General features: G+C 42.9%; 1 protein-coding gene across 1 annotated transcript; it reads left to right on the top strand.

Moving 5' to 3' along the window:
• The first annotated feature begins 26,905 nt into the window (after positions 1-26,905).
• On the top strand, positions 26,906-61,598 carry adss1 (adenylosuccinate synthase 1). Its single transcript, XM_033027037.1, has 13 exons — positions 26,906-27,216; positions 36,841-36,943; positions 38,878-38,940; positions 40,280-40,330; positions 40,476-40,542; positions 41,670-41,777; positions 42,955-43,036; positions 44,480-44,606; positions 48,411-48,565; positions 49,867-49,991; positions 52,300-52,397; positions 59,248-59,397; positions 60,424-61,598. The coding sequence occupies exons 1-13, from the start codon at positions 27,043-27,045 to the stop codon at positions 60,474-60,476; spliced, it is 1,356 nt and encodes a 451-aa protein (XP_032882928.1). The 5' UTR covers positions 26,906-27,042; the 3' UTR covers positions 60,477-61,598.
• Positions 61,599-72,089: the final 10,491 nt, after the last annotated feature.

The raw sequence follows: 72,089 nt of genomic DNA, 5'->3' as shown, positions 1-72,089 counted from the left end.
TGGACGATCGAACCTCGCATCGGGGCTGGTCGAACCTTCTGCGACGTTGGAACTCCCAACTCGGCCTCTCCCGAAGACGGCGAGCTTTTGATGGTAAGTCCACGGTGGTCGCGGTGGGAGCAATCCCAGGCAAGGGATCAGCTCCGATGTTAAGTCCAAGCCCCGCGGTGGGGCTCACGACAGTCCGAGGAGGTCTCCGGCTCCAGCGATGGAAGGCCGCAGAGCGCGCCGGAGAATGTGATCCGAAAAATAATTACATCTCCGGCAAGGTAGGAACTTGAAAAAAAGTTTCCCCCGATCCCCTCCCCCCTGCCCCACATAAAACAAACCGAAGAACATTCAAACAAACTTTTAACACACTAAAAAATAACAAAAAGAATGGAAAAACGAACAGACTGCCAGCAGGGCAGCCATTTGGTGGTCTGCAGTTAACTATTTTCTTATGTTTGCACTGATATGTTTTAAGTGAAACTCCAAGCTAGATGGCAATACTGTCTACATATACACACCAGTGCAAAGTAAGTTTGTCCCTTTCAAATCTTTCAACTTTCATCTATGCCCTGTAGTTTGGGACACCCATACACTGGGGAAAAATGTGGCTATTCAGCTTATCTATGTCCTTTGTGATTTTATAAACCACTATAAGAACACCCCTCAGCGACCTATGCTGTAGTGTAAATCCAGCCATCCTAGCTTCTCCTTATAACAAATCTTCCAGATCCTGTAATATCCTTATGTCTTTATTGAATCCTTTCCAGTTTAATAACTGGAGTTTTGTTGTCTTTCAACATCAGGACTTCAAACATCCACACATCGTCTGGTCAGAAATCACTGACTGCACAGAGGTGCAGCAAAAGGGTTTACAATAATAGACAATAGTAAATAGACAATAGGCGCAGGAGTAGGCCATTCGGCCCTTCGAGCCAGCACCGCCATTCAATGTGATCATGGCTGATCACCCCCAATCAGTACCCCATTCCTGCCTTTTCTCCATATCCCCTGACTCCGCTCTCTTTAAAAGTCCTATCCAGCTCTCTCTTGAAAGCATCCAGAGAACCTGTCTCCACCGCCCTCTGAGGCAGAGAATTCCACACACTCAAAAAAGTGTTTCCTTGTCTCTGTTCTAAATGGCTTACCCCTTATTCTTAAACTGTGGCCCCTGGTTCTGGACTCCCCCAACATCGGGAACATGTTTCCTGCCCCAGCGTGTCCAAACCCTTAACAATCTTATATGTTGCAATAAGATAACCTCTCATCCTTCTAAATTCCAGAGTGTACAAGCCCAGCTGCTTCATTCTCTCAGCATATGACAGTCCCGCCATCCCGGGAATTAACATTGTAAACCTATGCTGCACTCCCTCAATAGCAAGAATGTCCTTCCTCAAATTAGGGGGCCAAAACTGCACACAATACTCCAGGTGTGGTCTCACTAGGGCTCTGTACAACTGCAGAAGGACCTCTTTGCTCCTATACTCGACTCCTCTTGTAATAAAGGCCAACATGCTATTCACTTTCTTCACTGCCTGCTGTACCTGCATGCTTACTGTCATGGACTGATGAACAAGGACCCCCCAGATCCCGCTGTACTTCCCCTTTTCCCAACTTGACGCCATTTAGATAGTAATCTGCCTTCCTGTTTTTGCTACCAAAGTGGATAACCTCACATTTCTCCACATTAAACGTCATCTGCCATGCATCCGCCCATTCCCCAACCTGTCCAAGTCACCCTGCATTCTCATAGCATCCTCCTCACAGTTCACACTGCCACCCAGCTTTGTGTCATCTGCTAATATTACTTTGAAGCGTGGCGCTCTAAGGTTGCTGCCTTAGAGTGCCAGAGACCTTGGTTCGATGCTAACTACATGTGCCATCTGTACAGAGTTTGTATATTCTCCCTGTTACTGCGTGGGTTTTCTCCAGTTGCTCCGGTTTCCTCCCACACTCCAAAGACATGCTGGGTTGTATATTATTTGGCCTCACTCCCCACCAACATCCTCAGGACTTTCTACAGGGGTACGGTGGAGTCTGTACTCACGTACTGCATAAATACGTGGTACTCCACCTGCAACTGCTCGGACAGGAAGGCTCTGCAGAGGGTAGTGAGGGGAGCAGAGAGGATCATTGGCGTCTCCCTACCCTCGGTACAAGAACTGTTCCAGAGCCGCTGTCTGAAAAAAGCTCAGAGAATTGCTAAGGACAAACTGCACCCCCTCCACATACACCTGGATCTCCTGCCATCATGCAAGAGATATCGAAGCATCAAAGCCCGGACTACAAGACTGCTAAACAGCTTCCTACCACAGGCTATGAGGCTGCTAAACAGTCACTCTGTACTCAGTCACTTGATTCTGCGGCTGGCACGGACACTTTAATAACTGGCACTGGCCACTTTAATAACTGTCACTGGCCACTCAAATCAGCTGCCCCGGACATTTTTATGATTGGTTTATTGTATTTTAACGTTGTGTTTTACCTGCTTTTAACAATTTATACTGTTCCATCAGGGACTGGATTGTTTTTAGTGTAATTATGTGTGAAATGTTTTAAATTTCATGTGCGATGCTCCGCTATTCCCTGGGAAACGTCTTTTCATTTTGCACTGTACAACTGTTGCTTGCAAGATGACAATAAAGGTTGATTGATTAAAAAAAAATAATTTAAAAAAAATCTGCAATTAGCTCGTGTGAAGAATGCAAAACTGGGATACCATTGAACTAATGTACAGGTGATCGTTGGTCAGTGAGCTGAAGTGCCTGTTTCCACGCTGTATTTTAAACTAAACAAATCAAAATGTTCATCCCCAATCAGTACCCCATTCCTGCCCTATCAAAATGTCTAATCTGATTCTGTAAATATCACCTGTGTGTTTGTACCTCATCTGCTGCTGACACCTTTTTCTATTATATATTTAACTCTATAGTCAACTATTCTAACAATTGCCACTCAGTTTCCTTTCATTCACTATCCATAAACTTCATTTAATTCAAACATTTGCAGGCATTTCCCAATTTATACCAAATTCTATTCACATACAGTGCCGTCCATAATGTTTGGGACAAAGACCCATCATTTATTTATTTGCCTCTGTACTCCACAATTTGAAATTGATCTATCTATCTTCTATCTATCTATACAGAACTAAAACTCTCATCTTGTTATCTTGCGGTTTCCGTTGTTTTTACATTTGCGCCAAAACGGTACGCGATAGCGCTACGATTGTTCGCCACCTTACTCACCGTTGTCCGGTGCTGCAAATGCACCAAGTTTTGTTCCGATCAGTGGTATATATTTTTTAAGTTATGAAGGTCTAAAAATCTTTAAAAACACGCATGTGTAGATTGGTCTCCTCTCCTGTCAGTCACGGCTGGAACGACGACGACCCTTCCGGCGCCATCGTCGCACTAATTGGCCGCCGCTGTCCGTCACAGGCCGCAGCCCGCCTCCCTGCCGGCTCCCACCTTCCTGCTGACGCGGCCCGCCTCCCTGGCGGTGCTGCCCATCTTCCTGACGGCGCGGCCTTCCTGCCAGGGATCCCGAGGCCTGGGCGCTGAGCCTGGCTCTGAAGATGCCGACGGCTGATGCTCCTCCGGGGCATGCAAGAAGGGAGAGGAGCGGCAACCTCGAGATCCTGGGGAGGTGAGGAGGGAGAGTGGGGGGGTTGAGGGAGAGGAGGGGGTAGGGTGGGAGGGGAAAGTGGAGGAGGTGAGGAGGGAGAGTGGGGAGGAGGGGGGGGGATAGTAGGTGAGGATGAGGTAGGGAGGGAGAGGGAGGGGAAAGTAGGGGAGGTGAGGGGAGAATGGGGGAGGAGCGAGGATAGAGGGAGAGGAGGGTGGTAGGGAGGGGAGTGGATTTATGGTGGGAGAGGGGGAGTGACTGAGGGTAGGGGAAAGAAGAGGTGGGGGAGGGTAGAAGGAGAGGGGAAAGAAGAGGGAGGTGAAGAGGAAGAGTGGGGGAGGAGGGGGAATAGATGGAGAGGAGGGGAAGTGGGGCAGGTAGAGAGTGGGGAATAGAGGGAGAGGGGAGCAGTGGAGGGATAGTGGGGGGTGAGGAGGGAGAGGCAGGGAGGGATTGGGGAGGGGAGGAGGAGGGGAAAGAAGAGGGAGGGTAAAGAGGAGGGGGATCGAGTGCTGGGGATGAGGGGAAATGAGGCGCGCCTGCACAGTTAGGAGCTACGGGTGAGTGATGGAATATTGCATTGGGGGAGCGGATTACGTTGGGGGACCAGGCCTCCCGTGTGACAGGACCCCAACGGATCCCACTTAGTATAGTTTGTAATTAAAAGAATCACATGTGGTTAGGTTGCACAGTCAGATTTTAATAAAGGCCATTTTTATACATTTTGTTGTCACCATGTAGAAATTACAGCAGTGTTTATATAGTCCCCCCCCATTTCAGGGTACCATAATGTTTGGGACACCGCAATGACATGTAAATGAAAGTAGTCTGTGGAATTCTCTGCCTCAGTGGGCGGTGGAGGCAGGTCCTCTGGAGGTTTTTAAGAAAGAGCTAGATAGGGCTCTTAAAAATAGCGGAGTCAGGGGATATGGGGAGAAGGCAGGAATGGGGTACTGATTGTGGATGATCAGCCATGATCATATTGAATGGCGGTGCTGGCTCGAAGGGCCGAATGGCCTACTCCTGCACATATTGTCTATTGTCTATAGTCATGTTTAGTATTTTGTTGCATATCCTTTGCAGGCAATGACTGCTTGAAGTCTGCGATTCATGGACATCACCAGTTGCTGGTTGTCTTCTCTGGTAATGCTCTGTCAGGCCTATATTGCAGCCATCTTTAGCTTATGTTTGTTTTGGGGGCTAGTCCCCTTCAGTTTTCTCTTCAGCAAATAAAAGGGTTCAGTTGGGTTCAGATCGGGTGATTGACTTGGCCACTCAAGAATTGATTATTTTTTAGCTTTGAAAAACTCCTTTGTTGCTTTACCAGTATGTTTGGGATCATTGTCTTGTTGTCGAATGAACCGCCGGCCAATGAGTATTGAGGCATTTGTTTGAACTTGAGCAGATAGGATGTGTCTATACACTTCAGAATTCATTATGCTACTACATCATAGAAACATAGAAAATAGGTGCAGGAGTAGGCCCTTCGAGCCTGCATTAAATATGATCATGGCTGATCATCCAACTCAGTATCCTGTACATGCCTTCCCTCCATACCCCCTGATCCCTTTAGCCACAAGGGCCACATCTAACTCCCTCTAAAATATAGCCAATGAACTGGCCTCAACTACCTTCTGTGGCAGAGAATTCCAGAGATTCACCACTCTCTTGTGTGAAAAATGTTTTCCTCATCTCGGTCCTAAAAGATCTCCTCCTTATCCTTAAACTGTGACCCCCTTGTTATGGACTTCCCCAACATCGGGAACAATCTTCCTGCATCGAGCCTGTCCAACCCTGTCCATCAGCAGTTGTATCATCATTGAAAATAAATGAGCCAGTACCTTCAGCAGCCATACATGACCAGGTCATAACACCCCCACCACCGTGTTTCACAGATGAGGTGGTAGGCTTTGGATCTTGGGTAGTTCCTTCTCTCCTCCATACTTTGCTCTTGCCATCATTCTGATACAAGTTAATCTTCGTCTCATCTGTCCACAAGACCTTTTTCCAGAACGGTGGTTGTTCTTTTAAGTACTTCTTGGTAAACTAACCTGGCCATCCTATTTTTGCGGCTAACCAGTGATTTGCATCTGGCAGTGTAGCCTCTGTATTTATGTTCATAAAGTCCTCTGCGGACAGTGGTCATTGAAACACCCACGCCTGACTCCTGAAGAGTGATCTGTCGGACAGGTGCTTGTGGATTTTTCTTTATTATAGAGAGAATTCTTCTGTCATCAGCTGTTGAGGTCTTCCTCGGCCTGCCAGTTCCTTTGTGATTAGTATGCTCACCAGTGCTTTCTTTCTTCTTAATGATGTTCCAAACAGTTGATTTTGGTAAGCCTAAGGTGAGGCTGATGTCTCTAATAGTTTTATTCATAATAGTTTCATTGACTTACATTGGCACAATTTGGTCCTCATGTTGATAAACAGCAATAAAAGTTTCCAAAGGTGATGGAAAGTCTAGAGGGAAGACTAAGTGCTGAGAGCTCTCTTATACCTGCACTAAGGAGGCAATTAAACACACCTGAGCAAATACAAACGCCTGAGAAGCCATGTGTCCCAAACATTTGTGGTGCCCTGAAATGGGGGGACTATGTATAAACACACCTGTAATTTCTACATGGTGAAACCAAAATGTATAAAAATGGCTGTAATGTATGCAACGTTTGAGTTCGTCATCAACATGTAAATGCGAGTGCCCTCTTGAGGCCATGCTATTATTAAATGAAACACACTACTCGCAGTCATCGGTGTCGGACGTCTCTTTATTGTGCTAGTCACAACCGGGTTTTACTCAAGACATTACATGGTATCAGAAGTAAAAAATGGTGGGACTCAAGCCACGGAGACCACTCTCCATGCAAGGGAACTTAGCCAAGAATTATAAGAACTGGATAAGGACGTTCCAGCTGTACGAGACGACAGAGCTGACGAGTAAGCCAGAAAAGATCCGGTGTGCAACATTTCCTCCCGGTGGCGGGGCCAGCCGCTCAGCAGATTTATAAAACCTTTCAGTTCACCCCGGAGGAACGTGACAAAATACAACTGCTGAATGAGAAGTTCCAGACATTCTATGAACCAAAAAATAACTTAATTGTCACGAGATACATCTTCTATACACGTAATCAGCGGCGAGGAGAGATCTTCTCCAACTACCTGACTGCAGTGAAGTCTTTAGCAAACAATTGCGAATTTGGCAGCCTGCATGACTCGTTGCTGCAAGACAGAATAGTCTGCGGCATCACCAGCTAGCCGCTCCGGGAGAAACTATGCGATGACTTAACGCTAAAAAAATGCAGACATGTGTACGATCGCCGAAGCATCAGCCGAGCACGTGAAACAGATTGCCACAACCACCATCGAAGAGGCAGTTGATTACTTGAAACGAGACAGCGCCAGTCAGCCATGGGCCCGGGGCCGAGGCAGGGATTCGCAACCTAGACAATCACACACACAAACCCGTAATCATGGTAATGATGCCGTCAGCCAGTCAACCATCCGTGCGTAAAACCAACTCCTGCCCCGCTCAGGACATGAGATGTCACACATGCGGAGAGATCAGACATTTCCCCAGATCCCCGAGAAATAGAGCGCCCAACAGCCATCCATGTTCCCGACAACAAGACCAGCCAATCAGGCTGGCCGTGACGTCCGAGATGACCGCTTCACCGATGCCTGAGCCAGTGAATGACGACTTCGACACATTCTGCATTGACGCCGTTATTGACACCGTGATTGATTCGACGTGTAAATGGGGACAGCTGTGCAGCATGAACAATTGAGTTCAAATTTGACTATGGAGCTCAAGGTGACATCCTGCCAGAGAACTTGTTCAGAAAGACTGGTCTTGCCTCAATGAACATTAATGTTACACTAAGGTCGTACTCTGGACACACAATGAAGCCTGTGGGACAGGCAAAGGGGAGCTGTAAATTAGATCAGAAGGCATATAGTGTTGTCTTTCAAACAGTGAGTGGGGATGTGAAACCCATATTTGGGAAACAGACGTGTGAGAAGTTAGGGCTTCTTGTGCGAAATTAGGTGGTTGATGGGGTGAGTGCTAGCCCAGAACGAGCGAGAGCGCCAGCTATTGGCAAACCACACAGCAGCGGAGTGGGGAAAGCGCCAGCGCCTGACACCATCGCACCCCACAGGCACGCATGCCGCGCGAGCCAAACATGATGGAACCTCCCACATGAGCAGCGTGGAGCAAAACTCCGAGTCTGAATCATACACTGCGAAAGTCATTGAGGAAAACCGTGAGCTTTTCCAAGGGTTGGGAAGGCTAAAAATACATGAGTGCAACATAGCGCTGCAAGAGAACGTGCAACCTAAGCAAAACCCGCCCCACACTATCCCATATAAGCTCAGGATAAGGTCAAAGCCGAATTAGAGCGCATGGAAAGCTTGGGAGTCATAAAGCCCGTGAGCAAACCGACAGATTGGGTGAATTCAGTGACTGTTGTTAGCAAGCCTAATGGCGAAGTCCGCATATGCCTTGGCCCGCGTGACCTCAATGCAGCCATTCGCAGGGAGCATTTCCTGATGCCGACATTCGAGAACATTGCAGCCCGCATGCCAAAGGCAAAATGGTTCTCGAAATATGACGCTACAAGTGGGTACTGGCAGTTCCCACTGAGCAACGACAGCTCGCACCTGACCACATTTAATACTCCCTTTGGGAGATACCGATACCTCGTGCTCCCAATTGGAATCTCATCTGCATGTGAGATTTGGCTGCGGGCGATGCAGGAAGAGTTCGGTGATTTAGAAGGGGTGGAGATAGTCATTCACGACATTCTCATTTGTGGTGAGAATGCAGCCCAGCATGATGCCAGGGTGAAAGCCCTATTCACGCATGTGAAAGAATCCGACCTAAAGCTCAATCCCAAAAAGTCGTTAATGCGCTCAAACGAGAATGAATATGTGGGACATCATCTCACAAACAGGCATGTCACCAAGCCCATCTCATGTCAGCAGTGTGCGACAAATGCCATACCCGACAAACAAGGCTGAAGTGTAAACATTCTTGGGGATGGTGACATACATGGCCAAGTTTATTCCGAACCTTTCGGAGATCACCGCCACACTTAGACAACTAACAGAAAAGGGTGTAGCGTGGCCTTTTTGAGCAGAAACAGACAGGTTGTAGACAAGCTGAAGCGTCTTCTCACATCGCCACCCGTGCTCAAACTGTGCGATGTGAACGCACCCGTTTCAATTGCCACAGACGCTTCCAACAGTGGATTTGTAGCGGTCCTTCTGCAAGACGAGAGGCCTGTTGCCTACGCATCACGACGTGTGAACGCGGCCGATCGCAACTATATATGACTATAGAGAAGGAGCTGTGCGCTATATTGTACGCATGCAGGTTTCATGACTTCATTGTCGGTCAGCGCAGTGTTCCTCACTGACCACAAGCCATTAGTAGGCTTGTTCGCTAAGCCGCTACACAAACTAAGCCCCAGACTCCAACGCATGCGAATGCACCTGCTACGATACGACCTGGAGATACGGTGGAAGCCAGGAAGTAAAATGTTTGTCCCCGGCGCCCTGAGCCGGCTGCCCAGTGCAAACACGCCTACTGAAGAGCACATCACATGGCCGAACGTGATACATGCTGTAGAAGGCATCCTACACATATCAGACGAGTGCCTTGCGTAGTTCAAAGCTGATCAAACCCTAACACTGCTGCACGAGTACATAAGAAAGGGTTGGCCTAGTAACAGTCATGATCTGCCCTCGGACTTGATTCCGTTTCATGCATACCATGACGAGCTGGTTGAAGTAGACGGATTAGTCTTAAAGGAAAACCGAATCGTAGTTCCCCAAAGCATGCGCCGGCAGATGCTGAACGTACTACATGATTCACATCTGGGAGTAGTGAAACTGAAACAACGAGCCCGCAATGTATTTGCGTGGCCAGGAATGAAAGCACAGATCGAGGACACAGTGGGAACGTGCTCGATATGCCAGGCGACTAGGAAAGCACAAGGAAGCGAGCCGCTTCAACCGCACTTCATCCCCAGCAGACCTTGGTCTAAAGTCGGGGCAGACATTTTCCATCTGGATGGAGTTGACCATTTGCTAGTAGTGGACTATTACTCCAAGTACCCAGAAATAGCGCAACTGCCAGACATGACGTCACATTCGGTGATACGAGAGATGAAGGGCATGTTTGCCCGGAATGGCATTCCTGACTTGGTGATTTCAGACAACGCGAGACAATTTGACTGTGCTGAGTTTCGCAAGTTCAAGGATTAATGGGAATTTGCCCATGTCACCTCAAGTCCCATCTATCCAGAGAGCAACGGGCAGGTGGAGCGCAGTGTGCAAACCATGAAAAATATCATGGAGAAAGCCAAGCGCAGCAACCATGACCCCATGTATGCCATCCTCGAATACCGCCAAACCCTCGACGGGACATGCGGTTATGCCCCCCTCGCTGCTACTGAACAGTAGACTAATAAGAAGCAAACTGCCGTTGCCTTTATCGCTCCTTCAGCCCCATTCTGTCCCTCCCATGGGACCGCAACTAGCTGTCCGGCAAGAAAAACAGGCAGCATACTTCAACGAGAAGGCAAGCGCCTAGTCACCACCGGGTTTTACTCAAGACATTACAATGGCTTTTAATAAAATCTGACAATGTGTACTTTAACCACATGTAATTATTTCTATTACAAATCTCAAATTGTGGAGTACAGAGGAAAATAAATAAATGATGGGTCTTTGTCCCAAACATTATGGAGGGCACTGTATAGGTATGCTACAAAACTTACCTTCAGCGGCGCTGCAGTTCTGTCACTGGCCGTGTGCATGACTTTGGTCCGGAAGTGGCGGCGCTGTGATACAGCTGCGGCTCGCCTGCAGTCTGTCTGTTTTTACTTTTTATGTTGGTTTTTTTTGTCTAGTTTAGTACATTTTTTGGTTATTAGGTGGTGTATGTGTGTGGGGGGAGGGTGAAACAGAGCTTTCTGTCTCTCCCTTCGGGGGAATGCGACTTTTTGTCGTATCCCCCTTCTCTTCCCCCGTCTGCGCTGAGGCCTAATGGCGGAGCTGGCGGCCTCCAACCTGCGACCGACCTCGAGGGTCCGGAGGTAGAGCCAGCCAGGACTCACCAACGCGAGGCTGGCCGTCTTCGAGCTGTGGCGACGTCCGGGTAGCGGCACGACTCGGCGCTCCGGTGAGGGCGAACGGTGCGGGGCTGAGACACTCCTGTGCGGCCGGCACGGCTACCGGCTGGAAGGCGCTCCCGTGTGAGCAGCCCGGTGCGGGGCTGAGACGCTGCCTTGTGGGCGGCCCGGAGCGGAGCGGAGACGGTGCTACGGCGGCTGAGGCGGCGTTCTGGCGGCGGCGACCTGGATCCGGGGCTCGGCCGCGGGCCAATGGAGGACAATGTCGGGAGCTCGCAGGTCACAGGCTGGTGCCTGTTTTCCGGAGCACCCGTTGTAACAGCTGCGGGCAGCTTCGACCATCCCCCGGGCCGCGGAGCTTGAACCGTGGGACTGATGCCATCGCCCGGTGGGGTATCGCCTCGGCGCAGAGGGAGAAGAGGAGGGAAGAGACAGTAACTCTAAGACTTTTGCCTCCATCACAGTGAGGAGGTGTTTGGTGAACTCACTGTGGTGGATGTTAATTTGTGTTTATTGTGTTTTGTTATTATTACATGTATGGCTGCAGGCAACAGCATTTCGTTCAGACCGAAAGGTCTGAATGACAAATAAAGGATTCAATTTGAGGAGGGGGGCGGGATTAAAATGCCGTTTTCTCCTGCCTGTCCGAGATATATTTTCTCTGGCTTTTTATTTATTTGATTTTTAAAATGTTTTTATTAGAAGTACAATAGTATGGTACCGTAGATACCTAGTATATATTGACATGTTACATTTCATGTACAGCTTCTTATTTGTTTTTTTTAACAGTAAAAAGGAGACAGAAAGAGAATAGAAAAGAAACAGAGGTGTGTGATACCAAAAAGTGAGAAAAAGGAAAGAGAAAGAAAATAGAGAGAAAAGGTGAAGAGGTAGAAAGCAGAAGAATGAAGGAGAGATAGCTATTTATTATTCTTGACCACCATTCACCCAATCCTGAAACAGATAATTTCTACGTTTGTGTTGCACCATATGCTTGTAAGAAGTCGACAAATGGAGACCAAATCCTTAAGAATTGGTCTGCTTTGTCTGTTAGAAGGAATCGCATTTCTTCAAGATGTAAGGTTTCCGACATGTTTGAAATCCACATTTTAAGCGTTGGTATCGATGTATTTTTCCAAAATGTAAGTATGTTTATTTGCCGTTATTAAACCATAATTAAGGAAAGATTTTTGAAACATATTCAGTTTATTCTCGTCTTCCATTAATCCGAATATAATCAATTCAGTGTTAGGATCAAGTTTTATCTTAAGTAATTTTGTGAAAATTTCAAAGATTTCGCTCCAAAATTTATGTAGGTTTATACAAGAGGAAAAAGAGTGTGTTATAGTGGCATTTTGAGATAAACATTTGTCACAAATGGGGGAAGTATTTGGGTAGAATTAATGTAGTCTAGTTTTCGAGTAATATAATCTGTGTAGAATTTTAAATTGAATTAAGTTATGTCTTGCGTTAATCGAACATTTATGTATATATATCAAGTGTTTTTCCCAAGTTTCTTTCGGGATTTTTATCAGTAGTTCTCGTTCCCATTCTTCTCTAAGTGCCTCTGTCGATGGTAATTCTATATTTAAGATGCTATTATATAAATATGATATTAATTTCCTTGAGTCAGCCTTATTGTTCATTGCTTCTTCCAATGAGTCTAGAGTTAAAGTTTGGTATCCTTGTATATATTTTTTCAGGAAGTCACGGATCTGGTATTTAAAATATTGGTTATTTTTCAGCTTGTAATTTAATTGTAATTGTTGAAATGATAACAAGTTTCCCATTTCATACATATCGCCGATCCTTTTAATTCCCAATTTTTCCCAATGGCTCTGTTTTGTCAGTGAAAGATGGTTTAAATGCTGGATTATTAACTATTGGAGTTAAAAGTGATAGGTTTCTTAATTTTAAAGTTGATTTTATTTGTTTCCAAATTCGTATTGTATTATGGATGAGTCTTATATATTGTGTTGTTCAATTTTGTCGGGGAGAAGAGGATCGCTCCTATATTAGAAGGAGAACAGTCCTCTTTCTCCATTCTTATCCATTCTGTCTGTTGGGCAGAACTGTCCAACCAGTAAATTATATTTTTGATATGCACTGCCCAGTAATAGTACAAAAAGTTCGGGAGTGAAAGTCCCCCAGCATCTTTGGGTTTACACAAATGTTTTCTTTGGATTCTATGTGATCTATAGTCCCAAATAAAATTTGTAAAATTAGAGTCTAGTTTTTTAAAGAAGTTTTTTGGTATGTATAATGGTATTGATTGGAATAGGTATAATATTTGTGGTAAAAAAAATCATTTTTATAGCATTTATTCTGCCTATTAAGGACAAGTTTTGGAAGGTTACAATTATCTAAGAAGTTTGTAATTTTAATTTCATCTGCTGTGGTTTTAGATGTATACAAATTTTGATAAAATTGAGCAAATGTTTTGTTAATATCTTTAGGTAGTGTTAATAATTCACCGTTCTCTGATTTAATTTTAATAATTGTATTTTCCTTTTCTCGCTTTTTCAGTTGACGTGCCAGAAGTTTATGAGGTTTATCATCGAATTCAAAGTTTTCCTGTTTTGTAATTTGGAATAATCTTACTACTCTTGCAGATAAAATTCTGGTTAATTTAAATTTCAATAATGTTATCTTATTGTGTTTATCTGTGGTTGGATCTTTGGCATTATCTAACTCTAATTGTCTAATTTCTTGTTCTAACTTCAATTGTTCTGTATTATTTTTTTTATTTTGGAAGGTTTGATATGAAATTATAACTCCTCTAATAAATGCCTCAATAGTTTCCCATAATAAGGAAATACCTGGCGTATCATTAGTCTAAAAAAAAAATTTAATTTGTTGTTTTAAGTATGTATAACCTTGTGGGTTATTTAAAATTTGGGGGTTAAACCTCCAGAAGGATTTTTTTACCCGGCATGCCTTCAAATTTTAATAGAAAAGTTAGCGGGGAGTGGTAGGAAATAATGCTGTTATGATTTTTAGGATTAATTGGATATGGAATTAATTTTGTGTCTACTAAGAAATAGTCAATTCGTGAATAAGTTTTATGTACCGCTGAATTAAATGAATATTCCCTTCCAGTTGGGTTAGCAATTCTCCATACATCCGTTATATTAGTTTTTTTTATATGTGTTTAAAAGTTCGCTAGTCTTAGATTTTGTTACACCTCCTTTGTTTTATAGATTTGTCTAAATATGGATCTAAGACGCAATTAAAATCCCCCCCTATTATTACATTTTGATAATTAAACTCTGATATTATATCCATAATTTTATTAAGGAATTGAGGGTTATCAAAATTAGGAGCATAAATATTTATCATAGTAAGTGGGGTGGAGTGAATTTCTCCCGAAACTATAACATACCTTCCCCCTTTATCTGATAGAATATTCTTTGATTTAAATGGTATGCCTATTTGAATGATAATAGCCGTACCTCTGGATTTAGAAGTAAATGAAGAGTAAAACGTTTGACCTATCCAATTTGCCTTCAATCTTATCTGTGTTTGTTGTTTCATGTGTGTTTCCTTCAGAAAAATTATGTCAGAATTGAGTGATTTTAATTGGTTCATTGGCACCCCTTATGTTCCAACTACAGAACGTAATTCCTCCATTCTTTTTATGTCTGTCGTCTTGCATTGTGGATCAATTTGATATCTTTGGGTGTTAGGTGGTCATCCCGAACTTTTGCGTTTATTTGGCATCTCCTTTCTAAAGCGCACCTTAAAAAAAGATAAGAAAGTGTATTGTGATCAAAATAAAAAAATAAAAATCGTAATAATAAAAAAAAGTGATTTTAAGGTATCTAAGAGAAGATACCTTGAGAGAAAGAGACCACCTAAGGTGTAAAAATCTTGATGGACTTCCGTTGATGTTATTCTACATGCAGCTCCACCCTCTTGACCAAGTGTCATGAAAGGCTGACGGGCCGTTTAGTATTTGTGGAATTTATCCAACCAGAGCAAGAAAAAAGAAAGAGAAAGACATTTAGTTTAAAATATATATATGCATTTCCAAGTACTCTAGCAATAAGTATATACTAAGATTTACCATATGTAAATTATATGCCCGTGTTTACCTATACGCCCGGCATTATTACATTGCTTCCCCCATTTAAAACCCAGTCTTTTATCTTAGACAAGAGCAGGTTCCGAGGGGTTAAACATAGTATCAAGTGTGTGACTCTCCTCCCCCCTCGATCACCCACGGTTATATTAGTATTATTATAAACATTTTGATTAATTACTATATATTAGTATACATCATTATTTTTACATCATTATCTTTTTTTATTTTATTTTTTAAGATAGAAATAAAGGAAGTAAGGAAAGTGAAAAAGAGTCGTGAAGGTGCAGGAAAGTGTTGGGAAAAGAAAGCCCCTTAGAAAAGAAGTTAGAGAAGGAAGTAAAGAAAGGAAATAGACCCTAGAAAATAAAGAAAAAACAAAAAGAGAAACAATTGCTCTATTATAACACAAAACTCCGCAAAAAGGGATAGACCAACCGCTTTTTTTACCCCCCGTTGCCAGATCCTGGCACCATTTATTTTTTAAATTACTATTGCACCTTATGCTTGTAGTAGTTCCATAAATGCAGACCACGTCTTTTGGAAGTGGTCTGCTTTGCCTGCTAGGAGGAGTATCATCTCTTCCAGGTGTAATGTTTCGAACATGTTTGAAATCCACATTTTTATTGTTGGTATAGGAGCATTTTTCCAGAATTTGAGTATAAGCTTTTTTCACCATTATTAGCCCGTAATTAAGTAGGTTCTTTTGAAACACGTTTAGTTCGGGGCTACCTTCCGTTATTCCAAAAATAATCCATTCTGCTTTTGGTACAAGTTTTATTTTAAATAATTTTGTGAAGATTTCAATTATATCGTTCCAGAATTTTTGGATTTTTATACAAAAAACAAGAGTGCGCTATGGTAGCTTCTTGAGACTGACATTTATCACAAATGGTTGAGACGTTAGGGAAAAGTTTATTTATTTTGGTTTTTGAATAGTAGTCTATCCCCAAATTCGAAATGTTCTTGTTTTGTAATTTGGAATAGTCTTATAACTTTCTCTGACAATAATTTATTTAGCTTAAATTTCAGTATTAAAATTTTATTATGTTTATCCATAGTTGGATCTTTAACATTATCTATATCTAGTTGTCTGATTTGTTCTTCTAATTGTCTTTGTTCATTCTTATTCTTTTTGTTTTGAAAAGCTTGATACGAGATAATGACTCCTCTAATAAATGCTTTGAAGGATTCCCATAGTAAAGTGGGCAATATATCTGGTGTATTGTTTGTCTCAAAAAATGTGTCCATCTGTTTTTTTAGATATATACTCCCTTGTGGGTCTTTTAGAATTTGCGAGTTAAACCTCCAGAACGATTTGTTCGTAGACATTCCTTCTAATTTTAAAACGAAAGTTAGCGGGGAGTGATCTGAAATCATATTGGTGTGATATTTAGGGTTCATAGTATAAGGGATTAGTTTTGTATCCACTAGGAAATAATCTATACGTGAATATGTTTTGTATACCATTGAATATAACGAGTATTCCCTTCCAGTCGGATTCGCGATCCTCCAAACGTCTGCTATATTTGTATTTTTTATATATGTATTTAAGAGTTCACTAGTTTTAGATTTCATATTACCTCTTTGTTTTTGCCTCGATTTATCTAAGTACGGGTCTAAAACACAGTTGAAGTCTCCTCCAATTATAACATTTTGGTAGTTAAATTCTGCGATTGTATTCAGGATTTTATTGAAAAATTGAGGATTATCAAAATTGGGCGCATATATATTTACCAAAGTGATTGGCGTAGCATGGATCTCTCCAGTAACTATAAGATATCTCCATTCCTTATCTGATATAATGTTCTTTGATTTAAATGGTATTCCTTTGCGAATAATAATTGCGGTGCCTCTGGATTTCGAAGTATGTGAGGAGTGAAATGTTTGGCCTATCCAATTCGCCCTCAATCTCATCTGATCTTGATGTTTGAGATGCGTTTCTTGTAGAAAAGTAATGTCCGTGTTGTATGATTTCAACTGAGCTAGTATCTTGCCCCTTTTAATTGGTTCATTAATAATAATAATAATACATTTTATTTATGGGCGCCTTTCAAGAGTCTCAAGGACACCTTACAAAAATTTAACAGGTAGAGGAAAAACATGTAAGGGGAATGAAATAAATAGTAGAGACATGACTAGTACACAAATTAAAGACAGAATTCAATTCAAAACACAATATGAGGCAATTCATGCACAGATGAAAAGGGAGGGGGACGTGGGGCTAAGGGTAGGCAGAGGTGAAGAGATGGGTCTTGAGGCGGGACTGGAAGATGGTGAGGGACACTAAATTGCGGATCAGTTGGGGGAGGGAGTTCCAGAGCCTGGGAGCTGCCCTGGAGAAGGCTCTGTCCCCAAAACTGCGGAGGTTGGACTTGTGGATGGAGAGGAGACCGGCTGATGTGGATCTGAGGGACCGTGAAGGTTGATAGGGGGAGAGGAGGTCAGTGAGATAGGGGGGGGCCAGATGGTGGAGGGCTTTGTAGGTGAGGACCAGGATTTTGTAAGTGATCCGGTGGGAGATGGGAAGCCAGTGAAGTTGTTTGAGGACTGGAGTGATGTGATGCCAGGATTTGGTGTGGGTGATAAGTCGGGCGGCTGCGTTCTGGACCGGTTGGCGTCGTAGGTGGAGCTGATGCCAAGGAGAAGTGAGTTGCAATAGTCCAGTTGGGAGGAGATGAAGGCATGGATGAGTCTTTCAGCAGCGGAAGGTGTGAGAGAGGGTCTGAGTTTGGCGATGTTGCGGAGATGAAAGGAGGTTTTAATGACATGGCGGATGTGAGGCTCAAGGGAGAGGGTGGAATCAAAGATCACGCCAAGGTTGTGGGCCTGGGGAGATGGGGAGACAGTGGTGCTGTCGATGGTGAGAGTGGGGTTATTGATTTTGCTGAGTGTGGCTTTGGAGCCTATGAGGAGGAATTCTGTCTTATCGCTGTTGAGTTTGAGGAAGTTATGTTGCATCCAGGTTTTTATGGATGACAAACAGGAGTTGATATGGGAGAGGGGGGGGTTGTGGGGGGATTTGGTGCCGAGGTAGATCTGGGTGTCATCGGCGTAACAGTGGAAGTCCAGGTTGAAGTGGCGGAGTATCTGACCAAGGGGGAGGATGTAGGTGATGAAGAGGAGGGGGCCGAGTACGGAGCCTTGGGGAACGCCTTGAGTGACTGTGGCTGTAGCAGAGGTGTGGTTATGGAGAGAGATGAAGTGGGATATGAATATAATACCCCTTATATTCCACAGTGTGATTCCTCCCATTTTCTTTTGTTTATCGTCTTGCATTTTCGCTGATTTTAATACCCTTATTTATTACGGTGCATCCATACCTCAGGACTCTGGATATTTGGGGGGGCGTTTATATTACTGACTTTCTTGGTAGATCCATTTTGCGATTGTCCTTGAAAAAAAACACATAGTTGTGACATATTGTGATTAAAAAAAAAAAATTGAACAAGTATAATTACAGTGTCTGGAGTATTCGACACTGTAGTGAATGTCCCACCTGTCTGTGGGATTCGACATCTATTCGACTTCCGATGTTGATGTTGTACAATTAGCTCCGCTCCCTTTATTACTCTAAACCTAGGAGGGCGGTGCCATTTCAAAATCAATTATATTTCACCCAATTACACTATATATATATATTTCATTCAGACTTATCAAATCGTATGTTCAGCTACTGTGAAATTTATATATCTAACACTTTTATCTACTAATTATTTATAATTATTTATAATTAGTTATACCTTTGATAATAGTAAGCTGTTGGCTGAAAGGGTTAACCAGAATCAGGCTCCTGGAATTATGCCAGGTGCCTGAGTCTTCTCCCTTCCCCACACGAACTACATAGCACTTAAACTTTCAGTATTATCTACGTTAGTTCTAAAATTTGTTATTTATTATTTCTTTATCCCTGCTTAACTGTCTCGCTTTATATACGAGATAGTCAGTCTTTTTAACACATTATTACATTTTGCCCATTATATAGTTCAAGTTAGTTTCCATTTCTATTTCTATATTAGTATTGTTAATCATTGTTAATTCTCTATATTTTGTAAAACTATTTTAAGATCTTAAACCGCCATTTGTCCTTGTGATGTTTTCCACATTCGGCTCTCCTGTTCGTCTCTCCGTTGTTTATCAGTCTTTCCTTCATTTTGAACAAAGAATGTCCTTGAGTTGAATTCCAAAGCGTCCAAAGGAGATAAGATGTCTAGACCAGCGCACGTGGAAATGCTCTTCCATTTTAAACTTTTTAGAAAATGGTGTTTCTTCCCTTATCTTCGGGTGTTCTCTGTGAAGTAATAAAAGGAAATAATTTGTCCATACCGTCCCGCTGCTTTGATTAATCTTCTGTTTCTGCCACAATCTCTTGGTCATATTTATAAGATGCGTCCGAATTAGTGAAAGTTTTCTCTTTTCCCTTGAAAGTAATGCGCATCCTGGCCGGATAAAAAACGCCACATCTGACATCTTTAACTCCATGGAGAATCTGTCTTGTCTGTGAGAACTTTCTTCTCTTTTGCACGATCTCATAGGGATAATCCCGGAGGAGTTTGATAGAGTTGTTTCCAAACGTCATCTTCACTCCGTATTTGATTTTTTTCATCAGCTCTTCAAGTGCTGAAATGTCCCGAAGTTTGACTATGATCTGTCGTGGGTGGGCTGGATCTGCTTGTGATCTTGGCTTAAATCTGGGTATTCGATGTGCCACTTCGATTTCCGGTTCCACAGGTAAATTGAGCACATGTTTGATTAAGTTGGCAGTGAACTCACGGGCGTTATTCCCCTCTGCTCCCTCTGTTACTCCCAGTATTCGTAAATGTTGGCGTCTTGAGCGAGCTTCGAGATCAAGACATTTATCCGAGACTTTCGCCAGTTGACTCTTGAGGCTGTCTAGTTCTAGCTTCATTCCCTGCATATCTTCAGCCATTTGTTCAACAACTGTATCCATGTCTTTCATTGCAGTTACATATGAAGAAACAGTTTCATGCACAGCCTCAAACTTCTTCGTAGACTCTTCTTCCACTTTATTAATTCTCCCCGTTAGCTCTTCTTGCACACATCAATTCGTTTTTGTATAATGCCAATGCACTCAATAACTTTTTGATTACCAGCATTGATGTTCAACATATTTTCTATCAATTTAACATTAATATTTTCCATCATTCTTGAGTTTCCAGCCTCAATATCCTTTCTCAGTTCTCTTACCGAGTTCTTTATCTCCTCCATTTCATTTTTCTCCTTAGTAGCCATCTCAGTCTTGGATCTTGTAGCCATTCCAAAATCCACTTCAGAGGTCTGTTCTTCAGGTTTCTGGGTTTTCAGCAGTTGTTTTGAGATTGTTCTCTGAGGGCTCTGAGCTGGAGACGTTTTTTTCATTTAAAAGCCTTTATCCTCCGTTTAACTCACAGCGCTTACTGATGACGTCATCAGCGCGACGTCCCGGGGCTCCGGTAAGTTTTTTTGAATCGGTCCCGACATCCAGACCCGATTTTAACGCGTAAAATCGCGAATTTTCAGCAGCGGAGCTAAAAGTTGCGACTGCTAGTCCAGCATGGCGCCACCGGAAGTCATTTTTACATCATTATCTTTAAACTTAATTAAAGTTAGTTAGCGTCGTGAACTGAGCTTCCTATGGGTTAGTCATTGTTAGAATTACGTTAGAGGTAAATTAGTATTATCGAGTTAGTTAAGTTAATTGATTATTTGATGTTAATATATGATAATATGAGGATTTCTTAAATCAAAAGATTTTTATATTCCAGTCCGTTTATATTTTTTTCCATGTTCCCAGGCCGACTTTGTATCTGTAGTCTTCGACTTCGTTTTGTGTCCTGTCTCCTTCACTGTGAACCTTGTTTATCTTTAAGTCTTTCATTCAAGGTGAAACATGAACTGTGCGCTCGAAAACACATTCCAGGGAGATAACATGTCTGGCCAGTGTCTGTAAAGGAATTCCGCCATCTTAATGAATGCAATTTCTTTTATTAAAAAGTCTGATCTTCGCCGGTTCTCCTCTATAGACTTCTGGTAATCAATCTTGCTCCTTTACGATGTCTTGTGCATACTTAAATGCCAGTTCTGGGTCCGTAAAGGAATGTTCAGCAGAGTTATAGGTGATCCTCATTTTTGCAGGATACATTACCCCATATCGTACATTGGAGATTCCTTTCAGAATATGTCTTGTCTTTGTAAATAATCCCTTTTTTTTGGCAATTTCAGGGGGATAATCGCAGAAAAATCTGAGATTATCCCCTTCATGTCAGATTCGATCCGTAGGGAATCTTTTTCATTATATCTTCCAATGCAGAGATGTCAAGAAATTTCACTATTATCTGTCTTGATGGGGCATCTCCTCTTTTTTGCGCACGTCGCACCCGGTGAGCCACGTCTATTCTCGGGTTTTCTGGCAATTTAAAAACTTGTTTAAGTAAGTAGGTAATGAATTCCCATGTTTGAACTCCGATCTCTCGTCCCTCCTTAACTCCAACAATTCTCAAATTCTGCCGTCTTGATCTCGCTTCCAAATCCAGACATTTATCAGTCATTTTTGCAAGTTGCCCACCTACAGATTTTTGGGCTTCTCTCAGATTCTTTATCTCCTCAGCCATTTCATTCATTGTAGCCTCCATCTCTTCCATCAGCGAGTCATACTTTTTAGTAGTCACGAGCATAGCATCAAACTTCTTGTTACAGTCTTTTTCCACCCGGCTAATTTCTGCAGTTAACTTTTTGTCAACGTCTTTAACTTGCTTCTTTAAAGAAGTAAGTTGCTCCATTAATTCTCCACAAGCATCTTTTTTCCAGAATTCTCCATTAATTCTCCACAAGCATTTTTCTAGAGAGATTATTCTCCAATGTACTGTTTCCGTCCAGTATCAGTTGGGAAATGTCCTTAGTAACAGTATTTCTTACTGACTGTTCCATTTGCTTCATCTCTCTCTCCTTCTCCTTTGAAGCCATTTCAGATGAAGAACTTTGAAAATCAACTTCTTCTTCCAAGCTTTCTGTTGTTGATTGCAGATCTTGCAGAGTTTTGCCGAGTTCTTTAAGATGGAGTCTGGTAGCAGGTTTTGTAGGTCTCTTTGGAGGCTTCCTTCTGCTCATTGAAAACTCCCGTTAAACTCCGTTATTTCGCGATGATTTCTGATGACGTCACTTACGTGACGCCAAGCAGGTCCGGTGAGTTTAAAAAAATCAGTCCTGACTTCTAAAAAGGCTTTTTCACGATTTTAACAGGAGCGGAGCTCAATGCTGCGCCCTTACAGCTCCATGGCGCCACCGGAAGTCTTCTCAGGCTTCTAATAATAATAATAATAATATCTTTTATTGTCATTGCACATCAGTGCAACGAGATTTGGTATGCAGCTTCCAACCGATGGCAAAAATAAACTGTGCGACGTGACCATCTGAGGGAGACAGTCCAGGTGGGATGGGGGGCACTCAGCAGGGCCGGTTCAGAGCCGCTATAGCTCTGGGAATGAAGCTGTTTCTGAGTCTGGAGGTTCGGGCATAGAAGGCCTTGTAACGTCTGCCGGAGCGAAGTAGTTCGAACAGTCCATTACAAGGGTGTGAGGGGTCTTTATGGATGCTGACGGCCTTCCTGAGGCACCGTGTGTGGTAGATGCCCTCCAAGGCTGGTAGCTGTGTCCCAATAATCCTCTGCGCTCTGTGTACGACGCGCTGAAAAGCTCTCCTCTCCGCCTCCGTGCAGCTGAGATACCACACAGAGATGCCATACGTTAATATGCTCTCTGTGGTGCAGCGGTAGAAGGTTGTCAGCAGCTGTTGGGGCAGAACAGTCTTTTTTAATGTCCTCAGGAAGAACAGTCGTTGCTGTGCCTTCTTGACCAGCGCAGCGGTGTTGGTGGACCATGTGAGGTCCTCTGAAATGTGAGTGCCCAGAAACTTAAAGTTGGACACTCTCTCCACACTTTCCCCGTAGATGGAGATTGGGGCGTATTCTCCATTATGGGACCTCCTGAAGTCAATAATTAGCTCCTTGGTCTTGAAGGTGTTTAGTGACAAGTTGTTACATGCGCACCAGTCCACCAGGTTCTGCACCTCCGCTCTGTAATTTGTTTCATCACCGTCGGTGATCAGCCCAATCACTGTTGTGTCGTCTGCAAACTTCACGATGGTGTTGGTCTCGAATGCAGGAACACAGTCATGAGTGAAGAGGGAGTAGAGCATAGGGCTTAGTACACAGCCCTGTGGTGTGCCGGTGCTCAGGGTGAAAGTGGAGGACAGGTGCGGGCCCAGTCCCACTGCCTGCGGTCGCTCCGTCAGAAAGTTCAGGATCCAATCGCATATCGGCGAGCTGTGGCCTAGCTGGTGGGGATTGGTGGTGAGCTTGGTGGGGATGACCGTATTGAATGCTATAGTCAATGAAGAGCATCCTTACGTATGTGCCCTGTCTATCCAGGTGAGTCAGGACAGGGTGAAGAGCCAGAGAGATGGCATCCTCTGTCGATTTATTTGCCCTGTATGCAAATTGATGAGAGTCCAGTGAGGCAGGGATGCTGGATTTGATGTGGGAGAGGACCAGCCTTTCGAAGCACTTCATTGGTATTGGAGTTAGGGCAACCGGGCGGTAGTCATTCAGGTTGGTGACTTTAGACTTTTTCGGCACAGGCACTATGGTAGCTGTTTTCAGGCACTTGGGGACCGTAGCCAGAGATAGAGACAGATTAAAGATTCTCGTGAATACCTCCGCCAGCTGTACAGCATAGTCCTTTAGTACCCATCCATGGACTCCATCCGGGCCTGCAGCCTTACGTGGATTGATCCTACGCAGGCCACCCTGTACCTCCTGAGTGCTCAGTGTTAAGGCCTGTCCCTCCTCCATGGCCGGGGTTATTCCACTCCTGGTGTTGTTGCCAGTTTCGAAGCGGGCAAAGAAGGTGTTTAGTTTGTTGGCCAGTGCGATATCACCGTGGGGGCAGGCGGGGCTGCTCTTGTAGTCAGTGATGTCCCTGACACCCTGCCACATGCTTCTGGTGTCCGCGGTATTGAAGTGGTCTTCCACCCTTTGCCTGTGGATGACTTTGGCCTTATTTATACCTTTGTTCAGGTTCGACCTGTCAGCACTGTAGGCAGAAGTGGGTTTAAAGGCATTGTTGCGTGCCCTTAGCAGATTCTGAACCTCCTTGTTCATCCAGGGTTTCCGGTTTGGGAACATCTTTATTTGCTTGTCCACTGTGACAGTCTCCACACAGCAGTTGATGTAGGAGAGCACAGTGGATGTGTACTCCTCCAAGTCTACCTCTGTACCACTGGTAGCCTGTTGTGCAAACAGGTCCCAGTCGGTGCGATCAAAGCAGTCCTGGAGTTGTAGGGTGGCGTCCTCGGGCCGTCCTTATTGCAGGTTTGTATGCAGGCAGTAGAAACGGTGAGAGGTGATCGGATTGTCCCAGGGATGGGCAGGGGAGAGCTCTGTATGCGTCCTTGATGTTGGTGTACACTTTATCCAGCGTGTTTGAGCCCCTGGTAGGGCACTGCACATGCTGGTGGAATTTGCGGAGTGCAGATCGTAGGTCGACCTGATTAAAGTCCCCTGCAACAATTAAGGCACCGTCGGGGTGAGCATCCTGCTGCTTACTGATGGCCGAGTGCAGCTGTGCTAGCGCTAGGTTAGCATTAGCCTGTGGTGGGATGTATATGGCCATGATGATAGCCACAGTAAACTCCCGAGGCAGGTAAAACAGCCTACATTTAATCACTAGGTATTCCAGGTCTGGGGAACAGTAGCCCTCTACTGCAGTGTGGTTGGTGCACCAGTCATTGTTGATGTAGATGCAGAGCCCGCCACCCTTGCTCTTACCGGAGTCCTTTGTTCTATCAGCACGATGCAGTGACCAGTTGGTAAGGTTCACAGCCCCATCGGGAACCAGCGCACTGAGCCAAGTCTCTGTGAAGATCAGCACACAGCAGTCTTTCAGGGATCGCTGGGTGTTGATCCAGAGCTTACCTCATCCAGCTTGACCGGACATTTGCGAGAAAGACGCTTGGGAGCGATGGTCTTTGTGGAGCCCTCCGTAGCCTGTCCTGCACCCCCGCTCGCCTTCCACGTTTCTGCTTTCGCTCCCGGCGCTTGCTCCATCTCCTACCCTCCGGAGTTGTGATCCAGGGGGCTGTTCTGCCAGCTCCATCGGGATTTTGGTGAGGGTGCTGTAGTACTCACAAGCCAGTTTCTCGCAGCCACGTCCGATGTTGAGCAGTTCCGTGCGGCTCCATGTGCGACCCGTCGGGATTTCCTCGTCCTGGAGGTGAGTTTCTTACTGTGATTCCTGGGGGTACTGGGGTTTCTAGGGGTTCTCGGGGTTCTGAGGTTTTTAAAAACCTTATTTTCACAGCCGCGTTCGGTACCGGGCTGCGAGTTTACTCGGACTTGGGAGCGCAAAGCCGCTGCGTCTGAACGCGCCGCCATCAGAGTGGTTTTCTACCTGATGCTGAAAATTTGTTCAGACTGCCATTGGAATTTTTTTTTTTTTTTTTAAACGCGGGACAATTTCAGCGCTGGAGTAAAATAAAAAGCGACTTTTAACGCCGTCAACGCAGGCAACGGAACGGATCTCACGTACGGGACAAAGCAAGGTAAGTCGTTTATTTTACATATAAACTATGATGACTTTAATCAAAATTTCACGTTGCGAAAATGTGATTTGGGGCCCCATACGAACCGGCAGTGTTTTTCCTGCCGATATGGGGTTTAAATTCACCGCAAGCTGCAACGTTCCAATCGATCGCGTTCCACAAAAACACACTCGCAAGATGATTAAAATATCCATTAATTTACGGGAATTAAACACTAAATTCCATTTGGCCTATAAATGCATGACAATGAGATTTAAAAATCATGTTATATTGTGAATTCTTGTGTGAATGTTATTTGGACACTTAGGCTATTTAAAAATGTTAACCTTTTCTTAAGAAATGGATAGATGTTTAGTAATTGAATTTTGTAATTAGGTACAATTAGGTAACTAGCTAATTATATGCTTTAATTTCAGGTCATCCAAGTAAGATTGTTTCATATTTGTTTCAGAATGCTTCAATCTATAATAACTGAAAATGTCTTTCAGTTCTCTTAATTTTTAAGAAAGTTATGGGCTTTTGACTGTCCATCGATCACAGCTTTTGAGTTAAGTCAATTGAAAAGCAATAGGGAACAATATGCTAATTTCAGAGTATGAAAATGGCCATAACTTTTTTAATACTGAATATATGAAAGTGAATTAGGTGTCAAATTATTTTTATGCTTAATCTGATGGCATAAATTGCAGACTTGATTTTTTTAATCTCAAAATGTTGTAACATTGCTACACTGTAGTACCTCCGTTCGTTGAAATCATTGGCTTTCAGTCCTACATCACTTCCAATATTAAAATAATTATCCTTGTTTTCAAAGTCCTTTGCATTTCTCTACCCTTCATTTAACTTCAATGGTGCTCTGAAACCTTCTTCCACTTCTGCACCGTTAGCAAAGCTAATTGTCAACTGTTCACGAATTATTGCCGTACCTTCAATTGCCTAAGTGCTCAAAGTGCCTCCACTCACATTTCTACCCCCTTTCTTTGCCCTCTTCCATTTCAATGTTCATCACATTTTGTTTTTTTAAGCAGACTTCCATCAACCTGCCCCAATATTTCTTTCTGTGGCGGGATACCAGATTTTGCATACTCTGTGCCTCAGCTCATGTGACTCCTCATGGTTGCACGCCCGCAACAACATATTCATACAGGCGCCCACATTGGGGATGAAAGTTTCTATTATGTAAAACAGCGTCACCTTGAGAAAAGAAAGCGCAGACCCAGCCGTTGGTGAGTCCAGCATATCTGCAGTTCCTTCCTGCACACGCGGTCGGTAACAAACGTGCGTGGCTTGACGTCAGCGCGAGGGGGGCGGGAGACGGCGCGGCAAGAGCCGGTGCCCTCCTGCTTGGCGGTGACCGCGTGCTGGACGTTGACAGCGAGCGAGACAGGGAGGGTGAGCGAGGCTTAGCCACGTGCTGGGCGGGGCCGGGGCGGGCTAGTGACCACGTGCCCCGCGTTGACGTCAACGGTCGGGAGCTGGAGGGGCGCGGCGCGCCTGCTGGCTGTTGACAGCGGGCGGGAGAGCAAGGCGGTGACGGGCGGTTGCGTGCCCGCGCACAGTCTGTCAGTGGCGGGAGAGCGCGGTCAGTGCGCGCTTCTCCTCCTCACCGGCAGCACCATGAGCGAGTGCGGCCGCCGCAGCGGCGGCCACCGGAGCTCCTCCGGCTGCAAGCGCGCCCGCAATGGGGACAACAAAGTGACGGTGGCCCTCGGCGCGCAGTGGGGCGACGAGGGGAAGGGCAAGGTGGTCGACCTGTTGGCCACCGACGCCGACATGGTGTGCCGCTGTCAGGTAAGCGCTGCTGGCGTGGGTAACACAGTCGGTTGCCCCAGTAAACTCAGGTAACTGACCAGCGAGGGGCTAAAGAAATTGCGTCCTTACAAACACACCCTGCAAATAATCTGTCCACAAAACATGTATTTGTGTACATAGGTCGTGTAGTGGGATGCCTTGGTTCCACATGGACAGGGTGTGTGCGCGAGTGTGTCCCAGTTTCGTTCCCCACCGTAATTCAGGTTGGGACACCGCTGACTTGAGTCAGGTCAGACATCGTACTCCACTGATTTCAGGCAGTCACTCCAACCTCACACATCACTAAATATAGCAGGCCTATTTTGCTTGGTTCAAGAGTGTCCTGTGATTCAACCAAGGTCGTTCTCCCTCTGACGCAGTGGTCGGTAACTGATAGTTCAGGCAGGAGTTTTGAACAGATCCGTGAGCAGACATATGTTATTGTGCAGTAAATGTTGGATCGCAATAAATAATCAGGCCAAGTTTAAATGCATTGTGTTAATGCTGCGATAATCATATTTTGTGGTGCAGTGCACGCAAACCTGACTAACAAGTTGTGAGCAAAGTATGTTTCAGTCCGATAATGCAGTTAAAACAAGAGTTTTTAACCGCTCCGTGAGATAACATATAGTTCTGCAATAAATTATCACAATTAAATAATCAAAAAATGCTGGGGAAACTCAGCGGGTGAGGCAGCATCTATGGAGAAAGGGAGTAGGTGACGTTTCGGGTCGAGACCCTTCTTCAGGAATTAATACGGGGAGATACTTAACCATCCTAAACTGAAATGCAGGCAATAACTTTACCTTTCCTGGGAGTGCATTGCAGGCATCAAAAGCTGCGTGAAGTACTTCCAAAATCACCATCAATTTTCCTTTTATCCTACTCAACATTATTTAGTTTCAGTCAGTCACTGGGAATTGTGGAATAGGTAGCATTAGCTATACTTTGCCATTAATAAAATCACCGATTAGATTAGATTGTGTATTTGATGGCAACATCTTTGAGGGATATATCAATGAGGGAAAGGCAATAAATCTACATCCAGGATGGAAAAATCAAATACTAGAGGGCATAACATTAAGATGAGAGGGACACAGTGTAAAGGGGATGTGCAGGGGAACAGAGGGTTGGAGGTTGATACAATAGTGACATTTAAGGTTTTGGTTAGGCATATGGCTATGTAGAGAATGGATTATGCGCAGGTAGGCTAGAGATGGTCGTGGTATCATGTTTGGCACAGATATTGTGGACCAAAATGCCTTTTCTCGTACTGCACTGTTATATGTTCTAATTGCCTTAAATACTTTATAATATTTTCTCAGTAAAAGAGAACCATCTAAATATTTGGGGGAGTAAAACATTTTTAGTCTAGGTAATAACCATGATTCATTCAAAATGTTGCTTATAACTGTGCTGCAATGAACTCGTTCATTTGTGATGAGTACTCAGTAAAAAATTGAGTTAATTTGTTTCCATTCATGTATACAATATGGGAGCTGTATCGGGAAAAAAACCACACAATAGTTTATTGCATCCTCCAGGCAACACCAGGAAGATAAATATACTCAACTTGCTTGTTTTCTCAGTTGTAGTTTGGATGTGTGGATTAGAAACGTCATGGCTTTCATATTCAAACTTGCATTTTCTTGGGTTGAGGCCCAAATGTCTCAAAGACCAACATTGTTGAATAGAGTTAAATGTCGATCAGAGTAATTGCTTAGCAATTTCAGTGCCTTGTCAATTTCAATAGCCTCCAACAGTGTAACTGGCAGCCTGTGTTCTTAAAGAGAGTCCGCTATAACCAAAATCAGTAAGAGAGGGCTTACTGTACTAAACAATATTCTCTGACAGCCTTTTCAATAGATAAAGATACAGAAAACAGATACGTTTTTACATCTTTATTAGCCTGCACCCTCAATACTCTATGAGAATATCCTGGTTATGTAATAATTGTAAGGTAAAATATTTTATTCAGTAAAAGATTAGACTTTTTTGGGTTCTGAATAAACTGAAGTTTTATCATTCTATACTATAAGAGGAACTATGGGGATCAGGAAGCTAGAGACCTACATACCAAGCTTTTCTGATAGTGTTTCCTTTTAAGACACAAAAGATTGCAGATGCTGGAATCTGGAGCAAAAAACAAACTGCTGGTGCAACTCCCTCCCCAGTCTGGAGAAAGGGTCTCAATTTGAAACGTAAACTGTTCATGTATTTTCACCAATGCTGCCTGATTCGTTGAGTTTATTTTTACTCGCATTACTCTGTACCCTGCCAATCTTAATCTATTAGTTTATTTTCATCAACATCTAATTGATTCATTTTGAAGTGGAACTCTGCAAATTATTATCTGTGATCAAAGTATAATCGCTGACCATAAGTCAGTGACATTGAACAGACACGCAGGGAGATTTTCACTTGGAAAAAGTTATGCATAAATATTGGGCTAACAGTCCACTGATGGGCAACTGAAGTTAAAGTAAATACTAAATCTCCTTAAACATTGACCTAATTAGGAAAAATGTTTTATTTTTAATACATCTCACATATCTTCACTTCCAATGGTTGCAATGTAAACAAACTGCAAACCATTACATGGAAAACAATATCACAGAAACTAATGCCGAAGATGGACACAAAATGCTAGAGCGGTTCAGGCAGCATCTCTGGAGAAAAGGAATAGATGGCATTTCGGGTCAGAACCCTTCTTCACAATGCACAATGCAATTAGACTGCTCTCTCTCAGACTGCTCTTACAGAAATGGTTACTTGACATAAAGATGTGGTTTAAACTCCATTTGCAATCTTGAGTCATCATGGGAGCAACTTATAATATGAGGATGTGCCTGAATGAACATTCAGGTTTAGTTAAGCAATAGACAAAAAAGAGTTCATACAAGGCAGCAAGATTAGAAGTTGACTTTGTGGGCATTGATTGGTGACACTGCCACCTACCCACAGACCTTGTCCAGCAAGTCAGTGTCAGACTTCTTTCCCATGCACAGCTCCCTGTCAAATTCAGATGTTACTTGGCCAAATTGAGCAGTTGGCCTTTACTGTTGGATAGTTGGCCACACATGTCAGTCACAAACCTTGTGACAAGCATGAAGCAGAGAAGATACTGTCTCCCAGAGAGTTTGGGATAACGTGCACAGAACAGGCCCATTACCTGGTGTAAATATTAGCAATTTGTACTAACTACAGCAGGCATCTCAATGTCTCGTAACAAGGGCAGAGTCCCCCTTGTCCTCACCTTCCACCCTACCAGCCGTCCCATACAACAAATAATCCTCCAACATTTTCGCCACCTCCAACTGGATCCCACCACTGGCCACATCTTCCCATCTCCTCCCCTTTCGGCATTCCGCAGAGACCGCTCCCTCCATAACTCCCTGGTCAATTTGTCCTTTCCCACCCAAACCACCCCCTCTCTTGGTACTTTCCCTTGCAACCGCAGGAAATGCTACACTTGTCGCTTTACCTCCCCCTTGACTCCATCCAAGGACCTAAGTGGTCTTTCCAGGTGCGGCAGAGGTTCACCTGCACCTCCTCCAACCTCGTCTATTGCATCCGCTGCTCAAGGTGTCAGCTGCTCTACATCGGTGAGACCAAGCGTAGGCTTGGCGATCGCTTCGCCCAACACCTCTGCTCAATAACCAACCCGATCTCCCGGTGGCTCAGCACTTCAACTCCCCCTCTCATTCTGTATCCGACCTTTCTGTCCTGGGCCTCCTCCATGGCCAGAGTGAGGCCCACCATAAATTGGAGGAGCAACACCATATTTCGCTTGGGTAGTTTACACTCCAGCGGTATGAACATTGACTTCTCCAATTTCAGGTAGTCCCTGCTTTCTCCCTCTTTCCCCTCCCCTTCCCAGCTCTCCCACAGCCCACTGTCTCCGCCTCTTCCTTTCTTCTTCTCGCCCCTCCTCCCCACCCCCTCATCAGTCTGAAGAAGAGTCTCGACCCGAAACGTCACCTATTTCCTTCGCTCCATAGATGCTGCCTCACCCGCTGAGTTTCTCCAGCATTTTTGTCTACCTCCAATGTTTAAATATGTCTGTTAACATTAAAACATAGTAATAGGTTAGGCCTATTGATTTCACATTGATCATGTAACCACTGTGTTCCCCTTGAAGAAGGGTCCTGACCCGCAACGTCACCCATCCACGTTCTCCAGACATGCTACCTGACCCGCTGAGTTACTCCATCACTTTGTCTTTTTTTGTAAACCAGCATCTGCAGTTCAGTGTTTAAGAAGGAACTGCAGATGCTGGAAAATCGAAGGTACACAAAAAAGCTGGAGAAACTCAGCAGGTGCAGCAGCATCTATGGAGCGAAGGAAATAGGCAACGTTTCGGGCCGAAACCCTTCTTCAGTCTGAAGAAGGGGTTCGGCCCGAAACGTTGCCTATTTCCTTCGCTCCATAGATGCTGCTGCACCCGCTGAGTTTCTCCAGCTTTTTTGTGTACCTTCTGCAGTTCAGTGATTCCTCATGTTCCTTTAGTTACTTTTCTATAAACCTTGAAACTTATTTATTGGTCATTTTAGGTTTTTATTCCCCACATCTTGACCCAGTAATTAGCTCTGAATGCACGTATTTCACTATCACTCCTCAGAGTAGTGAATCCATTGATGCCTGGCGAGTCGGTTCATATTCTGCACCGTTGGACGCATCCATGCATTGCTGATGCTCTGGATCTAAGAAGATTCTTTGATCTTCATCACAATGCTTGATCCAAGACGCTTTACTTGATCTGTAGATAGACACAAAACGCTGGAGTAACTCAGTGGGACAGGCAACATCTCTGGAGAGAAGGAATGTTTTAGGTCGAGACCCTTCTTCAGACGATCTGTAAGCAGACTTGCTCGTTTTGCAACCAGGGTGATATTTTAGACAGTCTTTACAATATAATAATAATATGTTCCATGTTTCTACCAACTTCCTCCTTAGATTATTTTGCTGTCTTTAATTTAAATTTGACTACATCTTTTACAAGAGTTCTGACTTCATTATTCCAGTTATCCTTTTGGGATGTCTATATCAGTTTATTAAGAACTGCATAATGGTGTAGTTAGTAGAGCTGTTGCCTCGCAGCACCAGAGAAACAGGTTCGATCCTGACCTCAGTAGCTGTCTGTGCGGAGTTTGTACGTTCTCCCTGTGAGTTTTCTCTGGGTTCTCCGGTTTCCTCCCACATCCCAAAGACGTGCGGGTTCGTAGGCTAATTGTCCTTTGTAAATTGCCCCTAATGTGCAGCATGTGGATGAGAAAGTGGGATAGCATAGAACTAGTGTGAATGAGTAATCTATGGCCAGCGTGAACTCGTTGGACTGAAGGGTCTGTTTCTATGCTGTATCTCTAAACTCAAAAATAAACTGAAGGATAATTTATCAATGTATCATAATAATGCATATGATTTGCATTCGGTAGATAATTTGCTTAGATGCCTTCGATAATGAGTCCTTTGGATGCCTGGTGAGTCTGATGATCTTGTCCACTGGCAGACACACCGTTACATTGCTGATATTCAGAATCTAAGATGATTCTTTGCTCCTCTGATGCTGAGCGTCACAACCAAGCCACTTTACTTGATCTGTAAGCAAATTTGTTTGTTCTGCAACCAGGGTGGTATTTTAGACACTATTTCCAATGTATTAGAATGTTCCACATTTCTACCAACCTCCTCAGATTATTTTGCTGTCTTTAATTTTTTTTAATTTGACTACATCTTTTATAAGGGTTCTAATGTTATTTTTCCAGTAATACTAATTTGGATTTCTATATCAGTTTATCAAGGACTGCAAAGGGGGTGGCACAATAAGACAAAGAACTGCTGCCTCAGAGAACCAGGTTTGATGCTGACCTTGGGTGCTGTGTAGTTGGAGTCTGCTTGTTCGCCCCGTGACTGCATGGGTTTCCTCCGGGTGCTCCTGTTTCCTCCCACATCCCAAAGACGTGAGGGTTTGTAGGTTAATTGGCCTCTGTAAATTGCACCTGGTGTGTAGGGATAATTTACCATCTTAATTATTTTTTTATCAGCATAATAACGCAAATGGTTTACTTTCAGGAGATAATTTGCTATAAAAAATAATACGGTTAGCAGTTGAGTTTCATCATTCCATAGTTCACAAATGGAGGTAAAATGGTATCATTTTCATGTTTGACACCATAAATTCTGAACTTTGGGGCAACAGTTCTAGTATATGTATGATTATTTTTGCTTTCATTACATCAAACCATAATTATATAAGGCCTTCATAAAACTGTTGAGATTTTTAGAATCTCTTTGTGATACACTTTTTACTCTAGCTGTTAAGTTCTGGTTGCTAAGTTACAGAGTGTAGTAAATCACGTAGTAGAGGCTTAGATTTTTTTTAAGCCGTTCAAATTCACCAAATAGACCCTTCCCTGATAGGGTTTCGCACTGGACTTGACAAATTAAAATTCTGAATTTTTCAAGACTCTGAAGAATGGATTGCTGGTAAATCCATTGCATTAAAAAAGTTGGTTGAGAGGGGATGGGATTTTTATCGCCACTGAGCACATGAATGTGTTTCACATTCATTTAGGTGGGAATGTGTAATTCACATTCATTTAGGTGGGAAATGCCTAAATTACCTGGAAGCAAGGTGTCCTTCTCTTCCAGGCTTCCTACATTGTCCACCATTCCACTCCTCTTATCCCAACATCTAAAAGGGTTTTTGTCATCTGACCTGCTGCTAGTCCTCCTTCAAAATGCACAAACCATAATGACAACCCAAACCAAATATCCATATTGTCCTACATTCCAGAACAGAGATTATCCACATTTGCAAATTGCACTGTTTTTTAAAATTGATCACCACAACCTGAAATGGGCTTTAAAAAGTTGTAACAGGCTTAAAATAACCAGGCATGGGTGTCCCTGAATGCAATTTAGGCTCTTTCTAAATAAACTTTGCATTCACAACTGTTGCTTTGATGAATTGACATGATTTTCGAATGATTGATGGTAATTTACACTCTTAATTTTTGTGGTATGTTCAAGAATCCCAATTTATATTTATTATTTGGTCTCACACTGCCTTCAAATGCCTGAGATCTGCCTCACTATGGTGTCCTGAACAATTTGGTGTACTTCGATCATATGTTTATGCTGAAGCAGCTTTAAGTTGGATTTCTATCATGATCTTTTTTTTATTATCTCTCAAGATTCAAATTGATATGTGCATTCCTTATTTTATTAATTGTCAATCAATTTCACAATCCAGTGTAAAAATATATGTAGCTTATTTAATGTCCAAAACACTCTAGCACCTTCACCTTCCTGTTAATTAGGCCAAAATAACTGGTCCACTTTCCCCTTATGGAATACTAAAGGTCAGATTGGAGTGCTAAGTAAGAACACGAGAAGGTCAGTTAAATGTTTGTTGTTGGCAGCAGCACAAGATCTGGAACTATGTCATCAGTCACCCCAGGCACATCAAGGTCTCATTGCATGGTTAGAGGTTATTATAAACTAATTCAGAAACTCAATTGCAATAAACGAGTCCGGTATTCCGACCGCGCATGCCCAGGTCATAGGTCACTTGCTATAAAACAGTCTTAGCAACGGTGCTGCTGCATTGTTTGCAGGCTTGCGTTTTGTCCGTAGTCGGAGTCGGCTCTCCGTCACTGCGGGTGCTGTTGAGTTGCTGTTGGGCCGTCCCCTCCCCGGTGTCCCATCCCTGTCCGGGGTTGCCCTGGGCTGGCGGGGAGGACCCTGACCTGCAGCCGCTGGCTCCAGCTCGGCTCTGCTTGTCCCAACGGGTTTGCCCCGGCAGCCCTCCACCCCCACCCCCCTCCCTTCAGTCCGACACCGAGATCCTGCTGAAGATGGGCAGCCGCCGGCCCTTCTCGAAGATGGGCGACACCGAGCCGCTGCTGCTGGAGTTGTCCTGGTCGGAGAGAGAGTCTGCGGATGGGCTCCTGCCGGCCATGGGCAGGCCGGCACCCGCTGGAGCTGCGAGTATTGTTGGTGATGGTGGTGCTGGCGGCAGCAGCAACCTCCTCCCCCTCCCTTGCCCAGCCCCGAGCCCAGAGTACAGGCCAGCTCTAACTCCAGGTCGGGGCTGAAGGCTGCCCGCAGCGTGACACAGTTAATCGCCGGGCCGGAGGAGGCCGAGCCCAGGCTGACGCTCTGGCACAGGTGAGGCCGGGGCCCTCGCTCCTCGGGGTTGTGGATGAAGTGGCAGCAGGTACCGTGGGGGCAGAAGCCGGTGGTGTGTAAGGTATGGCTTGTACTTGGGGTAGAGGCTGAGGCCTTGTGCGAACTTGCACTTGTCGCCGCAGCAGTCCATCGGGGTGCAGGTTCATCTGGAGTTGGAGCGGGGTTGGGCTAGAATTGGCACTGGCTGTAGGTCTATGGGTTCTGTGGGTCTGGGGCTGCTGCTGTTGTCCGTCCGGGCTGTCGGTTGGCCCGGTGGGAGAGACGGAGGTGAGCAAGGGTTGGTGCTTCTCTACGCTAGGCCTAGGGGCAGGTGTCCCGTCGATCCGGACTTCTCGAGGAGGGGGGGAGGGGGGGACCCGGGACGGTCCAGTGGTGTTTCGGCAGCGCTGCGGGTCTCCTCCCCCTGATCTCCCACTGAAAAAAAGTCCAAAAAGGATCGATCAAACCCGGGTCTCTGACGCTGCAACGCATGAACTCTACTGATGAATCACTGTGCTGCTGCCCAGTGGCAGGTAGACGGAGTATGTTGGTCGGCCTGGGCAAGTTGCACCAAAGGGACTGTTGCCACGCTGTATAGCTCTGACTCAGATGGGAATTGATTTCAGGAAGTCTCACATTATTGATTCATAGTCATACAGCATGGAAATGGGTCCTTCTGCCCAACCTGCCAATGTTGACCAAGATACCCCATCTACATAAGTCTGAAGAAGGGTCTCGACCTGAAACGTCCCCATTCCTTCTCTAGAGATGCTGCCTAGTCCCGTTGAGTTACTTCAGCATTTTGTGTCTATACCCCATCTGCACTTGTCCCATCTGCCTGCATTTGGTCCATAACTCTCAAACCCTATCCTATCCATGTACCTGTCCAGTAGCTTGTGTTGTTCTGTCGCTTAGATGGAAGCCTTCCTCAGCCAGACAGCTGTTATTTGTGCATCCCTTCCATGTTTAAAAAAAAATAGCCCCACGTACCTACGAACGGCTATTACCGTAATTCTTCGAGTTTGAATCAAGGGGAAAACTCGGGAGAGTTCGTGAGTAACTCGGGAAAGTGGGACAGGGCCTTAAAGCTGAGAGGGACGAAGTTTAATGGATAGATGCGGGGCAAGATTGTTTTACATAGAGGGTGGTAGTGCCTGGAACAAGCTGCCAGGGATGGTGGTGGAAGCGGATACAATTAAATGCGGATGCATTTAAGAGACATTTGTACAGGCTCATGGATATGTTGGGAATGGAGGGATTTGGATCATATGCAGGCAAATAAGAGCAGGAAAATCTCTTGCCATCATGTTCAACCCCGATACAATGGGCTGAGTGTGCTGTTCCTGTGCTGTACTGTTTTATGTTCTAAAAGTGCAATATTTTTTAATCAATGCAATTTCATCGTTAATTATTTGCTTCAATCACTAATTTACAATTTTACCTGTGTTGTAGGGTGGAAACAATGCAGGCCACACTGTTGTGGTGGATGGAAAGGAATACAAGTTTCACCTTTTCCCAAGTGGTATTATTAATCAAAAAGCTATCTCTTTTTTAGGTAAGTGAATTGACTTGGTGAATATAAAATAAAATTGAGAGTATAAAAGTGGTGGTGGACAAATATCACTATTGCTTGGCTCAATAAGATGTATCTTTGTTCTATATCATTAGGAAGGTCTGTTGAAAAGATCTGAATAGTACAGTTCACTTCATCTTTGGATTAGGTGGAGAAAGATTCTCGTGCATCAGTTCTGGTGATTATTTAGTGACCTCTGCAGGAGTATTGGAGATGTTTCAGAGGGAATGAAGTCAGACATCTACGATTTCATCAGTCGTGAAATGGGCACAGGTTTTGCCACTGGGGCGAAACTTAAAGGGATCTTTGATCAGTGATAAGCTTGAGCTCATACCATTGAGTATTAGAGATAAAAGATCAGTGGGGAGTTTAAGTTCATTAATCATGGGAGCAGAATTAGGCCATTCAGCCCATCAAGGCTACTCCGCCATTCAATCATGGCTGATCTACCATTTCCCCTTCAATCCCATTCACCTGCCTTCTCCCCATAACCCTCAACACCCTTATTAATCAAGAATCTGTCAATCTCCACCTTAAAAATACCCAATGGTTTTGCCTCCACAGCTGTCCGTGGCAACAAATTCCACAGATTTTTGGGAAAACCAAAAAAAGAAAGGTCAAATACATTTTGTAATCTTGCAATATAAACATGAGACTTAGCACTACGTTTTTTGCTTAAAGGTAATTTGTTATTCATTTAACAGCATCTTAACTCAATATTGTGTACCCAAGAGTGTCCAAAACCAATAATGCAGTTCATAGGGGGACTGTCGAAGGGGGCTGCCGTTGTGTATGGCTGCCCTGCCTACAATTGTCCTTTCACCCTTTTTATTTTTAGTGTGTTAAAAAGTTTTGATATGGAGGTCTTCTAGTCTTTTATGTGGGGGGTGGGCGGGAATGGGGAAACTGTTTTTCTCAGTCCCTACTTGGTCGGAGATGTGTCTTTCCTACGAGGCGCATCTTCGCTCCCTCCTGGTGGCCTACCAACTGGACTGGAGCGGCGTTTCCGGCCGGAGACCGGCCAGAACTTCAGCTTCGACGGTGGCACAGGGCTGAAGTATCATCGCGGAGCGGGCGATGCCTTACTGCGGATCGCCGTGTGGTAAGCTCCAGAGTGCTGAGACCGCCGACTCCAACATCGCGGAGCTGTGGTTTCGGACTTTCCAGCTGCGTGGTCGCCAGTGTGAATCTCCGCCGAGCTTGGCCTGTGGACTTCGGAAGCCGCCGTCTCCGGTAGGAAGCGGCCGTTTCGGAACTCCAAGCCGCTGGAACTGTTCTTTCCGAAGCCAGAGCTCCATCATCCAGCGAGAGGGCATGAAACATCGGGCCTCCGTTGCGGCGACCACGGAGGCCTCAAATAGGCCCCGTCCACGGGTGAACACAGAGGAAGAGGACTGAACTTTTACTGCATTCCCTCACAGTAGAAAACGTTGATTTCGCTGTGGGGGGACGTTCATGTTAAATTCTATGGTGTGTTGTGTTTTTCTTTTTATTTCTATGGATGTATGGCAATCCAAATTCTTCTATGTACAGCACTTTAGTTCAACGTGAGTTGATTTAAATGTGCTATATAAATAAAAATTGATTCAATATTTGCAGTGAAATCTCAATACCAATTCTGCAGAGAAGCCTGACCAAATTGTTAAAACTATCCTATTTGCAGAAATCAATCAAAATTGAAGGAAACTACAAACGTGTTCCATGTCATAGTGGGAGAGTCAAATTTTCCAAATTTCACAGAAAATTGATGCTGGGGCTGTTTATTCTGCTGGAAAAGTTAAAGCCTTTGCAGGGAAGGGTGTTTTAGGCTGTTGACTCCAAGTGGAAATGTGAGGACACTTCTGGCGTTAGATGAACTTGTAATCGATTACAGTACCTACATGTACCAATGTGTATCACTATTTTTACTACTTTAGGGAATGGTGTTGTAATACATCTGCCTGGATTGTTCGAAGAAGCTGAGAAAAATGAAAAAAAAGGTATTTTAGTTCAACTGTTGGATTACAGTTCCTTTCTAATGTGCAGTAAAATACTTCCGATGTTGACAATGTTTTTATATTTATACTTCAGACATTCAAAAAGCACTAATTTGAATGCCTTTTATTTATCCAGTCACCTTCTTGGAAGACTTTCTTTAAATAATTTCTGTTTAACCTTCCAATATCTGATTCTAAAGTAAATGGACTTAACACATTTTACTTCACTCGGATATGATATGCTACAATTATATATTTTCATGCTTAAATGCCTTTTGTCCTCCTCCATGATTAAAACAAAGGTTTTATTTTAACACTTTTTAATAATTTCTTGCTTTCCTTTTTATTCCTGTACATTGGGAGAATTGAAGAGCTTTATAACATGATGGTAAATCTTTTGCCTCTACCTCTGTCCTACTACTATGGTTTGCACCTTTTAAAAAGTTTTTTAGAGAAACACTGTGGCGCAATGCCTTCACTATTCCTTAATTTAACTAAATATATTCTGTCCTTTAAGTTATTAATGACATGATTACTTTCCACTTCCATAAAGTCCAAGCAACCTAGCGTTCCTTAATATCAAAGCCAAAAATATTTAGTTCCTAATCCTTCTTTCAACCATTCCTCAATTATTGTCACCATATTTATAATTTCACAAGGATAACCAATATTTTAGTTTACCAGAATTTTTTTTTAATCAATATTGGTGACACATCCAGCATTGTTAATGTACAGTACGTTTATACAGTACATATGCATTCAAAATCCCCTGACTGGTTTCCTGCTTTGGATCACTTCTTTAAACAAAACCTCTTTCTATCTAGTGCTCTGTCTACCCCGATTCTTTTTTTTTTCTTTGTCAAATACAGTTAAATCCACCAGTGTTAATGGGTAGGAATGGTGAGAATGAAAATGCCAAACACAGGTTGGGAGTGCCTTGTGCAACATCTCCAGTCTGCAAGGGTGATCCCAAATTTCCAGTTGCATGTCACTTTAATTTCCATCTCACTTCATTCTAACATTGTTCTTTGGTCTCTGATGCTGTTCTAAAAAGGCCCAAAGTAAGCTCAGATAATAGTACTTCTCTTACCAGGCACATTACTGTCTTTCATGTTCAACATTGAATTCAATAGTGTCAAATTATTAGCATTTTCAACTTTATTTCACATTTCAGCATTCACTATTTTTCTCGAGTCAAGAGTGTTTAATTGTCAGAAATATGTCCAGTGCCAATATGTCAGTTTTACTTGGGACAAGCAGGAACTTTTTATTGATTGGTATTTTACGAATGCTTTAATCTATGCATTGATCTCCTATTCTCAAGTGCAATTCTTTTTGTTAGGCTTAAAAGATTGGGAGAAGAGGCTGATTATTTCAGACAGAGCGCATCTAGGTAAGTGGTGTTAAAGCAGTTCACAACATTTTAAAGGTGTTAAACCTTAAATTTCTTGCAGAATTTGCCTTGATGTTTTCTCTCAATATGGCTGTGGAGACATTTTCTTTTGAACTCAACATTATTTTTCTATTTAATTTAACAGTGTTTGATTTTCATCAAGCAGTTGATGGCCTCCAAGAGATCCAGCGGCAAGAACAAGAGGGGAAAATGTAAAAAGTGCCTCAGTGTTAAACTCGTGTGCTGCAACAGAACATTAGAATTTAGAACGTTAATGACTAGGGCACTTTGTACTGTGAAACTTCACTTACTTTGTAGAACTGCTTCTGATTTTAAAAAGAACCACTATAAAAACCTGTTAATTTTAATAATGTTGAAATATGAAAAATCTCTTTGGAAGTGGGATTTTTCTACATAGCTGACCATTGAATATTTTACATATATAAATAGTAGCCACGAATGGTGTTTGTCCAATTTTAGATCAGAAGTCGATCGAAAGTTAGTCAGGATTTGCAACATTTGACCTGACAAATTTGAAAACATACACAGGCACCTCACATATTACGCAAGTAAAAAAATGCGCTTGTTGAATTAATACCAAAACCTAATTTAAACACTATTTTTGAAATAATGCACTCAAATTTACGTGTGTTTAAATGTATAGTTTTGTTTATTGTCACGTGTGCTGAGGTACAGTGAAAAGTTTTTTGTTACGTGCCAACCAGTCAGCGGAAAGACTATACATGATTAGAATCGAGCTGTCCACAGTGTACAGATACAGGATTAAGTGAATAACGTTTAGTGCAAGATAAAGTCCGATTCATGATAATACAAGGGCTTCCAATGAGGAAAATGGGAGGTCAGGACCATGTTCTAGCTGATGAGAGGATGGTTCAGTTACTTGATAACAACTGAGGAGAAACCCTCTCTGAATCTGGAGGCATGCGTGGTCACATTTCTGTACATCTTGCCTGATGGAAGAGGGCAGAACAGAGAGTGACCGGGATGAGACTCGTCCTTGATTATGACTCGCTGCTTTTCAGGAACGTAACCCCTGCATAAACTGCGAGGTGCCTGTACTTAAGTAAACTGCAAAAGTTAAATATGGTGCCTGTGTAACAACTTTAGTCAGCAATGGAGCTAGGCTACATTGCACAATAGCTAACAACATGTCGTATTCACATCAATCGGGGGGGAAAACAACAAATCTGTATTTATCTTTTGCAGTTTTCTTGAACTTTTCTTCAACAAGCTATTTTTAAACTAACATGGGTAGATGACTGTTGCTGCACTTTTGCATATTATGATAAATATAAAGGAGTACATGTTATCTTTCTAGTATTGGCACAACAAAAAAAGGCATAGGACCAACATATTCTTCCAAAGCAGCACGCACTGGTCTCCGTGTCTGTGACCTTTTGGCTGACTTCAGTGACTTCAGTGGCAGGTAACAACAGAGAAATTGTACGAAACTTCAGAGTTTAAATGGAATTTAAAATTGTCACAATTCAGCAGGGAAGTCAATAATGCCCATCATTATTGGGGGAAATTATGAGGGCTGTAGATAAGGGGAGTAAGAAGCTTCTCCTAGCAGAGGTGTCTAAAACTAGAGAGCATGGGTTTAATGTGAGCAGCAGTAAGTTCGGAGGGGATCTAGATTAGTTTAAAGATACGGCATGGAAACGGGCTCTATGGTTCACCAAGTCCATGCTGACCATCGATCCCCTCTTCACACTAGTTCTTTATTATCCCACTCTTGCGTCCTTTCCGAAGACACTAGGTGCAGTTTACTGAAGCAAATTAACCTACAAACCGCATATCTTTGGGATGTGGGAGGAAACCAGAGGAAACCCACACAGGCACAGGGCGAATGTGCAAACTACGCACCCAAGGTCAGGATCGAACCCGGGACTGATAATATAATTAAGGAACTGGCACCTCTTTAAATGGTGGGATGGGAACTTTATCCAGTTGCCAGGCAATTATGCATTGACTGGGAGCACATCAAGTGAAACTGCTGCAAAATTGCAAATTATAGAAATCTATTGTTTGAAAATTAGTAAACCTCTGGTCGATTTCTGAGATTACGAGATAAACTGGAGATTACTTCTTTCTTTTATCATGGCTGCCAGTTTTGCATTGGATAGAACAAAATCTTCAACAACCAGAACAAGCAAAGGGGTTAGGATTAATTACTTTAGACTTTGGAGATAGTGTGGAAACAGGCCATTTGGCCCACGAGTCCACGCTGACCAGCTATCACCCCGTGCACTAGCACTATCCTACACACTAGGAATAATTTACAATTTTTACCAAAGCCAATTAACCTACAAGCCTGTACGTCTTTGGAGTGTAGGAGGAAACAGGAGCACCTGGAGAAGGCCCACACAGTCATAGGGAGAACATACAATCTGTACAGACAGCATCCGTTGTCAGGATTGAATCCGATTCTCTGGCGCTGTAAGGCAGCATCTCTTCCACTGTGCTGCCCCAAATGTTGGATTGCTTTGGCTCAGTAAATACTGAATGGACATCTCCTCTGCTGCAAACATGTGTGGTTCTTTATTTGATTAGGAAGAAAAGGAAGCTGATAATGTTTTATATGATTCTCGAATCTTTGACAGATTTAAACTTCTGGCTCAGCAATATCAGTCCATGTTCCCAAGTCTGAAAATCGACATTGAAGGACAGCTTAAAAAATTAAAGGTAAAATGATGAAGGGAATGTTCTAAGTAAACATATTTATCATTGTTAGTAAATGATGTACATGAGAGTACATTGATATTGAGTAATTGTATTGTGAACTTCTTGTAACAGAGTATATAACTTTTATTAATCTCCTGTTCTAATGATTTGAAATTGTGTATTCCATAAGATTATATTACATCTGTCCACACTAATCCATAATTTTCCTATTCATTTCTATAATATGACAGGGACAAAAATAAGATAAAAGAAGGCATACACCCAGAGTTAACGATTGTATAGCTCCAAGTCTAATTGGTAATTTAAGTATGTATGCTCTACTATAAATTCTAATTATGCAGATTGACATTGCATTTTAGGATACTGGGTACACAATTCTATAGAGCGAGAATTCGTGTGGGCAAACCTCGAGCTGTATTTGCATAACTTAAACAGATGGTTCGATGAAGGAAAAGCAGAGATTCATTGGATAGTTTTTTATATGCTACTGTAATGAAGTAGTATTTCATAGTGAGATGAGAGTATTGAACTACATCAGTGACATGTGGCTATAACATTGAAGCCAAACTTAATGTGATAAACAAGTGGAACCTGCTATCCATTAGAATTAACCTTGTGTATATAATCGCAGTGATCTTGCGCACAAGGCATTGAGGCCCACGCAAATGGGAAAGGCGTAATTTTATCGCTCCTCAAGTAATCAGACTGAAGTCTCAATAAAACAAGCAGATTCTGGACCACGGAATACCAGTTGAAGTAGAAACCCCCAGATCAAATCAGGTACAGAAATAAAAAGTGTGGGGAAAGAAAGGTTAGATTGAAACGGGGAAATAGAGGTAGAGAGATAATTTAGAAGAGCCCTAAGAAAAGTAGGTATTACAATCTGAGAGAATGAGACTGCACAATAATCAGTTTAATTTGGCATCGTGTTCAGCACGAAAATTTTGAACCAAAGGGTCCATTCCTGTGCTGTAGCGTTCTGTTCAATTTAAACAGGTGTGCAGAATTTATGATACTGCAAGTGAGACATAATTGAAAATAAATCTTTATTATTCGAAGACACTAACTTTTGCATGAGATCCAAGTGTAAAAACCAATTGGCAAAGCAAGGTCAGTACATTGCATGTTTTCCCTGTCATTCCTGGTCTATTTGCTCTTAATGTTGTCAGCACTGTTCAAACCTGTTTTTTTAAATATGGATGTCTGGAGCTATGCAGTGCAACATTTGAAACCATTCATATTTACCTGTCAGGTACTTTAAGTAGAAAGCGAGGAGTTTTCTTTAGAAATCAAATGAACAGCTCAATAATTCTGCAATTTAGAAATGAATGGGAAAATATCTGATGGACTACAGATTTAATATTCATTAAAGATTACCTTTCGTCAGAGTAGACTCCGTGTTCTTCAGCAAAAACAACCTGTAATATTCAACTCTTACTTTAGGAATACGCCGAACGTATCAGGCCGATGGTACGAGACGGTGTTTACTTTATGTACGAAGCTATTCATGGTCCACCTAAAAAGATTCTTGTGGAAGGTGCCAATGCAGCGTTACTAGATATCGATTTTGGTACGTTATCAAAATCACATGTTTTACTCATTAAATAAGAATGCACATTTTATCGAAAAACGAAATCTCATCTGTTTAGTTTGTCACATGTACAGTGAAAAGTGCTTTTGTTGCGTGTTATTCAGTCAAAGGAAAGACTATACATTACGATCAAACCGTCAACAGTGTACAGGATAATGTGAATAGATCTGAACATTGAACAAATTCTTATTAAGAAGTTTCTAGATTGTTTGTTATTTGTACTGACAACGGAACAATTAAATTCTTATTTGCAGCAGCATAACAGGCCGATAAACACAATAATTATAAATAACAAAGTATAAACAGTAATCGAATAAATTAATAACCCCTAGTGCAAAAGAAAGCCCGGTCCTTGGTGCAAACAAAAGCAGTCCATAGCTTAGTGTTGTGTAGTGTTCTAGGCTCTGATGGTTGTTGGGAAGAAGCTCTTGTTGAACCTGGTGGTCATAGATTCAGATTCCTGCACTTTCCTCCTGATGGTAGGAGTGAAATAAGTATGTGGCCAGGGTGGCGTGGGTCGATGATGTCTAAGAAGAGTAAGGTGATATGCCTCTGACTACTGTTTAAGAAAGATCTGCAGATGCTGGAAAAATCGAAGGTAGACAAAAGTGCTGGAGAAACTCAGCAGGGTGAGGCAGCATCTATGGAGCGAAGGAATAGGTGACGTTTCGGGTCGAGATGGTCTGAGGAAGGGTCTCGACCCGAAACTTCACCTATCCTTCGCTCCATAGATGCTGCCTCACCCGCTGAGTTTCTCCAGCACTTGTCTGCCTCTGACAACTGACTGGTGGCACTAACATCCGTGGTGATGAACTGCTTTGAGAGTTGGTTATAATGCATATCATCAACTACCTTAGCAAGAACCTGGAGGCACTATAATTTGCCTACTGCCACTAAAGCCCAACGGAGGTTGCCCAATCAAAATAATCGGAGCTTAGATTTAAATGCAATAGATTAATGGCAATTCTTATTCATCGGAGATTTATTTACTCCACATTATTGCATCACCATTGAGTTGAAGTTGGTTGTTATAGAAAATTATTCCACGCGCACATTTCACTCCTGCCATCAGGAAGAAGGTAGAGCCTGAAAACTGTAACGTTCAGGTTCGGGAGCAGCTTCTTCCCTGCAGACATCAAGCTATTGAACATTACAATCTCCAAAGAGGCTCTGAACTAGACTTGGGACTTTTATGTTTTATTATGGGTTTTGCAGAGTACTATGTTTACATATCTGTTGTGCTGCTGCAAGTAAGAATTTCATTGTTCTGTTTTGGGACATATGACAATAAAACACTCTTGAACTTAAATACGTGGTCCCTTTTGTTGCTGTAGCATTAAAGCATGAAAGGCAATCGTTACCCTGTGTAGCATTGCTATACCTTCCAGGCTAGCAGAACGTTTTGGGATGGGCACTGCCAATAGCTAATGGGCACTGCTCGGGGGCAAGAGAATCTGGACCCGATTTTGTTGGAAATGATAGCATAAGAATCATCCAGGCAAATTTAACAGGCGATGTGTTTTGATATGTTGTTCGGATACTATGGAACGTAGAACCTGTTACCTGCAGGCTGGTTCTTGGTTAGAATGGTCAGAGCTGCTGCTTAGCTAAACAAAACAAATGGATGGGCATACCTGTTCTGCTGTAATGTTCTATGTTTCAAAGTTGTACTTGGAAATTTGAGCAAAATATTTCCAGTCCCTCTTAACAATTCAATTTTAGTATTAGTTTATTATTGCCACACATACTAAAATACAGTGAAAGGCTTTGTGTACTATCCAGTCATATTATACCATTGATGAGTGCAATCAAGTTTTACACAAGTACAACAGGAAGTGCAAAGAGAAAAATAATAGTGCAAGTATAGTGTTACAGCATTACAGTGTTACAGAGAAATAGACAAAGTGTCATTCATTCATTCAAAAAGTCCAAAGTCCCCAATGAAGTAGGTTGTCAGATCAGGGTTACTCTTATTGGGAGGACCGTTCACTAGTCCAATAACAGTGGAGAAGTTGTCGTTCTGGAATATGATGCTACATGCTCTACAGTTTTTGTATCTTCTGCCCGATGGGAGAGGGGTGAAAAGGGAGTGACCAGGATGAGAAAGATCTTTGATTATGTTGGCTGCATACCTGAGGCAGAGTTGAAGTACAGATGGTATTTTGTACAATAGAATGAAAGTTACTGAGCAACTCTTAATGAATCGAAGGCAGTTATGTATTTTTTACCTGCAGTTTGAACGTGATAGGCAGTTTATGGTCATTAATTTATCTTCACTTTATAATCATGGGTATACGTGAAGATGCCAATACTCAGTAACATGAGCCTATTCTTGGCATGGGATTTCACCACCAGGTGGCATAGTTAGCCAGGAGCCCATCACACAAGTCTGCCAAGAAAGACACAAAGTTCTGAAGTTACTTGACGGATCAGGCAGCATCTCTGGAGAACATGGATATGTGACCTTTCGGATAGGACCCTACTTCGGGATTGCCCCTAAAGTCAGTCTGAAGAATGGTCCCGACCGAAACATCACACATCCATGTTCTTCAGAGATGCTGCCTGACCCGTTGAGTTACTCCAGCAATTTGTGTCTTTCTTTGTGAACCGGCATATGCAGTTCCTTGTTTCTACACAAGCCTGCCAGTTTAATTACTCCATCTAGACTGAAATTGGACCGCATAGCACTATTACTTGGGTATTAATTAAGCAGAATTCAATATTATTTGGAATAGGAAAATAATTTCCAGGTGAAAATGCACCATTTGTAAATTTGGAAAAGGTACTTTTGTCTATGATTCTAATTTTTATCGAAGTTAGCTGACTTAATTCACATGATATTCGTTTTTGCCCCTACAGGTATATATTGTAACATAAAGCTCCACACTAAGTCTACTGTGGAATAACCCCCAGAAAACTGGATGCACATCATTTGCCTTCCTATTTGCTTGTCTACTGCATATTAGTTTCCAATTGAGTCCAAACCAGTCATGTTTTTCAAGCAATTTAATCTTTCAGATGGTTTTCTGTGGAGGTTTTTCTATTAAACAAGAAGGGGAGCAAACCACCCATTCTTGAAAAAGGTCATGAAAATGTTGCTTGTAACCATTATTAGAACACGTTACCCAAATGTTCTTATTACTTTGAAGACTTGTATCCTGTCCACCTTCTATGTGCCTGCTTGTAATCCATAGTTAAATGTGTTTTCATTAGTATACTTGAAGGGTGTTTGGATACTCATTAAAGTGAATCATGCAATTGTGCAATTCCATAGATACTGCCTCACCCACTGAGTTTGTCCAGCATTTTTGTCTACATGCAATTGTGAGTTTAGTTTAGAGATACAGTGCGGAAACAGGCCCTTTGGCCACCGAGTCCAAGCCAACCAGAAATCCCCGCACACTAACACTATCCTACACACGCTAAGTACAATTTACAATTTTACCAAGCCAATTAACCTACAAACCTGTATGTCTTTGGAGTGTGGGGGGAAACCAGAGCACCCGGAGAAAACCCACGCAGGTCACAGAGAGAATGTACAAACTTCGTACAGACAGATCCATAGTCGGGATCGAACCCAAGTCTCTGACGCTGTAAGGCAGCAACTCTACTGCTGCACCACTGTGCTGTCCCTTGATCAAAAAAAAAATTCTGACGTTATGACTGGATAACATTTTTTTTTTGTTCCTTAATAGTTTTATAATTGAGATCTAGGAAAAAATTGTTAAGCTGGGTTTGACGATATTTCCAGCAACTGCATTGTGCTTTGCTTTTCTAATAAAGGAACATATCCATTTGTGACATCCTCTAATTGCACTGCTGGAGGTGTGTGTACAGGACTGGGAATCCCTCCATCATGCATTGGAGCTGTGTATGGGGTCTTCAAAGCCTACACCACCAGAGTTGGGATTGGAGCATTCCCAACTGAACAAATAAACGTAAGTTTGCATTGTTCACCCTAATAGGCTCGAAAAATAATATCTGACGCACATTGAAAATTGTACAGACAGTAATCATGATTGAACCCGAGTCTCTGGTGCTGTAAGGCAGAAACTCGGCCACTGTGTAGCCCTTATTTGTGAATGTGTCAAGAATGGCAAGTTGAACATAACATTTGTGCTTATTTAGTTACTGCTTCATGAATTCTGTAGGTGCAAATTTTATTTCCTGTCCCATTTTTTGGATAGTCGTTTGTGAATTCTATTATCCATTAGCGTGCTGTTGTAACATAAGACATTAGACAATAGGTGCAGGAGTAGGCCATTCGGCCCTTCGAACCAGCAGCGCCATTCAATGTGATCATGGCTGATCATCCCCAATCAGTACCCCATTCCTGCCTTCTCCCCATATCCCCTGACACCGCTAACTTTAAGAGCCCTATCTAGCTCTCTCTTGAAAGTATCCAGAGAACTGGCTTCCACTGCCCTCTGAGGCAGAGAATTCCACAGACACAACTCTCTGTGTGAAAAAGTGTTTCCTCATCTCCGTTCTAAATGGCTTGTTCCTTATTCTTAAACTGTGGCCCCTGGTTCTGGACTCCCCCAACATCGGGAACATGTTTCCTCCCTCTAGCGTGCCCAAACCCTTAATAATCTTATGTTTCAATAAGATATCCTCTCATCCTTCTGAACTCCAAAGTATACAAGCCCAGCCGCTCCATTCTCTCAGCATATGACAGTCCCGCCATCCCGGGAATTAACCTGTAAATCTACGCTGCACTCCCTCAAATTAGGGGACCAAAACTGCACACAATACTCCATGTGTGGTCTCACTAGGGCCCTATAGGGTCACCCATACCTGGAAATCAGGAAGGCAAAAAACGGTCCCTCACTCAAATGCCAAAACTAACATTGCTACAAAGTGAAGACCTTGGTGGGAGGGGGGGGGACAATAGAAACCCCAGCAAATAACTTACAGTGGAACATTGAGGACTCTGATCTTGCCCTCTGGGAATGATTCCAACTCTACCAAAAGTGAAAATAAGATAGTGAAAGGACTTCAGAATCCACAGCAGCAGTAAAGTCCTCTAATAAAATCATTGCTCTAATCGCCTGAATTTAGCTATGATCCTCAATCTGTTGTTGAATACAAGGCAAACATCATGCAGCAACAATTGGATAATTCAGAATTTAAATATATGTACAAATTATTAAACAAATATATTATAACTTATTGATGTGCGCATTGTTTCTAAATAAAGTTGGGTTACAAATGTAAATATTTTTCACTTGTGTTTCAGGAAATTGGTGAAATGCTTCAGTCACGAGGCAATGAAGTGGGTGCAACGACGGGAAGGAAGAGGCGTTGTGGCTGGTTAGATCTAGTCATACTGAAATATGCTAATATGATCAATGGATTCACTGCGTAAGTACATTGGTACAGATTGCATTTAATGTACTGCATTATCACTGAAGGGAGTTCCTACATTTACTCAGCACCACTTACATCTCCAAACATTCCAAGAGATTTCATAGCCAAATAACTCTATCACATTTAGTTTTGGGAATACAGCATGGAACACGCCCGACAGCCCACAGAGTCCACACCAGCAATCGATCACCCGTTCACAGAATTTCTCGGTTATCTCACTTTTGCATCTACTCCCTACATTCTAGGGACAATTTACAGAGGCCAATTAACCTACAAATCCACCCAATTCCGGAATGTGGGAAGAAACCGGGGCACCCGGAAGAAACCCACGCAGTCACAAGAAAAACGTACAAACCCAACACATCGACAGCACCTGTAGTCGGGATCGAACCCAGTTATCTGGCGCTGTGAGGCAGCAGCTCTACCAGCTGCACCAATGTGCTGCCCTTTATGTGAAACTATTTCTCCAAATGTGTGACTGGAATTCTAAAGTTACAACAAAAGTGTTCAAAAGTGGCCCATACAATTAAAACAAAACTACAAAATATAAATTTTAAAGAATGAATGAATGAATACGTTTATTGTCATTACACAATACTGTGCAACAAAATTCCATTGCATCTCCTCCGGTTAAAAAATACAAACACGACAACCATTGACACATGTACACTTATTAGTAAAAATAATAAATAAGTATTTAAAAAGAATGTTGTATTTCTTGGAATTACATTTTGCTTCCCCAGTGTTCTCTGTTGGAATTAAGCTCGTTTATCGCACATGGGTAGAAACTATTTTTCAGTCTACCGGTGCGAGCCTTCAGAGACCTGAATCGCCTCCCAGAGGGTAGCAGAGTGAAAAGGTGGTTGGCAGGGTGGGATGTCCTGCTTGATGTTTGTGGCCCGACGCAAGCATTGGGCCCTATATATATCATCTAAGGAGGGCAGTTGAGCGTTTGTAATGCTCTGTGCAGTTTTTATAACTCTGCAGCGCCCTCCTCTCAGCCACAGTGCAGCTAGCAAACCACACCAGGATTCCATAGGAGAGGATACTTTCCACGGCGCATCGGTAGAAGGACAGCAGCAGCGGCTGTGAGACGTTTGCTCTCCGCAGAGACCTCAGGAAATACAGCCGCTGCTGTGACTTCTTCACGAGAGTGACGGTGTTCATTTGCCATTTGAGGTCCTGGGAGATGTTTATTCCCAGGAACTTAAAGCCAGTGACTCTCTCCACCATGTCTCCTTTGATGTATAAAGGAGCAGGTTCCTCTCTCCTCTTCCTCTTGAAGTCAACGACCAGTTCTTTTGTCTTTGATGGGTTGAGTACCAGGTTGTTTTTGGTACACCAGACATTCAGTTTTTGGACTTCATCTCTGTAGGCAGACTCGTTGTTGTTGTTTATCAGTCCCACCACAGTCGTGTCGTCCGCAAACTTGATGATCCTGTTTGTACTGTGTGTTGGTGTACAGTCATAAATGTATATTGTATACAAGATGGGACTCAGCACACAACCTTGTAGCGCTCCTGTGCTGAGCGTCAGGACTGGGGAATAATTGGACCCCATCCTGACAGTCTGTGGGCGGTCTGTTAAAAAGTCCTTAATCCATCCGCATGTGTTTGCATTAACACCCAGATCAGACCAGACAGTTTGTCCACCATTCTGCTGGGGTGGTAAAACGTTTGGCAACGTGTTTGGCAACTAGGAGATCGCATAGGCAACCTACGGCCCCCGGGCCAAAAGTAACCCGAAATCATCCGGCCCCCAGGCGTTTTTTTTTTCTGTAGTTATCCGGCCAGCAAGCACGGTGACGCAAGGAGGCTTGCGCTGGCGGCCGCAATTGCGGAGCCGCCGAGCTCTGCGGGTACCGCATTCTGCGCAAAGCCATCGGCAAGGCCGCGCACCTTCTGTGTCTGGGCTTCAATGTTGGGATCAGGGTTGTCAATAGACCGGGGTCGAGTGAGTGTGAGTATTTGAGCCACGGCCTTCAGGACAGAACCAAGGTACTGGACCGTAGGAACTTCGTGTTCGTGAGCACCCGTAACTAGGGACCAGTGCTCCGGGTGACGTCCTCGAAGGGGCGGGATCCATGTGAACACGTGATTTGATGCCTGCCATCCGGGGCGGGATGGGGCCGGGACCTATGTGAACACATGATAGATGTGGCCCGCCATCCGCTCACAGACATGTGTCCTGGTCCCTATGCAGAACAAGGTTGCCAACTCCTGGCCTAGAGGTGGTGGTATTGTACACTAAAATTTGAACTTCGCATTTGGTTTTAATAGTGACATTATTTCTAAATCCATAGCTTGGCACTAATGAAGCTGGATATTCTGGAGACCTTTGATGAGATTAAAATCGGTTTAGCGTACAAACTGAATGGAAAGAGAATTCCGTATTTTCCAGGTACTGTATGAAAGCAAATGTTTTGGGTTAATGATTAATAACCTTCAGTCATTCTCCAACCCAGCTTTCCTAAAATGGCATAATGGCACCAAAATCTGTCAACTATTGCATATAGACAATGGGATGTTTCCGTGCATGGGGTACTTCAAAGGTTTCAAATGTCTTTTATTGTCACATGTACCAATTAAGGTACAGTTTTATGCGGATAACCATGCAGCCAAACGAAATAAAAAGTAACAAGACACACAACTGCATAAAGGTTAACAAACAGCCACCACATTCCTCACTGATGGAATGCAAAAAAGTCCCTTCTTCCTCTATTCTACTGCGGTCAGGGCAGTCAAACCATCCGCCGTTGCGGCGATCGAAGCCCCCATGTCAGGGCGATCGAAGCTCCCGCTGTTGGAGCTCCTGAAGTCAGTAAAGGCCACCAACTCCACGATCCATCGGTGCGGTCGAAGCACTCGCAGCCGGTGGTCGAATCTCCCTCGTCGGGGCGGTCTAAGCTCCCGCGTCGGGGTAGTCGAAGCTCCTGCGGCTTTGAGTTCCTGAAGTCTGTCTCTGACCAGAGACCGCGAGCTCCGTGATGTTAAGTCCGCAAGCACCCACGGTTGGAGGTCCAAAGTTGATCCCTGGCAAAGAGATCGTGGGCTCCGCGTTGTTAAAGTCCCGTAGGCTCCCCACGGCGGAGCTCTCAAAAGTTGGTCACCAGCAAAGGCCGCCAACTCCTTGATGTTAGACCGCAGCGTGGACAGAGATACAATACGGGAAAAAAATCACATCTCCGTCGAGGTAAGAGTAGAAAAAGTTTCCACCAACGCCCCACATAATAAAACAAGCTAAAGAACACTAAAAACATACATTTAACACATACTATTAAAACACATCGAAGGAAAGGACAGACGGACTGTGTTCAAGTATGGCAAAAACCTCACTGATCCATATGCAAAAAATCTTTCAATGTACATTGGTACACGTGATAATAAAAGAACCGTTCAACCTTCAAAGCAGGAAAAAATGCATTTTCACTAAGAAAATATGCATAGCTTAAAATATCCATAGCCTCTTGATATAGAATTGCTGAGATCAAGCATTTTCACAATAACGATTTGCCTTCAAAGCAGTAATGGTTATCAAAATATAAATCTCATTGTGTATTCAGAACATATGCTTGTTTTCTTCTTCAGTAAAGGAAGACCTATCAAATATGCACACATTATTTTAATTATCTGCATAACAACAGTTGCTTATGTTATTTGGTGGAGTGTCTTTATTATAGTATTTCTGTTTCTGTAACATCTCATGAAATCGAGGGGTTTGTTTGTCCAGCAAACCTGCATGAAATGGATACGGCATTTTCAGTACCCTGTATGTTATCTCAGAGTTGAGACCATTTTTGGGTTCATATTACCGATGGATATAATCAATGAATTTGGCATCTACGGAGGGGTGTGAATGTAGGCAGACTGTCACTTTTTTAAAGAAGAGCATTGTATCTATGCTTGTCTAAAAAGATATGGAAATACAAGAGTCTGAATTCTAGGTGTTAGAATGACTGCAGATGCTGGAATCTGGACTTGCACCTAATTCTTACCTTTTACCTACGTTTCTTCCTCTAGCTTCACAATTCGCAACTCATCAATCTTTTTGTCTCACACCTGTCTTTTCATAAAAAGACAGTGATGGATTTTTTCTTGTTTCTACTGCTTTTTCACCTCTCACCTTTGTTCCAACCATCTATCAAAAAAAAACCTTGTCTGTCTTCATCTATCACCTGAGGTAGACGCAAAATGCTGCAGTAACTCAGCGGGACAGGCAGCATCTCTGGAGAGAAAGAATGGGTGACGTTTTGGGTCAAGACCCTTCAGACCACCTTCATCTATCACCTGTTTAAGAATGAACTGCAGATGCTAGAAAATCGAAGGTAGACAAAAATGCTGGAGAAACTCAGCGGGTGCGGCAGCATCTATGTAGCGAAGGAAACAGACAACGTTTCGGGTGGAATCCCTTCTTCAGACTGAGGAAGGTTCAGTCTGAAGAAGGGTTTCGACCCGAAACTTTGCCTATTTCCATCAGCATCACTCCACAGATGCTGCCTCACCCGCTGAGTTTCTCCAGCATTTTTGTCTACCTTCATCTATCACCTCCCATGCTTTGTCCTGCCCACCTCTTATACAGCTTTCTTCCCCAACCCCTTGTACAATGTCTGAAGAAGGGACCTGACCCGAAACATCACCTCTCTATGTTCTCCAGAGATGCTGCCTGACCTGCTAAGTTACACCGACCGGCACTTTGTCTTTGTTTATAAACCAGCATCTGCAGTTGCTTGTTTCTACATTCAATTATTTTCCTTGTTGCTCAAGATGTTGATCGATGCAGAAACCAGCCCAGAAGTATGCTAGTTATTCCTCTTCTCAATGATCCGTATCCTCACAATCTCTGCAGTATACTGACTGCTGGTTTGAGGCGTCATTTATACGTTTCCAACTGCCCTGCTGACTGTCCCGGTCACTCTTTATTTTTCTGGACACAGTAAGAAGTGGAGGACCCAGCACATTGATAATTCAATGACACTTCACTGCCACTCGGTGTTAATCTTTCAAGCATTAGCTCTGAATTCCTTGGGCCTGCATTGGGAGATTCACCAAGGATCCAAGGAGAGATAGCTGACAGGATAAAAAGTTGGCATCATGGAAGCAGAAGGTGATGGTGGAAAGTTGCTCTTCTGACTGGAGGCCTGGTTCGACCCCTTGCTGCATGTCATTTACATCAATGATTTGGATGAGAAGGCATGATTAGCACGTTTGCAGGTGTCGCTGAAGTGGGTGATAGTGAAGATGGTTATCAAAAATTGCAGCAAGATCTTGATCGGTTGGGCAGGTGGACCGAGAAATGGTTGATGAATGTAATACAGAGAAGTATGAGTTGTTGAATTTTGGGCAGTTCAACAAGGGCAAGGACCTAAACAGTGAATGACAAGGCTCTGGGGAGTGTTGTAGACCATAGGCATCTAGGTGTCCAGGTAGATAATTCCTTGAAAGTGACATTAAGGTGGTCAAGAAGGTTTTCAGCACATTGGTCTTCACCGGTCAGAGAATTGTGTATAGGAGGTCATGTTACAATTGTATAATACGTTGGTGAGACCACATTTTGGAGTATTGTGTTCAGTTTTGGTCACCATGTTTTCGGAAAGATGTTGTCAAGCTGGAAAGGGAGCAGAGAAGATTTACGAGGATGTTGCCAGGACCCAAGGGCCTGAGCTATAGGAGAGGTTGAGCAGGCTAGGACTTTACTCCTTGGAGTTCAGGAGGATTAAGGGTGATCTTATAGAGGTGTACAAGACCTTGAGAGGAATAGATTGGGAAAATGCATAGACCTTTACTCTCCAGAGTAGGGGAATCAAGAACAAGAGAACATAGGTTTAAGGTGAGGGGATAAATTATGTTACACAGAGGGTGGTGGGTATATTCAATGAGCTGCGGAGGAGGCAGGTACTATCACAGTGTTTAACAGACATTGGGTTGTAGGAAGGAACCAAAGATAGATACAATGAGCTGGAGTAACTCGGCGGGCCGGGCAGCATTTATGTAGACAAGGAATAGGTGACATTTCGGATCATGACCCTTCTTCAGACAGAGTCTGGGTCTGAAGAAGGGTCTCAACCCGAAACGTCACTTTTTTATTTTTCTCCAGAGATGCTGCCTGACCCGCCAAGTTACTTCAGCTTTTTGTGTCTACCTAAGTGACACTTGGACAGGTACACGGAGAGGATAGGTTTAGAGGGCTATGGGCCAAATTCAGGCAGGTGCAGGACAGTTTAGGGCGTGTTTCCATGCTGTATGATTCTATGACACTAGTGTACATTAATAATGGCAGGAGCTTAATGCAAGATTAATGTTTAGAGACCACTTCACCTGTGGGAGGGTCTGCCTGTCAAGGGGAGGCCTCGTCAGCCACAACAGGAAATGCAACCACAGATGAACATTCCCCTCACCAAACAGGACAATGTTAAAGCCACACCATCATCTCTCACAGATGGACATATGCTAACAAACTATCACACGAAAAAAACATGTTTTAGTCAAGCAGCAAAGACTGCAGACAAAGGCTTTCAGAACCCAGCTTGAAAAAGACTGATAGCTATACAGCTCCATTTGTTCAATGCCTGCTTGGTAATCCGAGAACATTGTTACCTACTGTGAAGGAGTTTATTTTCAAATTGTGAGAAGCCATTTAATCGAATCAGTGGAATCGGAGGTGAAGCATATGGTCGCTTATATACACAGCATTAGAATGGTCCTCCGTTATAGAGCCTGCGGTGTTGACTCCAACAGGTTTGATCGATGTTCAGACAGCTGTGTTTGAGGCTCTGGTTACCTCCAGCTCTGGGCTAAGTATGAATAAAAGCATGGATAGCGTGCCAGGTTCAGTGTTGCCGGGGTGCTGAGACATAATCCCAAGTGAGAGACGATGGCACCATTGGAGCGGTGCATGCTGTTCCCTCTCAGGCCGACGTCACACCTGCTCTCCACCAGCTGACCAGCTCGTGCCCATGTTGGTGCGAGAAGGACAGCTGGGCCGGGCTAGCTTCTGCCACAACCCTGCAGTCTGCAGCTGCACTCTTCTAAGCCACGATCTTGTGGTTGCCCACGGCCATCTCCAGCACTTTCCGTGAATGAACTGCAGCTGTCCTGTGCTGCAGCTGTTCAGAGAGTGTCCATATGAGCACAAAGTTTAACACACACGTTATCGGTTGCAACCACATTTTAAAACTGCTGCATTTGTTCTGGAGCACTTTGGAATTTTCAGAATCTATGAAAGGTGTTATCAAAATGAGAAAGTAGAAACAAGGAACTGCAGATGCTGGCTTACACAAAGGGACACAAAGTGCTCGAGTAAGTCAGCGGGTCAGGCTGCATGTCTGGAGAGCATAGAGTCTGAAGAAGGGTCACCTATCCGAGAGACGGCGCCTATCCATGTTCTCCAGAGATGCCGCCTGACCCACTGAGTTACTGCAGCACATTGTCTTTTTATCAAAAGATGAATCTGTTTTTTCTTCTTCCGTTTTAATACACTATTTTTGGTGCCCACAATGCTTTTCCTTCTGCATTGTAGAGACCAGGTGGGAAATAAATGTTTTCTTATTGAAGACCAGTGTTCAATCGACAAGTCTGACCCTAAACATCTTGTTTCTCATTCCCACTGTCTCTATTCCAACAAGAGGGTGACAAATAGAACCAACTCACAACGATACATCCCTCTGGCCATAACCTCTGGACCAGTAATTTCAGATAATATTGACTGCTCCCTATTTTTGTTGAACAGCAGCTGCTGGTAATGGTTCCCTTGTTGCCATTCTTCAGATTCAGCTTCACTTGCCCAATTTAACCATCTTCAAGTCAACGTTAGACACAGGAGTAGAATTAGGCCATTCAGCTCTTTGACTGTGCCATCCCATCATGGCTGTTCTATCTTTCCCTCTCAACCCCATTCTCCTGTCTTCTCCCCTTAACCTTTAGCACCCTTACTAATCAAGAACCTAATAATCTCCTCTTTAAAAATACCCAATGTCCAGTTTATTGTCATATGCATGTACAGTGAGGTACAGGTATGAAATAGACTGCAGAAATTTGCACAAATTCTGTAAGATTAAAAAAAAGACAACACGTTAAAAAAAAAATGCAAATTCATGATAGTGCAAGAGGTCTATAGTTTTCCATTGTTGATGTAAAATTGAGGTTGTGCAGGATGGTTCAAGAACCTGATAGTTGTATGCAAGTAGCTGTTCCTGAACCTGGTGATGTGGGACCTCGGGCTTCTCTGTCTGTGCTTTCCGATGATAGCATTGAGAAAAGGGCATGGCCAAGATGGTGGGGATTTTTGATCGTTGCCACTGTTTTGAGGGAGCACCTCGGGTAGATGCTTTTGGTGGAGGAGAGGATTGTGCACATGATAGACCGGGCTGAGTCCACCACTCTGCAGCCTCTTGTATCCCTGTTCATTCAAATTGTCATTCATGTCTTTGTGATGTGAGAGGAAACCGGAGGAAATCCACGTGGTCCCAGGGAGGTTGTGCAAACTCCACATAGACAGCACCCGAGGTCGGGATCTCTGGCGCTATGAACCAGCTCTCTACTAGCTGCGCCACTGCACTGCCCTCGGCATAATTGCTAATTCTTTGGGGATCGCTGTCCAAGAAGGTAGAATGAAAAGTGTTTTCAAAAGAGAATATTAAGGGCCTCAACCCGAAACGTCACCCATTCCTTCTCTCCAGAGTGTCTATCTTCAGTTTAAACCAGCATCTGCAGTTCCTTCTTGCACATTATTAGTTGCTATGTTGGACATTGTCATCCAAGGTAACCCCTTTAATTGCACCAGTTTACTTCTGTCAAGTTTCAGGTTGTACAGTTTCTGTTCGAGACATTTAAGTTATATTTGTCTAGATGTTATTGCACTAAATGTGCTCTCTCCAAAATCCAACATCCAATGGAAACAGAGGAATGGATTTCACAGATGAACTACATACAATTAGTTGCACATTTAATGGGAATAGTAGGCGATGAACTTCTCGGAAAAACATTGTTTTTCTACGTTATGTTCTGAGATCTCACCTTGATCTTACCTGGTTCGGGGGCGCTCCAAGACTTCCAACACCTTGACTGGACTTTGCATTTTGGTCTTTTTCTCGTTTTTTTTTAAATGGTGCTGAAAATTGTGGCAACAGTGCATTTGTGGTTGTGCAAAAGAATGTCATTGTGCTGTGTATACGTGACAATACAGAACCATTGAAAGAATAATATATTAGAGTGTTATTCTTTATTCATTACTCGTGATGTATCTATTCTTTCAGCAAACCAGGAGATTCTGAATCAGGTGGAGGTTGAATATGAAACACTTCCGGGCTGGAAGAGCAGCATCACCGCTGCACGAACATGGGATGATCTTCCTCCAAAGGCTCAAAACTACATCAGATTCATTGAAAACCACGTGGCAGTCCCAAGTGAGTGTTCTGAAGAAGCACTGCTGATAACATTGCAATTAAATGGCATCTTCAAGTTTAATAAGAGAGGGTATGTTGGATCTGGTTCCAGGGACGAGGAGGGGCAGGTATTGGTGGGAGAAATGATGAAAAAAACAATAATGGGAAAGACAAGAAGCAATCTAAAATGGAACTTCTTAATTGCTAAATTAGATAAGGTGAGAAAGAATTTTAGAGATAGAGATACAGCTCAATAAAAGGAAATGTATGACATTTGTTAATTGAGAAAATTCAAGTGAGAGCCAGGCTTAATTTAGTAAGCTGTGGCTAGAAATAAAAATTAAAAAAGGATGGACAAAAGAGAGAATGAAAAGAAAATGAGACTTGGAAGTGGGTGGCATGAGGAGGGGATAGGGAAAATTAGGAATAAACGAGATGAAATATGCATTGAGGCTGAGGAAGCAGCTGGAAAGTTAAATGAGAATATGTTTCATCTTCATGGAGGAGGAGAATGCTTCCATAATTCCAACAGAAAGGCAATAGTGGAGATAACAGATAAGGCAAATATCGATAAGAAGGAGGAGGTGCTAGAAAGGCAGACTTTTCCTTTTACAGTAGATGTTGATTATCGAGAAGGCTATGAATAAAAGTGCGACACTTCCAGGAACCATTAACAACATGAATAGGAGAGTGGCTTGAGGGTGAGAGCAGATAATAATGATAAGTGGGACTAACTGGAACATGTTGGCCGGTGTGGGCAAGTTGGGCTGAAGGGCCTGTTTCCATGCTATGACAATTTGTGACTATAACAGACAATGAAAAAGAATGAGGGAATGGGTCTGACAGTGAGGAGCCAGAACAGTCGTAAAGAATCAAAGACCTGTGCCATTAATTATTCTACGATTCTAGAATATCTGATTTTCACTGTATCATTATAAATATTTACCAAAATGTCTTTAATTACAAGACGAGTCTTTTAATTAATAGACAAGGTTCAATCCCCCCATTTTATTATATTCCAACTGAAATTTCTCCACTTTCTTTCAGTTAAATGGATTGGAGTTGGAAAATCAAGGGAGTTTATGATCAAACTTTTCTAAGAAAATAACAGGACAAGACTGGATAATTTGAACAAACAACCATTTTATTTGAGGATATATAACTGACTGCTTTCCTATTTCAATTCAAAACTGTTTTATAGTTGAACTGTTCCCGATATAGTGTAAAGTATAATTATTTCACAATATCAGTTGTGTATATAAACAGTAATGTATTTTTAACTGAAGGAAGAAATACTTGAAATACCTTTCTTACTGTTCATGTTCATATTGAAACAAAGTATGGCATCGAACCGCTGATTGCAATTTCCTTTAAATGTTGAATGAAAGACATGTAATACTCATGATCAATTACACCTGGAGTAATATCATTAATACCACTCCATAATTTGTGCCTTTAATGGAGGTTTTACTAAAAAATCATTCATTTGCATCTACTTTTTAATTTTGTGAACTAACATGGTATAAAAATGCATGATTTGCAGTGTTGGATGTATCCTGTTTGTGTTTGCAATGATTTATACAGAAAATCAGTCAGCTCACTCGTATGATATAAATTCTACACCACAGCTTCTTGTTTTTATTTTAAGTATGCCAGTAGAATGTTTTTTTTTAAAGTATACCATAATTAAATGTTTTAATATAATTAATGATGGCTTAAATTACTTGGCAATAGGTAAACAATATTCAAATCAAAATGTAAAATATTTGCTGAAAAATTGCAGTCTATGGCTTGAGTTGAACTATTTATTAAACAAAAATGAGACAAACACTTTATTTGATATTTGTCTTTATCAAAATATCTTCGAGCTGTTGATCTTTTTGAAAATCAGAAATGGTGCTTCTATTTCCAAGTGCCCTGTAAGATATATTAAGCAACATAAGTAATGCATGACTTGAGATTATGTAACCACTCTAATGAATCAAGTTTCACTCATCTGTTAGTTCTAACTTACGTCAGGGTTAATGTTGTATGATGAATCATATTCTGTCTTCCATCGATAAGTATCGAGTTCCCCAAATATATCTTTTGGGATTCTTTTTGGTGTCTCACTTGATAGTTGAAAATTACTGTAAGGACTGACTTCACAGTTTAATTCTTCAATTCTTCTTGCATAATCTGCACTGTTATGTTTATTAAACAACCAGTTGTTAATGAACAAATTGTGTCCTTGTAATTGTTCATTTTAAAGTATTACATTCGTTGCTGAATAATTAATATTCCTGACTATTTTAAACCTTCAGGATTTAATCATTTTAAACCTACATGTTATAGCAAACATAGCCATCAAGCTTTGAATACATGTGTAGGAAGGAACAGACTCTGAAGAAGGGTCTTGACCCAAAACATCACCTATTCCTTCTCTCCAGAGATGCTGCCCGAGTTACTCCAGCATTTTGTCTATCTTCAAGCTTTGAATACAAGTCAAGTGGTATCATTTTTTTTTATCTTCACCAAATGAAAACCATCGTATAATTTTGAGACCCATCTGGTAGTATCAGTGGTAATGCTCTCAGATATTTCTAAGTTGTGTGGACCAGTCTTTGAGATCAGTGCTGACACTTCTGCAGTATAATTATATATAATCCAGGAGGATACCATTTTCTAGATGAAATATAACACTGAGCCACAATCCCCCTTATTCGGGTATGGAAGATCCTGTCACAAGATTTGAGAAAGGGTAGGGAGTACTTCTAATTTGTATCCTAATATACATCAGACCCATTTGCATTATGTACAGTATATAATACAGCCTCAAACCACACACATAGTGGCTTCAATCTAGTTAGTGTATTAAGATGATAAAGCCATATCCAGTCCAGCACATTTTGAAAATCCTTTGTCATAAACATTTGGATCTGTGTCAGAATTGAGAGACCTAAACATAGCCCTAAATCTTCCAATTATGTTCATAGTTATTTCCCGTCTCACCAGCAGTTCAGAGCTCTCAGAGGTGATGCTACAGTCTACAACCAAAGGAAACAACGAGAGAACTTAACGTTGATTCTAAACCCTTCAAAGATTGGTACTATCAGGTCTCATGCAAACAAGGTACCTTTTCAAGGTACTTTCTCAAATTATGCCTACTTTTGAATAAGTTCTCTGTTGTAGAAACAAAGAACTACAGATGCTGGTTTATACCAAAGATTGACACAAAGTGCTGGACTAACTCAACTGGTCAATCGGTCTGAAGGGTCTCGACCCAAAATGTCACCCAACATCTTTTCTCCAGAGATGCAGCCTGTCCCACTGAGTTACTCCAGCACTTTGTGTATATCTCCTCCTCTACTCCGTGTTTCTACAAGGAAATATATATTTGTTAGTCGACTGCCCTCATATGGCTACGGTATCAGTGTTGAATGTACATACCGAAAGGCACAGAATGTACTTTGGATCAGGGACTTTTTTTTATTGCCAAATTCATCTGGGGTTAACGTATCATGAGTGTTTGATGGCATTAGGTGTACTTTCCCAGTAGTTTAGAGAGTTTCTTTGAAACCCTGGTGGTGTCTCTCCAGTTAAGACATCAGTCAACTGTTGCTTATCAGGTTTGAATCCAAGACTAATATATTTCCCAGAAGGTCAGATAGTTTATCCATTTCAGCCCTTGCCAAGAGAAGTTAATTACAGCTTCAAACTTTAAATTCTACAAAAAGTAAAATCCATTCAACTTGCCTGCCAGTAATTCTGCCTTTACAAAGTTCGACAGTCCCTAAAGGAGGCACAATAGAAGTCTGGAGAAAGAAAACGAGTTTTCAACAAAAAATAAATGTATGCCTTCTCTTGAAGTAATATCCAAATCACTCACTCTACTGTACTTCTAAAATACATCTTCATATCTTTATATTTACAAGGATAGAGTTGCCCTGGTCCTCATCGTTCACCCCAGCAGTCTCCACATCGTCCTCCGACACTTTCATCACCACCAATATGATCCCACCACCATTCACATCGTCCCATCCCCACCCCTTTCCACCTTCCGAAGAGATCGCTCCCTCCACAACTCCTTAGTTTACTCATCCGCTCCCAACCTTTTCCCCTGAAACCGTGAAAGATGTAACACCTGTCCCTATAACCATCTCCCAGGTGAAGCAGAGGTTCACCTGCACACCTTCCAATCTCATCCATTGCGTTCGGTGTTCCTGATGTGGCCTCCATCAACAAGACCAAACGTAGACTGGGCGACCGTTTTGCCAAACACTTGCACTCGGTCCGTCAAGGTCTATGGGATTTCCCTGTTCCTGCCCATTTTAAACCCTCTTCCCATTGTGAAGCCACATGCAAACTGCAGGAAACTGGTGCTGAAGTAACAGGTCACCCATGAACTTATGGAGTGATGGAGGAGACACAGTGGACAGATGGCAACTCCTTTTCCTTATGTTATACTTTTGAGATTCTATGTTGACAAGCATGGAAATTCACCTGAATATGAAACTTCTGTTTAGCAGGCAATAATACGTGCTCAATATTTTCTCATTTCTAATTTCTCAAATAACTTACAAGTGTTCTTATTGTTATTGCACGTCGAACACATCAATCTTCTACTTACATTTGGGCCATGTTGGCACCCAATACACCCTGCCTTTTCCTGTTTTTGTTCTTCTTCTGTTTTCCAATTAAAGGTTATTCCCTGAAATATACATTTAAAAAATATTAATCAACCCCAGAGTTGATAATATATGGGATTAGTAATTCCTGCTCTTGTCTTTACATATGGTCAGCGTCGCCAATGGACGGGGGGGGGGGGGGGGGGGGGGGGGGGGGGGGGGGGGGGGGGGGGGGGTGGACTAAAATTAAACAACTGTAATATGGTGTGCAATTGGAATTTAAAGCATATTTAAGGTAGATTATTGTTTAAGTTAGCTATGTTATTGTAGGAAGTTCTATTTAGAATAGAAATAAAAAATTATGATCAATTGACTATATGCACTATTCAACAAATCACCAGGGCACCTAAGTTTCTTTCTACCCATCTGACCACCAACTGACCGACAACATGAAGGGGGTTTCCTTCCACATCCCAAAGACGTGCGGGTTTGTTTGTCGATTAATTGGCCTCTGTAAATGGCTCCTGGTGTCTAGGGAGTGGATGAGAAAGCAGGATAACAGAACTAGTGTGGACTTGGTGGGCAGAAGGGCCTGTTTCCATGCCCTTCCAAATAAGCAACTTAAATGTATTTTCATTCACATAACCACTGAGAAAAGCTGCCGACACACCTTGTGTGCTGGGAATAGTTCAATGCATTCATTATGCTCACTTAGAAAGCTGATTTGAACTTACATCCCTTGGATCATGATATGTGTTGTAGGCTTGATGATAAGTGGTGGTCCAGCGATTGATGTCAGGTCTCCCGTACACATCCAATGGAACCAGTTTTCGAGGTCCAGCTGATGTTGGGCCACAACATAAACTGGATGGAGTATTTGAGTGAACTTGGTAGTTATTTGCTTGTTCCGCAGTTCCCACATATTGCCCTCTGTAATGATCATTAAAATGTCACATTACATTGTAATCTATTATACATTATAAGTTCATAAGTTATGTTCATAAGAGCAGAAATAGTCAATTCAGCCCATCAAGTCTACTCATCATTCAATCATGGCTGATTATTTTTTCCCTTTCAACCCCATTCTTCTGCCTTCTAACCCTGAAGAGTCTGAAGAAGGGTCTCGACCCAAAACGGCTCCTATTCCTTTTCTCCAGAGATGCTGCCAGAGATGAGTAACACCAGCATTTTTGTGTTTCTTTGGCGTAAACCAGCATTTGCAGTTCCTTCCTAGATCTAGATATTTCCATTTGTCAGGTAAGCATATATAAATTTGGGAATTTTGTAAGTCTATTGAAATAACATAAAGTACTTACCCGGGAGTACACAGATCTGCAATCGAGGGGCAGAAATAATCCATCTCTTCTATTGTCACATTAACAGACTGTGGGAAATTAGAAAATTGTTTTTACTGCGGTGTGACTGGACAGAACAGTTATTGTATCTGTCACAACTGATATTTAACTGTTTTAAGAGATAGTGCATGGAATCAGGCCCTTCATCCCACCGAGCCCGCGCCGACCAACAATCACCCCGTACACTAGCATCCTACACATTAGGGACAATTTACAGAAGCCAATTAACCTACAAACCTGCACGTCTTTGGATTGTGGGAGGAGCGGCCTTGTGAGAAAAGTGCGAGTCTTTGGCTCAAGAGTCTTCGACGAGGAGGCTGAGGCAAGGAGGCTACACTTGTTTGAAATTGTGACTTTTGTCTTCTGAAGAAATGGCAGGCATGTTAGAGCAGTGTGTTCCCTGCAGGATGTGGGAAGACAGGGACAGTGCTAGTGCTTCTGGAAACTACACCTGAAGAAATTGTGACCAGGTGCAGCTTCTGAACGAACTTGTTAGGGAACTGGAGAAGCAGCTGGATGACTTCAGGGCCATCCGGGAAAACGAGAGTTTCCTGGACAGGACCTACAGTGAGGTTGTCATGCCAAGGATACAGGAAGAGCAAAGGTGGGTGACTGTGAGAAAGGGGAGTAACCGTGGAGTGCAGGAGACACCAGTGGCTGTGCCAAATGTACATCCTTTTTGGAGCTGTCGGGGCAGACGACGCTTCCAGTCCGAGCGGCGGACAGGTCGGTGGCTCCAATCCTAGTGATGAGACTCGACAGGCGAGACCGACGTTGGGCAGAGCTATAGTGGTGCGGACAGGAGATTCTGTGGAGGCGGCAAGACTCGCGGATGGTCTGTTGCCTCCCTGGTGCCAGGGATCAAGATATCACAAACCGAATTCAGAACATCCTCGAGAGGAAAGTTGTGCACATGGGCACAAACGACGTCGGGGAGATGAGGAAGGAGGTTCTGCAACACGAGTTTAGAGAGTTAGGAAGAAGACTGAAGAGCAGGACATCTAGGGTGGTTATCACTGGATTGCTTCCAGTACCTCATGCTAGTGAGGGCAGGAACAGAGAGATAGGGGATCTGAACGTGTGCTGGGAAGCTGGTGCAGGGAGCAAGGATTTAGCTGTAGAGACCACTGGGATCTCTTCTGAGGTAGGGGTGACCTGTACAAAAGGGACGGGTTGAACCTTAACTGGAGGGGGAACAACGTTCTGGCAGGCAGGTTTGCTAGTGCTACACGTGTGGGTTTAAACTAAATAGTGGGGGGAGGGATTGACAAATTGGGAGTATAAAGATGGAGTTAAAGGGGTAGTGAGCTCAGAAAAAGTTACAAAAGACTACTGAATTAATAGGAAGGAAAGTTCGAGAAGGGATAAGAGAGTAAGGTCAGGGCCAATAGTGACCAGTGTGAGAGGGGAGGGGAATACCGGTCAAAGTGTTGTATATGAATGAGCAAAGTATAAGAAATAAAGTGGACGAGCTTGAGGCTCAGTTAGAAATTGGCAAGTATGATGTTGTGGGAATTACAGAGACATGGCTGGGGCCAGGGCTGGGAACTGAATATTCAAGGGTATACGTCCTATCGAAAAAACGGACAGGTAGGCAGATGGGGTGGGTGAGGAATGAAATTCAGTCCCTTGCGATGGGTGACATAGAATCAGGAGATGTAGAGTCAGTATGGATAGAACTGAGAAATTGTAAGGGTAAAATGACCCTAATGGGAGTTATCCACAGGCCCCCAAACAATAGCCTGGATTTTGGGTGCAAGTTGAATCAAGAGTTAAAATTGGCATGTCATAAAGGTAATGCTACGGTTGTTATGGGAGATTTCAACATGCAGGTAGACTGAGAAAATCAGGTTGGTACTGGACCCCAAGAAAGGGAGTGTGTGGAGTGCCTCCGTGATGGATTCTTAGAGTAGCTTGTACTGGAGCCTACCAGGAAGAAGGCAATTCTGGATTTAGTGTTGTGTAATGAACCGGATTTGATAAGGGAACTCGAGGTAAAGGAGCCATTAGGAGGTAGTGACCATAATATGATAAGTTTTAATCTACAATTTGAGAGGGAGAAGGGTAAATCGGAAGTGTCAGTATTAGAGTTGAACAAAGAGGACTAGAGAGCCATGATGGAGGAGTTGGCCAAAGTTGACTGGAAAGATACCCTCGCAGGGATGACAATGGAACAACAATGGCAGGTATTTCTGGGAATAATACAGAAGGTGCAGGATCAGTTTGTTCCAAAGAGGAAGAGAGATTCCAAGGGGAGTAAGGGGCAACCGTGGCTGACAAGGGAAGTCAGGGATAGTATAAAAATAAAAGAGAAGAAGTACAACGTAGCAAAGATGAGTGGGAAGCCAGAGGATTGGGTAACTTTTAAAGAGCAACAGAAGATAACTAAAAATATAATATGGCGAGAAAAGATGAGGTACGAAGAAGTTAAGCTGGACAAGAATATAAAGGAGGATAGTAAAAGCTTCTTTAGGTATGTGAAGCAGAAAATATTAGTTAAGACCAAAATTGGAACCTTGAAGACTGAAAAGGGCAAATTTATTATGGGGAACAAGGAAACGGCAGACGAGTTGAACAGGTACTTTGGATCCGTCTTCACTAAGGAGGACACAAACAATCTCCCTGATGTACTAGTGACCAGAGGATCTAGGGTGATGGAGGAACTGAAGGAAATTCACTTTAGGCAGGAAATGGTGTTGGGTAGACTGATAAGACTGAAGGCTGATAAATCCCCAGCGCCTAATGGTCTACATCCAGGGTACTTAAGGAAGTGGTTCGAGAAATTGTGGACGCATTGGTGATCATTTTCGAATGTTCTATAGATTCAGGATCAGTTCCTGTGGATTGGGGAATAGCTAATGTTATCCAACTTTTTAAGAAAGGCGGGAGAGAGAAAACAGGGAATTATAGACCAGTTAGCCTGACAATAGTGGTGGGGAAGAAGCTGGAGTCAATTATAAAAGATGAAATAGCGGCACATTTCAATAGCAGTAACAGGATCGGTCCGAATCAGCATGGATTTACGAAGGGGAAATCATGCTTGATTAATCTTCTGGAATTTTTTGAGGATGTAACTGGGAAAATGGACAAGGGAGAGCCAGTGGATGTAGTGTACCTGGACTTTCAGAAAGCATTTGATAAGGTCCCACATAGGAGATTAGTGGGCAAAATTAGAGCACATGGTATTGGGGGTAGGGTGCTGACATGGATAAAAAATTGGTTGGCAGACAGGAAACAAAGAGTAGGGATTAACAAGTCCCTTTCAGAATGGCAGGCAGTGAGTGACTATTGCGGTACCGCAAGCTTGGTGCTGGGACCGCAGCGATTTACAATATATATTCATGATTTAGATGAAGGGATTCAAAGTAACATTAGAAAATTTGCATATGACACAAAGCTGGGTGGCAGTGTGAACCGTGAAGAGGATGCTATGAGGATGCAGGGTGACTTGGACAGGTTGGGTGAGTGGGCAGATGCATGGCAGATACAGTTTAATGTGGATAAATGTGAGGTTATCCACTTTGGTGTCAAAAACAGGAAGGCAGATTATTATCTAAATGGTGTCAAGTTGAGAACAGGGGGAGTACAATGGGATCTGGAGCTCCTTGTTCATCAGTCACTGAAAGTAAGCATGCAGGTACAGCAGGCAGTGAAGAAAGCGAATGGCATGTTGGCGTACATAACAAGAGGAGTTGAGTATAGGAGCAAAGAGGTCCTTCTGCAGTGAGACCACACCTGGAGTATTGTGTCCAGTTTCGGTCTCCAAATTTGAGGAAGGCCATTCTTGCTATTGAGGGAGTGCAGCGCAGGTTCACAAGGTTACTTCCCGGGATGGCGGGACTGTCATACAGTGCATTCAGAAACGTTTCCACATTTTGTTACGTTACAGCCTTATTCTAAAATGGATTAAATTCATTTTTTTAATCATCAATCTGCACACAATACCCCAGAATGAAGAAGCAAAAACAGGCGTTTAGAAATGTTTGCAAAGTAATTAAAAAGAAAGAACTGAAATATCACATTTACATAAGTATTCAGACCCTTTGCTATGACACTCAAAATTGAGCTTATGTTCATCCTGTTTCCATTGATTATCCTTGAGCTGTTTCTACAACTTGATTGGAGTCCACCAGTGGTAAATTTAATTGATTGGACATGATTTAGCAATGTTTCAAAATTTTGAGATTTTAAAAATCAAGTCTGCAATTTATCCCATCATATAAAGCATAAAAATAAGTTTAATTTGACACCTAATTCACTTTCATATCTTCAGTATTAAAAAAAATTATGGCCATTTTCATACTCGGAAATTAGCATCTTATTCCCTATTGCTTTTCCATTGACTTAACACAAAAGCTGTGATCGAGGACAGTCAAAAGCCCATAACTTTCTTAAAAATTAAGAGAACTGAAAAAAAAATTCAGTTATTATAGATTGAAGCATTCTGAAACAAATATGAAACAATCTTACTTGGATGGCCTGAAATTAAAGCATATAATTAGTTAGTTACCCAATTGTAGCTAATTACAAAATGCAATTACTAGATCTAAACATCTATACATTTCTTAAGAAAAGATTAACATTTTTAAATAGCCTAAGTGTCCAAATAACATTCACACAATAATTCACAATATAACATGATTTTTAAATCTAATTTTCATGAATTTATAGGCCAAATGGAAGGAATTTATTGTTTAATTCCTGTAAATTAATGGCCATTTTAATCATCTTGCGAGTGGGATTTTGTGGAACGCGATCGTTTGGAACGTTGCGGTTGCGGTGAATTTAAACCCCATATCAGCAGGAAAAATACTGCCGGTTCGTATGGGGCCAAAATCACCGTTTCACAACGTAAAATGTGGATTAAGGTCATCCTAAGAAGCACGTTTATATGTAAAATAAACGGCTTTCCTTTCACTGTTCTGTACCTGAAATCCGCCCCCGTTGTTGGCGTTCACGGCATTAGAAGCGGCTTTTTAGTTACTCCAGCGCTGAATTGGTCCAGCAATTAAAAAAAAAATTCACGGAACAAATCTTCAGCGTTAACTAGCTCCCCGAGAAAATATAATCCAGGACAGGCGGTAGAAAACCGCATTTTAACCCCGCCCCTCCCCCCCTCAAAGGCGCCAAAGTGGCGCACACGGCCAGTGACAGAACTGCAGCGCCGCTGAAGGTAATTTTTGTAACATACCTACATTATTTGAAAAGGCACACACCTGTCTATATAAGGTCCAACAGTTGACAATGTTTGTCAGAGCAAAAACCAAGCCATGAAGACGAAGGAATTGTCTGTAGACCTCCGAGACAGGTTTGTGTTGAGACACAAATCTGGGGAAGGGTATAAAACAATTTCTGCAGCATTGCAAGTCCCGAAGAGCACAGTGGCCTCCGTCATTCTTAAATGGAAGAACTTTGGAACCACCAGGACTCTTCATAGAGCTGGCCACCCGGCCAAACTGAGCAATCAGGGGAGAAGGGCCTTGGTCAGGGAGGTGACCAAGAACCCAATGGTCACTGACAGAGCTCCAGAGTTCCTCTGAGTAGATGGGAGAACCTTCCAGAAGGACAATTATATCTGTAGCACTCCACCAATCTGGCCTTTATGATAGAGTGGGCAGATGGAAGCCACTCCTCAGTAAAAGGCACATGACAGCCGGCTTGGAGTTTGCCAAAAGGCATGAGAAACAAGATTCTCTGGTCTGATGAAACCAAGATTGAACTCTTTGGCCTGAATGCCAAGCGTCACGTCTGGAGGAAACCAGGCACCGCTCATCACCTGGCCAATACCAAACCTACGGTGAAGCATGGTGATGGCAGCAGCATCATGCTGTGGGGATGTTTTTCAGCGGCAGGAACTGGGAGATTAGTCAGGACCAAGGGAAAGATGAACGGAGCAAAGTACAGAGAGATCCTTGATGAAAACCTGCTCCAGAGGGTTCTGGACCTCAGACTGGGGCAGAGGTTCACCTTCCAACAGGACAACGACCCTAAACACACAGCCAAGACAACGTAGGAGTGGCTTCATGCCAAGTCTGTGAATGTCCTTGAGTGGCCCAGCCAGAGCCCGGACTTGAATCCGATTGAACATCTCTGGAGGGACCTGAAAATAGCTGGCAATCGACGTTCCCCATCCAACCTGATAAAGCTTGAGAAGATCTGTAGAGAAGAATGGGTAAAATTACCCAAATACAGGTGTGCCAAGCTTGTAGCATCATACCCAAGAAGACTTGAGGCTGTAATCCTTGCCAAAGGTGCCTCAACAAAGTACTGAGGAAAGGGCCTGAATACTTATGTAAATGTGATATTTCAGTTATTTATTTTTAATTACTTTGCAAATATTTCTAAACACCTGTTTTCGCTTTTTTATTATGGGTTATTGTGTGTAGATTGGTGATAACAAAAATGAATTTAATCCATTTTAGAATAAGGCTGTAACGTAACAAAATGTGGAAAAACTGAAGAAGTCTGAATACTTTCTGAATGCACGTTGATAGAATGGAGTGGCTGGGCTTGTATACTCTGGAATTTAGAAGGGTGGGAGGGGATCTTACTGAAACATATACGATTATTAAGGGTTTGAACACGCTAGAGGCAGGAAACATGTTCCTGATGTTGGGGGAGTCCAGAACCAGGGGCCACGGTTTAAGAATAAGGGGTAAGCCATTTTGAACGGAGATGAGGAAACATTTTTTCACACAGAGAGTTGTGAATCTGTGGAATTCTCTGCCTCAGAGGACGGTGGAGGCCGGTT

This window comes from Amblyraja radiata, chromosome 9, assembly GCF_010909765.2.
Source record: "Amblyraja radiata isolate CabotCenter1 chromosome 9, sAmbRad1.1.pri, whole genome shotgun sequence".
NCBI classification, from domain to species: domain Eukaryota; kingdom Metazoa; phylum Chordata; class Chondrichthyes; order Rajiformes; family Rajidae; genus Amblyraja; species Amblyraja radiata.
Note: the sequence above shows the minus strand (reverse complement) of the source record. Positions and strands in the feature narration are given on the sequence as shown.

Excerpts from the sequence above, each read along its gene's own strand:
- adss1 (XM_033027037.1), top strand. The coding sequence starts at position 27,043 with ATGAGCGAGTGCGGCCGCCGCAGCGGCGGCCACCGGAGCTCCTCCGGC. Across the intron at positions 41,778-42,954 it reads TTCAGTGACTTCAGTGGCAG|ATTTAAACTTCTGGCTCAGC; the intron begins GTAACAACAGAG and ends AATCTTTGACAG. Across the intron at positions 43,037-44,479 it reads GACAGCTTAAAAAATTAAAG|GAATACGCCGAACGTATCAG; the intron begins GTAAAATGATGA and ends CTCTTACTTTAG.